This window comes from Trematomus bernacchii, unplaced genomic scaffold (genome assembly GCF_902827165.1).
Source record: "Trematomus bernacchii unplaced genomic scaffold, fTreBer1.1, whole genome shotgun sequence".
In the NCBI taxonomy this organism is placed as follows: Eukaryota; Metazoa; Chordata; class Actinopteri; order Perciformes; family Nototheniidae; genus Trematomus; species Trematomus bernacchii.
In genome coordinates this window covers 8,248,965-8,321,053 of record NW_022987582.1, presented here as the reverse complement: position 1 = coordinate 8,321,053, position 72,089 = coordinate 8,248,965, and the positions used below count along the sequence as shown (strand labels likewise).

Genomic DNA, 72,089 nt, shown 5'->3' with positions numbered 1-72,089 from the left:
GAGAGTGCACGAGAGTGTACACTTGTGGTGAGCATATGTCGGTTGTGTGCACGCTCTCTTATGTGATTTATGTGCGCATGAGTCTTGGTGCGCGTTGGTGTGAAGCTGTACATGCATGCGTGTGCTGTGCGTGTGTGTTTGGGTCCTTACATGTGTGCATGTGAATAGTAATCTGACAGCAGCTGTAAAATTCCTCTGTGAGCATCACAGAGGGGAGGCTGATGGGAGCTGACAGGGAGCAAGAGTGAAGGGAGGTGGGAGAGGAAGATGAAGGTGAGTGTGGAGCAAGGGGGAACGGAGGTTGCCAGCCAGTTTGATGATTGAAGGTTTAGTCATGCTTTGCACAAATTCTGTACTGCTGTCGAAGAATACTGAGGCATTTACTGCTATTGTCTCAACCTTATCCACTGTAACCCATACACCTTGGATGTATCAGCTCAGAATGAAACAACTGTTTCCCCTAAATATTTGCAGATGGTGCTGAAGTCAGGCTTTTGGCCACTGTTGGACCTATTCCCAGTTACCCATTTATAAATCTTACTTTATATTTGGAAGACTAATATTTATTTTATTGTAGTTTAAAAAGCAAATAATGTAAACTAACATTTAAGAACAGTGTATTCAGAACATTTCACAAATATAATATTTAGGGGTGTAATATTGAAATTATTTTTTGTTTTATTTTATTTGAGTTGGATAAAAGATAATTCAATAAAACTTTTACAAAGATACCAGCAGATAAGATACAGAGTCATGTGCAACATGTATGCAAAAGGGCACATATGAACTCTTCTAAGAGGAGTCAAGAAAAAGGGAAGCAAAACAAGAGCAGTGTTAAAAATGCCAGTTTGGCTGGTTAGTGCCAACGTTGCTCGTGGGGAGTGGGGAGTGGCAGACTTAATTTCAACCCTTTATTTCTGATTTGGCAAACTGAGCACTGTTCTAAACAGGGATCACCTCTGTTGGGAACACAAGGACTCACATTGACTGAATAATTGTGGCACCAAATGATTACGAAAATAACTACTTGCCAAAGCCAGAAATCCACCAAATAAAAAATGACATCTGGATTAAAAACAAGAATTAAGTGCTATTAAATATAATTTTTGTAAAATAATCTTGACATAATGAAGATTCTATCTCCACATCTGTAGCAAGCACACGCAGGGATACACAGCATGTACTGTCATCGGTATCGGTGGCACTACATATGGTTTGAATTTAGCAGTGTGACCGCAGCCAAACTGGACTACTTGAAAATATTCTACCAGAAAGAAAGATATACATAACGTGGGATAGGACAGTTCCCCCCTCATTTGTTATTTGTGAATCTGTAAAACATAACAGTTTTCCTTCAGATGAATGACCAATATAGGTCATGCAAATTACTCCCGACTACCAATTATACGGTACATGACTGACGGAAAACAGACTGCCACACGTTCTGCTTCTTTTAAGCACTAAGTAGCGTACCAATTTCAGTAATTTAGCACAAAACAGCAGATTGTTGGTTCAGTAGGTCCACCAGCAATCCAGCAATCCAGTGGAAAGTTGCACTTGGAACACGTTACTGCTCTGCCTCAGCCCTCCCTTTTCAAATAGCTCTCACTGAACTAGATAATATATTGGACATGGCTGAGCGAACTCAAGCATTATTCTTCCTAATATCCACTGATTAGTGAAGTTATTGTCATGGCATGGCTCTACATCAGCTGGCCTCAAGAAGTGTTGCATTGTGGGAGGTCCTGTCCTGACCCTATAGGAGCAGTGATAGTTCACATTGGGACACAATACTGGATGAGGCTATTCCTGATTAATCAGATTTATAGTGGTAATCATATATTTGACCTGTTGCTGTCCAAGTCTTATTTAGGGCTATTAATCACATCCGTTGCACATTATTTTTTAGCAGCAAGTGTCCTATCAAAACACCGGTTAAGCAAATAGTGCGTGAAGTTCTTTGATTACAACAAAAGCAGAATTGATGGTTTAGGTCAAACATTTCTCCAAATTAGTCATTATGATTTTATGCTGTATTTTCCTCTAATTTCATAAAAGAATACAATACAATTTACTGCAATATACACACACTTTCTTTTTAAAAAGGTATCCCCTTACATTATAGGTACAGAGGCGATAATAGCAACTTGCAAACACAGCAGCCCTCTCTCTGGGTTTCAGAGTCCAAGATGAAAATGAAGGGCTGAAGAATTGCGCTAATTATTGGTAGTCAGCTGTATGTGATCACTGGGGCAGAAAGAGCGTCTCTGGAGGGGTGTAACCTAAAAACAAAGTGGCTAGTCTTATGACACTCTGCAGGGGTGAGAGCCTGCTAAAGTTCACCACCTCTGTATTGTGTAAGCAGGCTGGTTATAATAACTGCCTTCATGTTGGCAGGGAAAAAGACTGTAAATCCAGGGTGCTTTGAAACAGAAGAAATACATGTGTGAGTGCAGTCCCAATCATTCTCATTAAAAGCCTGCATCTCCAGAAACTTTGCTTGAATTTTGCTAGAATTTAGGATATAATGTGATGCCAGTTTCGGTCGCACTGTCATTCTCACTTTCTGTTCTGCACAGAAGCTCATTTTTACACTGCCAAACCCATAGGAAAGTGTGTCTCTCTCTGCACTCCAACATTTGCATGTCTGTACTGTATACTGGTGGCAGAGTTCCACTGACGTCTGGCCAAGAGACACTGACCCACACAACCCACCAGTGTCCATACTGTGGTGCAGGACTGGACCAGCTGGCAAGTACTGTAGATGAGGAAAATAACTACAGTTCATTCACTACATTTAGCTGCAGGCTCCAGTGAGTGTTCATACTCTAACATTCTTGCTGGGTCACGTTGAATTCATAAAACCTGTCAATGTTGCTATACTGTAGATAAGTCAATGAAATGGGCTGCCATGGGTATTCAATGGAACTCAAAATCTGAATTCCATATTCAGAATGGGAATTCAACAAAAGCTGACATTTCACCTCTCCCTTTTTTACAATAATTTAATAAAAATGTTCAAAAAATATTAAATCATCATCCGATTAAAATCGTTCTTGATGGACATTTGGTACACTCTTTAAGTACTGATTCATATGATGGACCTCCCAGAAAAACGATGCAGAAATGTTTGCCTGTCTGTAACACAGACCATGCACATTCACAGTGTGTGGGCTTTGACTGGCTACCACAGTAATTTCAACTGAGACCCTGAAGTTTCCCCATTCCAATGTGGGTCAGGCAAAGTATTAAAAAGGCCAAGTTTTCCAAAGTCAATTGAAAAGTCATGGTGAAAGATGCCTTTTAAAATGTGAGATATAGAGCATTACAGACTAAGTGAATAAGCAAGCAATTGAAAAGCAACATTCAACTTAGGAATAATTTAGCAGAACAATTTGCAAATGTGATATCATTATGTTGAAATTGATGAATTCACTATATTACATATGCTATTCACCGGATCTGCACCACAAATTATAACAAATGAGCACAGTTCTTTCCAAAGCTGCACCGAGCAAACTTGGTGCTACGGATTACAAGTACCTACCTTGGTATATAATGCTGACACACTTTATTCACCGCCAGTCATCAAACCAACAACCAGCCTCACCCCTAAGCATAATCAAAGTGTAAAAATCTCACAGACCACCCACGGATACACACTCATACACACGGCATGGTGCAGCTTGCCCTACTGAATGTTGTATTGTTCCACAAAGTCCTGCAAAATTACCAGAGCAATGGTGGAAAGTTTGGCAGTTTTCATCAGATGTTTACACATGCATACAAGCACAAACATTTTGATGTTTCACAATGACCAAAGCTGACATTTGTTTCACTCTTTAGCCATGGCTCCCATCTACAGCAAATTGTGAGCCAAAGTAATGCTTTGTGGAGTTTAAGGAACCGTTCACCTTCCCCAATCAAGGTCTGCTTTGTTCTTTTATTTATTCCTAACTGCTTCAAAGTGCAGACAAGCTGAACAGTAACAGGTATTTAAGGTAAAGCATTTAATTAATGTCCATGAATGAACCTGTAAGTGATGTTGGCAGGGGATGTACAATCAAGAGAAGTCAAAACAAATAAAACATCAGGTCCCACGCTTTCATATTTTAAAGTGTTAGCATTACGAATAAGTGATGAACATCTACCAAAGCGATTGAATATTATTCTAGATGTGGATATTGATAGGGAATTTTGTACATAGAATAATAAGTTAGCCGTGCTTTTTATCTATTACAAACACGAACCGACACTGTCCTCACATAGAGTTCAAATGCTTATAGTTGGAAGGTCACAGGATTAATCCTCAAATTGGCAGGATAAATCTGGGCAGGAAAAGGGACTGGGCAGCGCTGAGGTGCCCTTGACCGTACGAAATCCCTGTCTGCTGGACTGAGCAGCTTCCAGTGGGGTTGTGTTTTTAAAGTGAGTAAACCATGGCTTTGAAAAGGTTAATTCATCACACTTTCAGAATAGAGAACAACAAAAACAAAGACAACAACTCTCTACAAGCAACAGGACAATCACCACAGGTCACCACCCCCGTCAGCACGTGTCCCCGTCAGTGACAGAATAGGTGACCATCCGTAGCAGGAGCAAAGCTTTATTTTGGTTGTGAGGTTCAAAGGTCCTGAGATGCAAGTTGACAGATGCCGTCATGGCTGCCTGAGTGGCTGTGTCAGTGAACCTGAGAATATTTGTTTGAAAATCAAAGACTGGAAGAAAACCTGTGGGTGAAAACTATCAGAATCAGAATCAGAATCAAGTTTATTGCCAGGTAATTTTTCACGTTACAAGTCATTTTCTTTAGTGTCTGGTGGTGCAAACATAAACAATCTATGAACATAAATTGAAATTGTAGATAAAAAATATCAAGATAACAAAGAAGATAATGGCTTTAGAATGAAAGCAACTAAAACATGTCGACTTGAGAACTTTTTCTATTCACTTTATTATTATTCTTTGTTAGAGAAATTGGCATTTTTCATTTAATTTGTTTGAAATCAACCATATTTGTCCAAGATGAATTTACCAAACCACCAAACCTCATAAATAATTTGGTTCCACAAACTATAAAATCAGTATTTTCCAATGTTTCATAAGTAGTCAATTTATTCGGCATAAAAATAAGAAATAAAACCATCACTCGTAAATTCTCTTTGAATGTATTTCTTGTGTCACTATTATGACTTTAAAAAAGGGCTTCCTTTGGAATGTGTAATGACCTCTGACCCCATAGTGCAGGGAGTTTACATATCCATGTCTCCACTAGTAAAAACCACATTCCTACTGGGAATCTGGGTCAAAGATAAAAGATGATAGAGATCTGATGCTGACAAGCGAGACAGATCTGACATTCAGAGACAACATTTATTTTGGACGGCAGGAAAAAGGGAAACTATAAAATAAAATATAACCAAACATTATGATGTACAGATGTAAGGTAATTTATTGCACAAACTTCTGATCTGTGTTCCCTTGGCTTAGTACGTTTTAAAAGATTGAGCCTTTTGTTTATTTCGAATCATTGTTTATGTTCACCTTGACTGTCTATTCTGCTGATAACATTTAAAAACATTGCTGTGAATACATTGTAGGCATGAAAACAGAGGTGCGCTTCACTGTCTTTATTCAGGAAAGTCTCCATAAGTAGTGCTGGAGGTGTCTTTCTGACACTAAAGAGTAACTTAGCTAATGACATTGTGTAACAGAGTTCTAAAGTGCTGTCCCCCTATTAGACAAGCCCTTGTTTTTTTAAGCCTCTGTAACTCAATTTGCTGGATGGAGTCTTATATTCTTTCTAAAAAGCTAACACTGAGACTATATTGAGAAACAAAGGGAATCTGACGCTGCTGTTAGTAGGCATTTTAAGACGATAACCGTCATTTAGCTTTAGATATTTAGATATAGAAGCAGTATCAAATCCTCATGAAAAGTGAAGCGGTTCAAATAATTGGTAGTTGTCCAATGGAGAAGAGGAAAACAACTCTCACCAATCATTTTTAGTTACACCATCTACTGGAATTTCAGAAATCCAAGTGGACAAAACGCTGAAATCAGTGAAAACAATGTGGAGAAAACTGGCTCCCACTGCAGAGAACGCATATTTCTGCTTAATTGTTTAAACCTGACATAATGTATTGGATAATATTCTACCAGATACTGTACATTCAGAACAGTATTTATTTATGGAAACGGCCTGTGAAAGTCAAACATAATCCCACATTGACCTTCTTCAGTTGGTGAACATTTCTAGCAGTGAGAAAACACTTGACATAAAACAGGAGTCATTTTCTACCACCAGCTATGGGAAAATATGCAGGCCTTGGAAATATGAAATAAATGGTGTGGATGTAAAAATGGCTTACACTTGTAGCAACATATTTAAGAACTGAATTTGAGCCACATGATCGAATTGTCTGTGCTGTAATTCAACTAAGTATTTGAATTAGATGTTCTGAATAAATATGTCTACAGCATTGCTATCAATTATTGTTTCTGCTTAATAAGAGTCATGTATTGTGCCAAGTTTAAGGACATTTTTCAATTTACATTGATATCTGCCTATATCTGTACTTCTGGAAAATAACACATCCTGGGAATTCAAAGTCTGACACTTTTAGAAGCTCTCACGCTACTGCCTTATAATAACAAATTATATAAAACTTAGGAAAATAGGATGCATGTTGCAAAAATAATAATTTTGTTTTAAGATGATTAATGGATTTATATAATACATAGGTTTAATTGCTAAGTTTGCCTGCAAACACTAACATCAGAACCTGGCTCTTTTACCTCAGCTAGGCTGAAATAACACATTTCAGATATAGATCAAATACACATTTTAAAAACTCTAGATCTACTGTGATCTATTATTGTTTGGCTTTTCTTATCATTTGTTTGGTAGGGAAGCACTCACCTGTTTCTGCAAGTGCTCTTCAAGGGCCTCATGAAACTATATTCTAACTTGCTTAGTGATGTTTGTGTGATAACATGATTTAAAGGTGAAAGTAAAAAAATCCACATGACAAACAATTTGGTCAAACTACCAATGTATTTCAATGTCTCCATTTTAAAAGCCCATTAAGATGCAGTTTGATTCTGAGTTACCTAGCTGAACCAATGCCAAAGGGAATAAAAACGTTTGGTAAAACTGAACTTTGAGGTTGAGAACATTTTCAAACTGATAGAAATTCAAGCATGGACAACCAAGTCTCTGACAAATCTGGAGGCAAAGAGAGGACTTACAAGATAGCAGACGTCTTCATTAAGATTGGTACATGGACTTTTTTTCAAGTAAACAGCAGCATCATGAATCTTTGAATATAAACTTATGCTGCCTGTACTCGCTGTGATGTTATAACTAAATTATCAGAGGCCCATTGTAGCTCAGGTCTTCACTCAGGTCTTAGCATAGGCCTTGGGCCTTAACTGTTGTAGCTTCAAAGTTTTTTAGGGAGCATACCTCAGGGCTACCCACTTTTCAATTTAGCTTTGAGTGAGATTCTGTCACTGCAGAGTAGGCCTTCTGTGACTTTAACTTTTGAGTGAGAAAATGAATGTGCGGCATGTTACTGTCATTTTGTCAGTCTTATGGTTATTACAAGAGAGTTGGCTGCTGCTATTTGCGTTTTCATGTTTAATACTTATCATAGGGGAGATGTGCCTCTATATGTATGACATACATACATTACAAGTACTTTCATCCTGAACCATATGCTTTGCTTGGATTTAAAAATAACTTAATTTTAAGCTTTAAAAATGAGCACTGCTCAGACACAGAATGGAACATACCAGTGCAATCTGGGAGAGCAGATTCTAGATCTTTTTTTTGTATTCCTATACATCCCTAGATTTTTTTATACATTTATCTCTTATTGTTCATTTTTTCACGCAGATTTACCCAAAGGAAGTCCATACAGACTGAGCTACAGATGTCTCAAGAAGATCTACAAATAGTAAGTGTCATTATATTTTTTAACATGGCCGCTGCGCCATCTCCTACTTCTATCTATACTTCATCACTATCCATCCATCAACTTACCAACACTCTATTTACTGTCTTTTTTATTTTCTGCATTTTGTTTTTGTTTGGCTGCCGTGCCTTACTTTCAATCTGCCAGGGCCGCTGTGCCATGACTGTCTATTTATTTTCCATATCTCTCAATATTTTCATCGCTTTATTCATCAACAATGGCCACTGTGTCATCGTTATTATTCATCTGTTATGGCCGCCATGTCATAACTATCATTCATCTGTTATGGCCGCCGTGCCATGACTATAAAATACTTTATACACACACGCGCACGCGCACGCGCACACACACACACACACACACACACACACACACACACACACACACACACACACACACACACACACACACACACACACACACACACACACACACACACACACACACACACACACACACACACACACACACACACACACACACACACTTTGCACTCTTCCCACTCCCAAGAAAATGGACACTGAGACAGAAAATGCCGTTGGTAATTTTAATTACCTAGTTTCTTTACAAGGAGGCGAGACAACCCACATGAACAAATACATCTTGGCATACATAAATCTTGCCTAACAAATAAGAAAATTAACATACAGGCTTCTTACCTACCCTGACGAAAAAACGAGAGTTAAACAAAAAAAAAGGGTTTCGCACTCCTGGGCAAATTAAAGCGTGTCTTTCAAGACAGGTTAAATTAGTTTATCTTTCCAAGATACCAAAATGTACAAAAGGACCGGTATTCGGTATAGTTAAACACACAGCACAACAGATCAGCCTGTCGAGGGCAGCCAATCAGCTACCGGTCACCACCTGCTCACTCACACACTCAGCCACACAGACTCAACAGGAGGAGGGAAAAAACATCCGTATGGCACACACACCAATGACATAATGACCCAGGGTCATAACACCCCCCCAACTAAAAATCAAACATTTCCCCCTAAAGAAATGTTGGATTCAAAGGGACCTGAGGCCTGTACGACGAAGCCGGTTCAACATAACCTGGATATGTTTGAGTTAGTTGGCCTAATCCAAAACAAACGCGCTCTCGCTAAGCGGTCCTACGACGCGGGTTATCAAGTGGATCGCTCAAGCCAGCCGTACCCTATCTAGTTAGGTGCGCGTTCACATGAAAGGGGTGGTATTTGGAGCAAATCGACCAATCACAAACGTGGACAAGCCGTACTGACTGGCGCGTCATACTTCCTCAATGAAAAGTCAACTAATGTTAGACAAATATGAAGACGTTAAACTTTAAACCCATCCATGACATAAACACTTTATCCAGGATAAAAGCCACATAGTTGCAGCTGCAAGGTGAATACAGCTGGTAAAAGAAAAAGTGTTTGAATGCGTTCATTAACAGTTGTATTATATCACTGCTGCCCGTCTAAGACACTAGTAGTGGATCTGGAATACATTATTTATCTGTTTTTTAGCAGCTTTTAAACTAACCGTAAAAATAAATGATTTTCTGTTGGCAAACTTAGCTGCATTTTCTGTAATTTTACTAAAAAATACTTTTGTTATGGCTATATATATCACTGTCAAATACATAACAAATACTGTTAATGCTCGTTTAAAAAATGTATAATTGCAAGAAAATATATGAGTAAAGAAAGAATGTAACCACTGCTTTACATTGATAAACTGAAAAAACACAGGTATTGACTATCCTATTATAGTAAAAAAAAAAATTTTTTTAACACATTTTGACTTGTATTACTTTGAGGATTGAATTGTTAAATATGTGAATTTCAGGTTATAAAAACTGTGTAAAACCATAGAGTTTTTTTAATTTTATTTAACCTTTATTTAACCAGATAAAAGCATTGATATAAAATCTCATTTTCAATGCTGACCTGGCCAAGAAGGCAGCAACGTTACACATAACACATAACACAAACATATAAAATACAGAGAACATAACTAAGAAAACAAAAGACGAAAAAGCAGTCACTACATTGTGCACATTAGGACAGTAAGAAAGGTACACTACTTATTACTGCAAGAGCAGCTGGTGGTAAGGACTTCAGACAACTTCAATTTAAAACATACTATTGAGACAAGTGCCCTCAGTTTTAGGCTTGATTGAAGGTCATTCCAAGACCAAGGACCATAATAAAAAAAGACTCCTTTTCCAGCCTCAGTCCGCACAGCAGGTACCTGGAACCGTATCCAGGCACTGGATCTGAGGTTGTAAGAGTCACAAACTGGGGCAAATCTGGCACATATGTAGAGTGGAAGCTTACCTAAAATGGCTTTATACATTAATAAAAACCAATGCTGCATCCTACGCATAGTAAGTGAGGACCATCCAGTTAGGCTAAACAGCCTATAGGGTGCATTTGATATATAACGCAGTGCAGCATGGTAGAGTGGGTCAAGTTTGGCCATCACAGTGGGACAGGCAAATCTATAAATGGTATCACCGTAGTCCAGCTGGGACAGGAAAAAGCCAGAGACCAACCTTTTACGGGATGAAATTGAAAAACAACATTTAAGTCTGAAAAGGAAGCCAAGAGTGAATTTCAATTTCTTTGTTAGAACTAAAATATGGTGTTTAAAGTTCAGATTACTGTCCAACCAAAAGCCCAGATATGTGTAGGTATCGACAAACTCAACAGAGACACCATCAAGGGTGTCAATGGAGAGGCAAGAGGACGCTGACTTGGGAGCAAAAAGCATTGCTTTGGTTTTCTTACTGTTCAATAGCAGTTTGGAATCGAGAAGTGCATGCTGCAGCGTGATAAAATCAGATTTTAAATTGGAAACGGCCATATCCAGAGAAGGAGCACATGAGTATACAATAGTGTCATCAGCATACATATGATAGGTAGAAAATTGCATCTGATTACAAATATTGTTTACATATAATAAAAAGAGCAAGGGCCCCAAAATAGAGCCCTGTGGAACTCCCTTCTCCAAGGTGACAGAGACAGTACTACCCAACCTGACGCATTGAGTACGGTCGGTTAGATAACTCTGAAACCAGCAAATGGCATTATGACCGAAACGAGACACCAACATAACATTAGACATAATGTGGTGATCTACAGTGTCAAATGCTTTGGCTAGGTCAATAAACAATGCAACACAAACAGATTTGTTATCCAAAGCAGCCTTAATATCGTCTAAGACTTTCAGACTGGCAGTCACAGTTCTGTGCTTTGATCTGAATCCAGATTGCATAGGGTTAAGGATGTTATGTGAATTTAAAAAAGGTTTTAGCTGAGTAGAAACTAGGGACTCAAGAATCTTTGATAACACAGAAAGATTTGAGATAGGACGATATTATTCAACTCTGTGGGATCACCAGCTTTCAAGAGGGGCGATACCAGAGCTTGCTTCCACACAGCTGGCAGTGTGTGAGTGGACAGGGAGAGATTACAAATATCAGTTACTGGTTGTGCTATAATCTGAGCTGCAATTTTTAAAAAGAACGGGTCGAGGCTGTCGGGCCCGGCAGACTTTTTAGGATCAATTGAGTGCAAACCCTGTAAGACTTCAGAGACCGAGAAATAAGCAAAATCAAAAACAGGGGAGTTCATCTCTTGACTAGGGCTGTGAGTACGACCATGCAGAGAGTCATGACTTTGCTCATCAAAAATGTGACCAGCCTTTTTGAAGTGAGCATTGAAAGCATTAGATAGACCCTCCAGAAAAACGCGGGCTAAAATCCTTGATTATGCAGGCTAAAATCCTTGATTATGCGGGCTAAAATCCTTGATTATGCAATTAAACATGCGGGGTTTTTATGTGATTTTATGCGGTGAAGTTGCGAAATATGCGGAAATATGCTAAATATGCGAAAAGTTGCGAAATATGCGGGAGGCGGAAAAAAGGTGATTCTTCTCCCACACCCTGTTACTAGGCTACTACTGAATGAAAGTGAGCCCTTTTAAAGAGTTCCTATGATAAACAAGCATACTAGAAGCAAGCTACATCACAAAGTGTTATTTATGTATTTATATATGGGCTATTTTAATCACTCTCTCTCACACACACACACACACACACTCTTCTCCGCCTCATTCTGTTTTCATTTACTCGTTCGTTATCTGACCAGCTTCAATCTTGTAGGCTACTCACCTCGTTTCTTGTAGCCCCCGAAAGGGTTTTGGAGGTTGATGCCTCGGTGAACGCGAGTTGTTTGGCTTTCTTGTCCGCAGTAGCAGAAAGCATTTTCGAATGTTTGAATGAATCAAAGTGGGTCGTCACCGTCGATTTTCTCTTATGCTCCAACACACAGTTGCACGGGGTGCAGAATAGTTTCCCCCCACTTTCGTGCAAGACATCGGCGTACTGCTTTGCCCGGTCTTTAGCAGAAATGTTCGTAGGCAAATAAGATGGATTCGATTTGTTCATCTTGGTCAGAGCCGTATAATAGTATAATAGTATATAATAATAATAGTATAATAGTATATAATAATCTATATGGCGCTGATCTTGTTGTTTTCTCTCTCGTGTGAGTTCCACACATTCACTCTACGGTGTTGTTTACCTGCGCGAGCTGATGACATCACTACTTCACGTTAACTTTTTTTCCCCTCAATTTTGTGTGGAAAAATGCGGGGATTATGCGACCTTTTAATAAATATGCGCCCTTTTAAAAATCTGCGCCATTTTGCTGATTATGCGGTAAATTATGCGATCGCATAATCGCGTTTTTCTGGAGGGTCTAATTAGACATACCATCTGAATCTGAAATAAAAGAATCACTGACCTTCAGTTTTTGTGGGAAACTAGAAACCTTCTTGTTCTGAAGTGATTTAATTGTTTTCCAGAATTTAGAATGGTCATTAAAACAATCAGTGGTTAAGCTCAGATAGTAATGAGCTTTAGCTTTTTTAATAAGGGCTGAACATTTATTTCTGAGGACACGAAAAAGAAGCCAGTCATCACTAGTGTTAGACTTTCTAGCTAAGGACCATTGCTTATTTCGATCATGAATTAGATCAGATAGTTCTCTAGTAAAAATGGAGTGTTCCTATTCTTAACTCTGAATTTTCTAAGGGGGGCATGTCTATTAATAATCGATAAAAATTGATCAATAACAAATTGGACGGCAACATCGACAGATGGAATTAACGCTATGAAGTGCCATTTAACCTCCGCCAGATCGTGTAGGAAAGCCTGCTCAGAGAAGTGTTTGAAGTAGCGCCTGAGCACAATAAGGCCCTTGGCTTTGGGCAACTTAGTGCTCCTAACGCAAGCAATAGTGCAATGGTCACTGATATCATTAGGAAAAACACCAACAGACTCATACTTATGAGCTGCATTTGTTAGAATGACATCTATAAGGGTATCGTTATTGGGTTTGGCAGGGTTTATTCTAGTGGGACTATCAATAAGCTAAGTTAAGTTCAAAGAATCACAAACCTGCTTAAACTCTGAAGATTTATCACTCAACCAGTCCCAATTTAAATCACCCAAAAATATGATTTCAGAAGAAAACGTAGACAACAATTCAGTAAGGCTAGTAGTTGCATCCATGAAGGCCGATGGAGGCCTATAACAGCCAATAACAGTGAGAGGAGCATTTGCTATAGTTATTTGGACTGCTAGCAACTCAAATTGCCTTGGAATTGAAATTGAGTGAAGGACTGAGCACTGTAGTTTCTCAGCAGTGTATATTGCAATACCACCAGCTCTGCCCTTACGATCCGCTCTGAATACATTATATCCATCAATGTGAATAACAGTGTCAGTGACAGACGGTTTTAACCAGGTTTCAGAAACTACAACAATATCAGGCTTGGCAACTAAAAACCAGGTCTTGAAAACATCTAATTTGGGCACTAGGCTTCTAGCATTAACATGCAGAAAACCCAATCCTTGCCTACAGCTAAACTCATTCGGAGTTGGCAAATGATGCAAGGAAGCAGAGAAACACTCAGGACCAGGGTTATAACGTTACCAGAGAGTAATAGCAGTAACAATATTAACAGTCTGGAAGATGATCTTTTCACATGAGCTCTGGACGCGTCACTCCTCAGGGGGGCGGGGCTGCTCCGATCCTTCGATATTAGCGAGTCCAGAGTCAAAAGGGCATACGGGAGAGCGCATTTCGTGCCATGAAACGTCAGCTTTTGGTAAAAACTATCCGATGGAGTCAGCGCTCCAGAGGTTCCACCATCAGAATGTCCGAAGTGAACAGAGACATCGCTGGGAGGCAATCCGTCAGTTTTGCCGACATGCGGGCTGACAATTAATCCCAGGAAAAAAGTGAACACAAGGGTAGCTTTAGGCAAAATTGCCACACACCCAATTCAGGATCCGCAGCTCAGGTCGATCAGCAGCTCAGGTCAATCAGCAGCTCAGGTCGATCAGCCCCCGACAGCACGGCAGGACAGACAGCAATCCAGAGTCCGAAAGAGCGACAGCTCAGGCAGAGAGCAAACAATCCAGTCACAGTGAGGCACAGGCACAAAACGACGCAAAACAGCCCAAAAACTTTTAAAAGCTTTTAAAACGTTTTAAAAGCGCAGCAGACCAATTTAAAAACGGGTCTAAAAAGCTAAATAAAAATTATAAAATGTCAGTATGCACAAGAGGTAGTCAATGCCAAAAAAAAACGAGAATGAGACAAACACTAACAGAGACAGAGACAGAAACAAATTAACGTGCTGCCATCTTGGAACACACAGCTGGGAGTTAAATACAACAAAAAACAAGTTGACTGTTATTAACATGTTGGGTGCGAATTCCTACCAGAGCACAATACAGATGTAAAATGATGCTATAACCCACAAGTAACAGCCATAGACTGCAGTAGCGTGGCGTGGGGAAACATTTAGGGGAAGCCCATTTTTTTGGGTTGGTTGTGGGGGGGGGGGGGGGGGGGGGGGGGGGGGTGGTCAATAACGTAACCAGATGAGTGATTACAGCGCCCGGTATCATTTTACACACATTTGTATCACACAGATGCAGGACTTGCACACGCCTGTTATCTAACCGACAGGTCCGCACGCACTCTCCAGCCGAAACTCTCGTTTTATTAATTTAAGCATTTTCTTATTAATTTATGCAGACACACCCCCCCCCAAATGCAATACCAGCCGCTCAATGCACAGTGCATTCATTCACAAAGTAAATCAGGAGACCTTTAAAGTTTTATGTACACATCAAAGTATCAGTAGGCGTGTATGAAACACATGAATTCAAAAACAATTATGTACAGAAACATTTGCATGCGATAGTCCACCTTCCCTTTCTAACACACGGCAAGTGCAGCAACAGTCCTCGTCTCTGTAATTAGCTCAGTCCGTAGTCCAAAAGTAACTAAAAAATATAAACAATCTCATCTATTCAGGTGAAATCGCCAGCTGCCTCTGAAGGGAAGCCAGAGAAAGCTGGCTTCCCTTGGCATGGCCCTGACCAATCACAGGTTGGCAGGGGCATCACGTGGGCCTCATCTGATTGGTCAATCCCTCAATTCTTTTCACCAAGGGAAACCCAATCTGACTAGCCTCCTCTCGCAACAGTGAATGCAATCTACTGTTTCACCATAACATCTAGAGGGGCGCTGATTGTTTCACTCTTTGTAAAATACTCAATGAGAGTGGGGGAGAGACGGGCCGGCAGCAACACACAGCAAAGGAGAATTATCGAAACAAAACAAAGTGTTTTTATTTATTTATTTAAATTATAACTACAATCCGAAAAAACAGGGGAAGCCTGGCTTCCCTTGGCCTCCGGGAGAAAACGCCACTGATAGACTGTGGGTTATATAGGAGACATTTGTCTATGCCAGCGGTTTTCAAAGTGTGAGGCGCGCCTCCCCTGGGGGGCGCCAGAGAGCGTCAGGGGAGGCGCAGCGTGAGACAAAAAATAACGAGAAAAATATGAGTTACGTGAGACTTGCCCACTTTTGGCTGTCTTTGGAGACCGAGTTCCCCCACCTCGCCAAAAAGGCTGTAAAAGTGCTCATTCCCTTCACCTCCACCTACCTGTGTGAGTGCGGGTTTTCCGCATTGACTTTGATCAAAAGCAAGTGCCGGTCGAGGCTGCAGCCAGAGGATGATCTGCGTTTATTCCTGTGTGCATCAAAGACGCAGACTCATTGTTCCCACTAAAGTAGGGGTGAGTATAATAAGTAGTGATGTTACGTATTGCGCCGAGGCTTCAGAGCGTGTGTCGAGTAATCCCCGAAGCTTTTTGTGAAGCATGTATCGAGGCTTGTATCGAGGCTTGTATCGTTTTGGGCCAGTGACGTCATCGATAACAAACGAAGCCTCGCTGCCTGTCGATACCACGTGACTGCTTCAGGAAGCGATTCAGATCGGTTGAACCGTTGACCCACAACGCTCATAATACCCATGGATGTATAATAAGAACCATATTACCCCTCCTGTACCAGTAGCGTGGCGTGGGGAAAAATGTAGGGGAAGCCCATTTTTTTGGGTTGGGGGTGGTCAATAACGTAACCAGATGAGTGATTACAGCGCCCGGTATCATTTTACACACATTTGTATCACACAGATGCAGGACTTGCACACAAATCTGACAGTTCAAGCGCTAGCCAATCAAACCGCGTGTATGCTGGGAGAGACATACCGCAGGTCATTTCCTCATATTCCAAAAAATGGAGGAGAAATTAGCGGTAGGGAATCACCCGGTGCTTTATGACCAGTCCCTATTTACCTACCGGGATATAAACCGGAGGAGCCAGGCATGGAGGGAGGTGGCAGAGACAGTGGTAGGTTTTCGCCTGTTTGGGGAGTTTATATCCAGTTTACTTCGGGCTTTTTTGCTTTTTTTAATGCTTCATTTGCTTGATAATTTCAAACGGCGGTGATGACAGTTACAGTAGGCTACTACAGTACGTAGTAAAACTGATGTTGATGTGATTTGATTGGATGGCAGTGTCCAATCAAATCGCCAGCCGCCTCTGAACAGAAGCCAGAGGCGGCTGGCTTCCCTTGGCATGGCCCTGACCAATCACAGGTTGGCAGGGGCATCACATGGGCCTCATCTGATTGGTCAATCCCTCAATTTTTTTTCACCAAAGCCTCATCCCAATACCCCTCCTTGACTCCTCTCTTCCCCTCCTCCGGAACTTGACCCGGAAATCGATCAAGACACGCCATTTTGAAGGACGTCCCAATAGCTGAAATGCACACGGAGGAGTCGAGGAGGGGTGAGGGAGGAGGGGTGCGGGAGGAGACGAAAGGGAGGATACACGAGAGCAGACTACGCGGAAGTGTTTTCACTACTCGCTGTGCACATGTCATCATTAACAGACGTCGTTTAAGAGTGACGTTTGAGTGAACGAGGACATCCCAATTAATACCTGAGGACTCCTCTGTCCTCGCGTCACCTCCTCGTGTCTCTCGTTCGCATCTTACGGAGGCGGAGCTAAGACGCAAGGAAGGGACGCGAATGAGGGAAAGGAGGAGTCGAGGAGGGGTATAGAGTGGCGAAGTCACGCCCACTTACTTCCGGGTAATGAGACCTTATTTCGGAAAAATTATGCATTGAAGTCAATGGGGAGAGAAAACGTATCTTTCGATCCCGTTTGAATTGTGCCATGAATTACACATATGATGTTTGTCAATCTTAAAAAATAATTTCCATGTCAAAAAAGTCACAGTTTGTCGTAAAACTGTTGAAATATAAGACTATGAAAAATACGCAACTAGAAAGACTACAAATCCCAGAGTCGCGTAAGTGATGTCACAATTGAGACACTACGATATACGTATATAATACCGTATATATACGATCAGCGCCATATAGATAGAATCTATCTATATGGCGCTGGCTAAGATAAGATAACTTTAACAAGATGCCTGTGTGCTTAGTACCAGGTTGTTATTATACCAGCAATGGGTCTTGCTCGTTCTTTCGCTTCCCGTCTGACTTATGACTATGCTACTTGGTCACTGATATATTTTTTGAATGCATTGCCACTGTGCATTGCTACATGGTCATCGTTCGTCCGTCATGTACTGTCTTTGTATCCTGCTTGAATGCTCTTTTTATGATGCCTTCCTCAGGAATAGCCCCTCTTTTTTTTAATTGAATTAATTTGATTTCTACTTTTCTGTCTCTCAGAGTGACGATGAAGTAGAGATGGCTGCAGACGACGAAGGAACAGATCAACAACATGAAATGGTACAATATAAACATGCAGGGATTGTTTTACTTATTAAAAAAAGAATTTATTCTGTTAAAATCCATGACCTTTGCTACATTACAGGTAGCAGTAAGAGACAACACAGTTTTCTATGATGATAAGAATACAGATTTATCCGACACAAAATAAATTGGGTTACAAATATTTAACAAAATGTATCTTATTATTTTATAACTTATAGTTAACATTAATATTATTTTCACTGTACTGTATGCACATACGACTTTCACCCGCACTGCTACCTTCCCATTTAAATATATTTTGTTGCTGCATGCTATAACACCTGCATTCCCTATGGGCATCAATAAAGATCCATCTTATCTTATAGCCTTTTGCTGTCTCTCAGGCTGACCACCTGTCTGGAGGGTCATCAGAGGACGGAGGGGAAGATCCAAACCATGAAATGGTATAATTTGTGCAGGTCCACTTTGTTCCAGAAAGACAAATTGGTGTTTGGCTTAACTACGACTTCTGCTGCTCTTATATTACAGAACTCTGACCGAGGCACAAACACTTCAGATGAAAGTGCAGGCGAAGATGTAATGGTGTGTAAGATTGTTTTCATTATTATAATGGAAAAAATGTATCTCCTCTGCTTAGCAAACAGTTTAGTATTTCTGGTGGTAACAATATAGTGCTTCTTTAGGACACAATGGATTATAGCTGTATAAGTTTATTTAGGACAGACCAGGTAATGTTAACAGCATGACACTAAATCAGAGCCCACTGTTTATGATTACATCATCAAGATCACACTGGAACTATAAACGTTGTTGATTAACATAAAGAAGGTGATTGGCTGAATTAGGAGTTAAACTGGGAAAATGCTCTTCTGCACCTGGCCTAAATACAGGACTGGATATGATCACAACTAACTTTCTGTATCTCTGCAACTTCTGTATTATAGAATGAAGATAGAGCTAACTCAGTTCCATCTGGTGACGACACTCCCGAAGATCCAATGGTGAGATCATTTAGCTAAATGTGTTTATTTTGCTTAAATATTGAAAATATAGACATTTTATTTTGGTATTGACATATAATGTGTTATCCTTTTTATTAGGAGCATGTATTTGACCCTACCTTCAATGGTGAGAAGAAGATCTATGCTGGTTCTTCAGTTACCATGGCAGCTCTCCTTCTTCTTCTCATGGCTTTTATCCTGAAGCATGGCCTGTCAAAAGCAGCGACCAAACACCTCCTCGAGCTCCTAAACTTTGTGGTGCCCGGATGTGTGCCAAAGTCAGTGTGGTATTTAGAGAAATACTTTCTTGATTATAATGACAAAACAGAAATTCATTTTTACTGTCCCAGATGTGCAAACTACCTCGGTGTTGAACCAGGTAATGAGTGTGGGGTGTGCCAGCAGAGTTTGAACAGAAAGGGTCTACTTGAGAAGGCATACTATTTCCTTGTAATGCCACTTAAAGTGCAACTGAGAAATATCCTTGCCAATGTCCAATCAAAGCTAGGCAAGCATTTCACAAGAGATGCCTCCATTTCTGATATCAACACTGGAAGTGAATACAGACGCGAGGCTCAGGAAGTCAACACTGACAGTATTACACTAACCTTCAATTGTGATGGCGCCCCTGTGTTCAATTCATCAAAAACTTCAATTTGGCCCATCTTGTGTACTATCAATGAATTACCATTTGTGGATAGATGTAAAAATGTTCTATTGCATACATTATGGTTTGGCAAAGGGAAACCCAAGGTTCAAAGTTACTTCACCCCATTCATCCATGAACTTCAAAAACTGAGGGACACAGGATTCTATTGGAAAGATGATAATGGATTAGAACATCACACCAGAGTAACAGCTAAAATATGTATTTGTGATGCAGTAGCAAGGGCAATGGTGCAGAACTTTAAACAGTTCAATGGAGAATTTGGATGTGGTTTTTGCTACCACAAAGGGGAGGTGGTACCAAAAGGCAGAGGTTTTACTAGAGTCTATCCTGTACAGATAGTTGGATGTGAACTGAGACAAATGGCTGAAACTGTACAACTTGCCGAGTTAGTGATGGAAAACGGTGATGACAAAGCTCAAAGGGGTGTTAAAGGACCAAGTCCACTGATCCTGTTGCCATCATTTGACCTTATCAAAGGCTTTATACCAGACTACATGCATTGTTTTTGTCTTGGTGTAGTGCGTCAATTTGTTAATCTTTGGTTTGACCCTCATTATGCCAACAAGAACTTTCACTTGACTCCTCTTCAGTTAGATGACCTGGACAAAGCTTTGTGTAAGATTCAGCCACCAAATGAAATTAGAAGAAATCCTAGGCGCTTAAGTGAGAGGATATATTGGAAAGCTTCTGAGTGGAGGGCATTTGCTCTTCTCTATTCCCCTGTAATATTAAGGACTGTTTTGCCAGGACTTTACTACAAACATTGGATGCTTCTTGCATGTGCGGTTCACATCCTCCTATCCCAGTTTGCCACTCATGATGAGCTCAATTGTGCAGAGTTATGTTTAGTTCAATTTGTAGCAAAAGTACCAGATCTTTATGGACCTGAACATTGTTCATATAACTGCCATATGTTGACACATCTTACCCAGAGTGCCAGGGACTGGGGTCTTTTATGGGCCAATTCAGCATTTGTGTTTGAAGATATGAATGGAAAACTCTTGCAGTTGTACTCTGGCACGCAATCAGTTTCTTCACAGATTTTTAAGAATTTCTTTTCATATCAGAAAGTTGTAAGAAAAGGAAATGCTTTATTCCAGGATTCAAGCAGAGAAATGCAAGATTTTTTCTTTTCCCTGACCAGTAGTAACATTCTTACGAAGTCAGCAAACTGCATAAGAGAACATTTAGTCACTTTAGGATGTGGCTCTCACAGACTGTTAAATGTGAGGGAGATTGCTGCACTGCAAAACAGTACACCCACAAGGTACCAACATCTTAATAGTGTAACTGAATACAAGCGTTGTGTGTATAAAAACATTTTAGTCACCACCAGAGACTACAGTATGCATTTCAAAAGAAATAATTCAGTGATAGAAACCTCAAATTGCTTTGGTATGGTAGAGTCCTTGGTTGTTGTACCAAAACCCTGCAACTGTGAAAGAGATGCAAACTGTTGTTGCAGAGAACTTCTTGTTTTCTACAAGCCATTGCAGCAGGAGCACATACAGCCAGCTATCTATGATGCAGAGATCCATACAAACATTGCAACATTTCTTGTAAAAGTAAAGATCTCCAATGAATTGTGTGTATTGACATGTGAGGACATAGTAGCTAAATGTATTGCAATTGAACATGGGGGTAAGCTATATGTGATGAAAATGCCTGTGTTTGAGACAAGTTAAATGTTGAGGGCTAGCACAAACTGTTGAGACTCAATTTGTCTGCACATAATATGATGATTTAAATGTGTTTTTCTTTATGCTATTATTGTTTTTTTATAACTCACTGTTTGATCATTAACTGTATTTTGTAATGCATGTGTGTTTGTGTCTGTGACTGGGTAAATCTGCATGGATATTTCTAAATATGTGAGTAAAACGCCACATTGAAGCTCTGTATGAACTCAGTTGTCTCATTCAATAACAACATTGAGAACATCTTTATCTAAAGTGTAATTCTTTGGCTATTTTGTGTCAAGATGTGTTGAAAAAGAAGATGAAAATATATGTTACCTAAAGGGAAACCAACTAAAACCAGCAATGAAAAATACTAAACAAAGTATAAGACCTGCATTAACATTAATAAAAAAATGCATACAATGGGACTTGAGTGATTATCATGATACATACCATGGTATACACCATGGTATACCTATAGTACCATTTGAATACTCTATGGAGTACCAGTTATCTGAGGTACCGCGGCATGTACTATAGTATCGGAGGTACCATGGTATGTACCATGGTAACAGCTGTGGTACAACGGTATGTACCAGGGTTATACCATGGTATGCATCATGGTAACATCTGAGGTACCATGGTAGTACTATGGTACACTATGGTAACATCTGAGGTACCATGGTAGTACCATGGTACGTACTATGGTACACTATGGCAACATCTGATGTACCATGGTAGTACTATGGTACACTATGGTAACATCTGAGGTACCATGGTAGTACCATGGTACGTACTATGGTACACTATGGTAACATCTGATGTACCATGGTAGTACCATGGTAGTACCATGGTATACCATGGTACGTACTATGGTACACCATGGTAAAATCTGAGGTACCATAGTAGTACCATGGTATACCATGGTACATACTATGGTACACCATGGTAAAATCTGAGGTACCATAGTAGTACCATGGTAGTACCATGGTGTACCATGGTAGTACCATAGTATGTACCATGGTATACCATGGTACATACTATGGTACACCATGGTAAAATCTGAGGTACCATAGTAGTACCATGGTAGTACCATGGTGTACCATGGTAGTACCATGGTAGTACCATGGTATACCATGGTACGTACTATGGTACACTATGGTAAAATTTCTTATGGGCACTCTAGTCAATGGGTGTTATTCCACCACACGCGGCGCGTTACGGCTCAGAAGCGGCTCGGCGCAGGGCTCCTCTAAAATTAGGATCGAATCCTATTTTTGTCGCGGCGCAGCCGTAACGTAGGTCGGGCAGGCAGGAAGTGGAACGTTCAGAGCTATATACACACACACACACACACACAAACTAATTGTGCAGACCCTATCCCTCCGTAGTCTTTCAAGTAGGAGGAGAAATGCCAGCGTTCTCCTCCGGTTTACAGGCACTGTGTACATTATAGAATAATTATGATGATGAATGCATTTTTTTACCACTAAAATACAGCAACACATCTTTGATTCATGTCGTTTATAACTGGAATATTACAGTTATTATTAACTTTGTCTGTACAAAGTAGCCTGTCCAGGAAATATGCCCAAATCAACAAAAACTGCGAGCCGGCAGGCAAGACGCTCCGCTTCTGAAATGCTTCTGAAACGTGCCTGGTAGGGTATGACGCCGGAGGAGGCCGGACCAAAACCGCAACGCGGCGCAGACGGACCCGGTGGAATCTAGGGGTAAGGCTTTACTCATTGGGAACTCGGTATGAGATAGAGCACACTGTTGAGATGTCTGTTTTACACACTTTGACCAACAGGGGGTTTGTGTTCAAATGAAGCCCATGATGAAGCCTCATGAGATGAACCCTTTTGCGAACCAATTGGCTGGAAAGCTTCAAAGCTTCATAAGGCTTCATCTCGCCATCACTATAGTAATAAGGAGACAAAGTTGACGTTCAGTGTGTTGCCGGGAGCATATAAGGATGTATCCACGATGTTAACATTTAAAAAAAAAAATGTGTTGAGAACACGGCGTGCGAAAATATACGGGTCGTGCTGCAGCTAGATTTGCCTGTCCAAGGTGTCCGCGACTGACATGCAAGGAAGAACGGCTGTCCACAGGCTGTTCCAACTTTAACAACTTTATTAACTTCCAGGGTAGTGAATTGAACATGCAATTGTAATTGGGTGTGTGGTATATTTTCATGCACGCACACGCATGTTCCACAACACACAATCTGAACAACACTCAATTGTCCGATTGCTACCAGTGTCCTTGCGATCTTGTTATAACAACAAGTGCACGTTACTGATGCAATGGTTGAGACCATTCGGGCTTATTCTAGAGGGGTGCAAGGAATAGTCCAATTAGTGGGGGAGTTTTATACAATATGTTTAAAACATAAATATAAAAAGGTTAAAAAAGGTTATTGTGTAATGTTTTAAGGAGGTGACGCTACTGGTTTAAAACACTTTTGTGGTCATACTGTGGAATGAGTTCACACTGAAACGAGTTCTTCATTCAAAAATCGCGGGCAATTAGGCCTACAGTACATGTAAGAAGAAGGAGAAGAAGAAGTAAAATAAGTAGTAGAAGAAGAATGAAGCTGGTGTGTTTCCCGCAGCGAGACACTACAATACTAATTGTGGGCTTATCATGTTGATTCGACCACAACAGAAACCCCCCCCCCTCTCGCTCTCTCCAGAGGGGCAGGTCAGCCAAAAAGGGAAAACGGGCCGTTGCCCATGCAACATTAGCCCGTACCTGTGCACACGTCCGTGGGCGGCAGCCATATCATTAGATAGATCTGATGGATTTGGACATAAACGCGAGTGAAGTATAACCAAACGCAAGAGAGAGACCTGCAGCTCTGCCCGCTGTGAGGGACCGGTGAGCGGAGCAAAACACACCTTTAGACCTAACACACTTGGCTATGGCACTGTCGTATACCTACATTGAATTATTCCATTTGATAATATGTAATCAATTTAGGCACCCCTCCCAAGAAAAAAAGAAATTACAATAAAAATATTCATAACTCATATTCTCATATTCTATACCTGAATAATTCCGAATATTCGATTAATCATTCACATCCCTAGCACCTATGCAATGAATATCAGGTGAGCTGGCACCTTTGCAGCAACCAGCTCACTCTCACTCTGTGCTGGACTACTGCATTTATTCACTAAAAGACCCCACAGAAAGAGCATGCTTCTGTCTCAAGAAGATCTACAAATAGTAAGTTTCCTGATATTTTTTAACATGGCCGCTGCGCCATCTCCTTATCTATCTATCTTTCATCACTATCCATCCATCAACTTTCCAACACTCTATTTACTGTCTTTTCTATTTCCTGCTACTTTGTTTGGCCGCCATGGCTTACTTTCGATCCGCCAGGGCTGCTGTGCCATGACTGTCTATGTATTTATTTTCCATATCTCTGAATAATTTCATCGCTTTATTTATCTACAATGGCCGCCGTGTCATAACTATCATTTATCTGTTATGGCCGCCGTGTCATATCATTCATCTGCTATGGCCGCCGTGTCATAACTATCATTCATCTTATCTGACCTCCGTGCTTACGCTTCTATTTAATTATATATCATGGCTGCCGAGCCATGAATATCTCCATATCTCTATATCCCTATATATATTACAAAGTGTAATAGAAAACTGTCATTTCTATTTTCCTTTGTGTCCCCTTATTGGGCATATTACATTTTGCACTATTTTAGTAATATTTGTTATGCTCTCACACCGGCCTGAAATACAAACACAGGACCTATAGACATACATTAGTTCTACAGAGATGATTGGGCTGCAACATAGTTGGTAAGCAGTGCCAAGCAGTGTGATATATTGTCTGTCTCTGTCATTCTTTTTCTCATGTACCTGCTTTTATTAAATAATTTAGATCAATGTTGGTGAAACAGTTTTTATATATTATTGTGGAAATTACATTATTTTCTACCTCTTTCTATTCATTACAAACACACATAGTCCAGAAATACACACATGCATAAGACCTATAGACATTTCATTGCTGTGAAGAGATGTCAGAGTGATGGGGCTGCGACATAGTTGGCGCTCAAAGCACTGCTTTGCTCATGGGCACCTCAACGGGTGGTGAACTAGCAACTATCCAGTAACCAGACTCCATTCCGGACGGTGGTCTGCACTGGACTTCTGGATTTGAAGTGGTCCCCCTTCGGTTTCCACAAGAAGTCCCTACAGACTGAGCTCCCGCTAATCTGAGAAGACCTACAAAGAGTAAGTGACATTTGTATTTTCTTTTAGTTTTTGTTTGGCCGCCATGCCTACATATGTATTTTTAAACCTATTATGGCTGCCCCATCATGACTATATCTCTATCCTTGCATATATCACTCTTCTCTCTCGCCTTATCTGTTTCTCATCCCTCTTTCTATTTCTCTATCCATCTCTTTATCATTCAGTAATGGCTGCTGTGTGATCACACTATCATCTGTCTAATCAGCCTGGAACAATATTTGAGCAATATATTTTTTAATTCCAAATCTCTCGTGAAAAAAAAAAAGACACAAAAGTGACACTATTCTTTTCTTTGAGTGTGTTCCTAGTTGGCTGCCGTGCCTACCTTCCTATTTGATTATCCATCAAGGCTGCCGCGCCATAACTATCTCTTTACTGCTCTATCTATCCCTCATCTCTAAATCTGTCACTCAAATTTCTATCCATCTGTATTTTTTTTATTGTGGGAGATATTGGTCCTCTTTATTTGGTTTAATTCCGTTTTTAGTTTTGGCCGCTGTGCAATCTCTTTCTCACTATCTATCCTTCATCCCTCAATGCACAGGAAAGTACTTGGTGTGAACGCGGCTAATTATCTCTCTTTTGTTTTTAGTACATTCCCCATAAGAGCAGCTTGACAGTATGGAGTTGAAAAGGCACAATCTCATGTTATCCTGCCACCAGTTTACAATCGATCCGGTGGTTTGGGCTGGCCTTGAACCAGTCTTCTTCAGTCTCCAAAGTGCCTACAGACTGCACTCCCTCTGCTCTAAGAAGATCTACAAGGAGTAAGTGACATTTTACATTTCTTTTTAGTCTGTTTTTGGCTGGCCGCCGTGCCTACCTTTTTTTTATTTTATCTTTCATGGCCGCTGTGCCCTGACTATTTCTATTCCTATCTTACATGTTTAAAGTCTTGTGGTATTATACCACTTGTGGTATATCATGGCTGCGGAGCCATGACTATAATATTGACCTCTCTATCTATTCCTCATCCTTATCTCTTTCCAATTTTTCCATCTATATATTGATATATCCATCTCTTTAAAATTATTTCTTTTAAAACTGACTTGTGTTTCTGTTTTTCCGCCGTGCATTCAGTGTCTTATCTCTTTGACTTTTTAAACAGCGCATCATGTTTGATGGCGCATTTTTTTATGTTGCCCATTCAAACGTGGTAAACTTCATTCGAACGGGGATACTACCAGAGTTGTTGGGTAAATGGTTTACTTTGCCACGCTTCTCCCCCACTGCAACCTCTGCCAAAACATCTGAGGGACATTAAGAAGCTGACAATAAATAAGCTCTTTCTTGTCAGACACTGGTCTTTTTCTTTTGTCTTTATGGTCAGGCTTTTGTTTAATTAAGCTTAAATATTCATACACTGTAGATTGTGCAATCAATAACTGTATCTAATACTTGCAGATGCATTGTAGTATAAAAAAAACTCAAGGAACAAATACTTGGAAAAAGTGATGTTTATTAGTTCAAGACTGGACATTTTAATGTATTCATTGTAAAGATAATAGAGAGAAGATCCAACATACATAGAAGAGAAAATACACAATAAGCATTTCGTTTCATTTAGCTGACTCTTTTATCAAAAGTGACTTACAACTAGTGTGCTGCCCCTTTAAGAGGGCCTGCAAAGGGTTTTGGGTTTTGCACTGTGTGTCCATAAATGCTTGCCGTAGTTTCCTGTTTCTGGCTGTCTATGGAGCACATGGGTTGTTCCTGTCAATTCAATCCTTGCTCAAATCCTAGGGTCTTTATGTCTTTTTACAAAAAATGGAAATGAAACATGGAAATGGAAATGGAAATGGAAATGAATCAAGTAAACATCCTAAACTGACCTGCTGTCTCCTGGGTGTTTATTCCTGATCGTGTTATGCTATCTGCCAAGCCTGCAATCCCAAAATATTCTTGCAAGGGCAGAATAACTAGTATCAGTCTATTCTGTGGGTACCACAGATGGGCAGACATTACAAAGAGCACAGCAAACTGTTACCATCTTGTCCTTGAGTGGCTGCTTGGCAAAGAGACAGCAGGATGGTGCTCTGATGGATGGTGTATTTGTTCCTGACCAGGCCAATGACTCTTTCAACATGGATCCTGACGGTAGCGAGTCCCTTGTGGATTCAAGTTCCAGTGGATGCAGTTGCTGCTTTCCTTTGGTGAATGCTGGTATTTTCAACTGTGCACTATACAGCCCCACAGTGTCTTTCACATTTAAGCCTCTATCAGCAAGAACAACATCTCCTCGTGATAATTTCTCAAGATATGAGCAGTTTTCTGTAATGTACTTGTCGCTTGTGCGTCCCCCCCAGCCCTTTGACACAAAGGATGTAACACCCTGTGGTGTTATAGAAATTAGATATTTGACAGTGTTGTGGTGCTTGTAATAAGAATGTTTGTCATGAGTGTCTATCTTGCTTTCCATCCAACATGGCCGTCATGTTGTGACAGCAGCAGACTTGTGTTGGGTGTAGTCTAGTACACTACTAGTCAAAAGTTTGGACACACCTTCTCATTCAAAGTTTTTTATTTATTTTAAATGTTTCTACATTGTATATTTATAATGAAGACATCAAAACTATAAAAGAACACATATGGAATTATCTAGTAAACAAAGAAGTGTTAAAAAAATCCAGAATATGAATTATATTTGGTGACTACTGCAGAACGCTGTGGTAGCCATGCTGGTTAAGTGTGCCTTGAATTCTGAATAAATCACCAACAGTGTCATCAGCAAAGCACCATCACACTTCCTCCTCCATGCTTCACGGTGGGAACCACACATGCAGAAACCATCCACTCGCCTTCTCTGCGTCTCACAAAGACACAGCGGTTGGAACCAAAAATCTCAAATTTGGACTCATCAGACCAAAGTACAGATTTCCACTGTCTAATGTCCAATCCTTGTGTTTCTTGGGCCAAACAATTCTCCTCTTCTTGTTGTTCATCCTCAGTAGTGGCTTCTTTGCAGCAATTGGACCATGAAGGCCTGATTCAAGCAGTCTCCTCTGAACAGTGGGTGTTGAGATTGTCTGCTACTTGAGCTCTTTGATCATTTATGTGGGCTCTAATCTGAGGTTCATTAATTTGCGGTTTCTGAGGCTGGTAACTCTGATGTATTTATCCTCTGCAGCAGAGGTAACTCTTGCTCTTCCTTTCCTGGGGGGGGTCCTCATGAGAGCCAGTTTCATCAAAGCGTTTGATGGTTTTTGCGACTGCACTTGAGGATACATTCAAAGTTCTTGACATTTTCCGGATCGACTGGCCTTCATTTCTTAAAGTGATGATGGACGGTCGTTTCTCTTCACTGAGTTGAGTCGTTCTTGCCATAATATGGATTACAACAGTAGTCAAATAGGGCTATCCACTGTGCACTAACCCAACTCTGCACAGCACAACTGATGGTCTCAAACACATAAAGAAGGCAAGTAATCCCACAAATTGACTCTTGACAAGGCACACGTGTTAATTAAAAACCATTCCAGGTGACTACATCTTGAAGCTGACTGAGAGAAACCAAGAGTGTGCAAAGCTGTCATCAAGGCAAAAGGGGGCTACTTTGAAGAGTCTAAAATAAAAATCATATTCTGGATTTGTTAACTAGATAATTCCATATGTGTTCTGTCATAGTTTTGATATCTTCAGTATTAATCTATAAAGTAGAACAACATTAAAATAAACAAAAACCATTGAATGAGAAGGTGTGTCCGAACTTTTGACTGGTACTGTATATGTTTCTAGTGCAAATCTATATCAGTAAGAAATGCATAGATCTATGGAAGGTCCAGAGAGAAAAACCGCTGTCAGCTATAGGGTACTGAGAGAGTTTTCTAAAAAAATAATATCAAAGTTATAATGGTTCCTCTCAACAAATGGCAAATACTTTTGGAATATATAAAAAAACACAGCAAGCAGGAGATGGCAATAATCTTTCAGCAACTTTGTAAACACTATATGTAAACATTTGTTTATTACATTTTGCTTAAACTGTGTATCAATGGGTCAGGGCAAAGTTGTTGGGCTTAAAGTAATGTTTACATTGAAATATATATTTGTTTTACTTGAAGTCACACAATACACATCAGCAGAGATCCCCAAACAAATTGCTCTCACACAAGGCCTGTCCTCGTGTGAATGGCAGCACATTTTTGTGTGGGCAGTCCCCAAGTAGTTGTCACTCTGTCCATAAAGCTGAGACCACTAAAAGCCTATTCTCTGCAAATGGCACACCATTAGTCTCTTGGCATGAAGAGTCTTTCGTGGGAGAACCCACATAAAGAAAGCCTGCATATTCAGCATTGTGAGAAGTGGAGAAAAATTAGACCTTTTAACATGGGTGGAAACAAATGAGAAGGGGGGGGGGGGGAGCGCCACTGGGAATAAATCCTTTCTGTGTGTAGGTCTGTGACAAATGATGCTAAAATGCTCCACTACACTGTGGAATCCACAGGTATAAGTAAAGTAATTAATTAAACGTCTTGACCAAAGCTCAGGAATAGTGATGTTTGTCATCATGATCTACTGTAAGATCCATTTTATTTTTTATTTTTCGTGACTCTATGCCATCTCAATGGTTACAGTCACAGACACTGCCCTCACATTTTCCAATAGATCAGTTCTCACCATTGTGAGCAATGATAATGGGCCAACTGTTTTGTTCCATCCAACAGTCTGTATAGCAAAAGCCCTTGTCAGGTTTCTGTTTCTGATCTGTTGTCACACAACTGCATGTGTAAATCCAGGGTCACAAAATGCTAACTCGCTAACAGAAAGTGATTGGATGCCGGCCATTTTAATAGTTATCTTACATCAAAAACAGAACAATGAAACATACTCGCAGGTCTTGATGTCCTTTCACCTGTAAATAACATGTATTATTTGTCCCAGCATTCAACCTCAAAGTAATAACAAATGTAAAGTTCATAACAAATAATGTTTATCCGTATCGGGTGTTAAAGCACTGACCCACAAAAACAAAACAGCATCTGGATGGATCTGCTTGTATATGGTACGAAAACGTGCCTTTTGTTTCATGGTGCCAGAAGAGCTAAAGTAATTTGTGTGTACGTGTGTTTTATTTTATTTCATGGAGACCATTTCGCTCCCATGGCTCTCATTTACCCACTGACAACTGGTTTTCACTAATCCCTCTCATTGGAAACAGCATCCCTTGGTAGCAGCTGCCCTGACTACGTTTCAGCAGAGGCACGTTAGCACTTGTCCAGTCCAATTTGGATTCGGATATTAGTTTGTCATGAGCATAACTATGCAGAATGTAGACCAAGCTCAGGCCAAATAAATAAAAGTCAACCAAGAGATGATGTAGTTGTGTCTGGAGCTCTCTCTGTCTTATTGAAGTTGCTACAAGCTTTTGTGATCATACTAATTGGAAAATAATACAGTTTCTATCTTATTACATTCCATTACATTACATGTCACTTGTTAGACGCTTTTATCCAAAGCGACTTACATACTCAATACTGTGGACAATCCCCACAGGAGCAATTTGGGGTGAAGTGTCTTGCCCAGGGACACAACGACATGCTGACTGCAGTGGGGTTTGAACCTGTGACCCCCTGATCCGAACACCAACGCACAACCCACTGCACCACATGCACAACCCACTGCACCACACGCCGCCCTTATCTTATGACTCTAACACATTTGTTTCCACAATGACTGATGCTGAGGCTTGTCGATAATTAGCCGATTCATGCCCAGACAAACTTGTCACTATACAAGTATTTACAGGGATTTTACAAGTTGTAATCCTTTGTCTCCAAATAAATACTGTTTACAAAATGTCAGAATTAGTTCATATTGACTTCCAATGCATTGTCTCATTGCAGGAAGCAGTGTGACATACTTTGGCAGATTGTTGTGATGTGTTATCAAACATATCCTGTCTGGATAAGCATAGATCATGTTGTGCCTGGGACAACAAAAGCCAAGTGATTTTGACCTATAATGAGCCACAACAAACTGTATGAAATTATTGTTTTCAAAAGCGCAGATGCCACTATGTGGCTTTTTTTTTTTTAAACGTTATCCCGGATTGAGGGTTGTAGATTTGATACGGACATCAGTAGGGCTGATGTACTGAGGAAAGAATGGGTTTTCCTTTGATTTATTATACACACTTGATTCACACTTCATTATTTAAATGACGTTCATCCATTCACCAGTTGTTTTTTTCAAGTGTCTAAATCCCTCCATTACATTTCTTTGCTATTTGGGAGAAGAACAAAGATGTGTAAAGGTTTGGAAAAAAGACGACTGTTGGAAAGACTAAAGCCACTTGACACTTATCAAAAGGAATCCCTTGTCATAACAGGTGCTTGATGCTCAGGGTGTTGATTTATCAGTCATGGAGATTTCTCTTCGATGTCGAGTTTGCTCTGAATCAAGGATGATAATTTCAGATGTTTTAAGAGATGATTGGTAGCTATGGAACAGTGGGTGATTTTTGTACCCCTGCCATACCCTTGTACTTACACCCATATAACTTTACCTAAGATCTCAGGGGGATAAAGCTCCTGTCCCCTATTATTCACTCATCAGATATCATGGACAGACTTTTCAAGTCTTTTACACGGTGCATATTAGTTAGTTTTGCATATGTTTCTTTTGTCAAAACGTGGAATGTTCTTTGAAAGTGAGACATGGTTTCAGTAATAAAAAAATAAAAAAGTATAGATTGTGGTGTCATATTATTCCAATAGTTTTTTTTAATGGCCCACAGAGGGAAAGAAAGAAGCGTGTGAAAGTGAGAAATAAAGAGATGGTGAGAACCAATTGGCTGAAATTGTATTACAAACATCTTGTCAATCACTTGTACATTGTTTGTACCCACTCTTCGTCACTCACTTTAAAAAGCTGCCCACACAGACACATCAATCAGTGACATGCAAGGGTATTGCAGTTCATTAGTCATTATTGAATAAAAACAATTAACTATAAGCTGACTACAAATCAAGCTGTTTTCACATGGAATTCTGATTCTGCATGTTTGGATTGCCAGCAAAAATGCTTCCACCTGTACAATTCAAAACCCTGTATACTGTAATAAGTTGTAACTTTCTATTATCTTATTGATGAGCAGGTTTGAACATTTGCAATTTGTTTCTCATTTAACGAAATAATTATGTTTTTTCCAAACACTTGTTAGACTTTTTGAGAGGAAATTTAAATGCATAATCATATTTTCTTGTTGCATTAACGATAATACAACTATGAAGCTCAACATTTCAACAACTTTTAACTGATATCAATGTAGTTTTGAATATAATTTTTGTCAATTGGTCAAAGTCAAAACTAGATTGCAGGCAGATATGTATTTATTGTTTTGGTGCAATTATTTATTACATTGAAACATGTAACACAAATGATACATGATATTGTATCTTATGTATTCATGTTTTCACAGAAGTAGGATTGCCTCTTTTTTTATGAAAACCTGCAACAAGCAAGTTAACTTTATAAACAAAAGTAAAAGAAGAACTCTCTTCGTCTTCCTCCTGTAAAGTAGAAATATCGAATGGAAAATAAGATGGAAGAACCATATTTCATGCTTTTCATTCCGCAAAAAACGTCTGTCTAATGAATGGAAACCTTTACGTGATAATCCAAGGGTGCATTTCAATCAACCTAATTAGGATGGCTACATATCTACAGTAGGGCCTGCGCCAAATGTTTGAAGACTGTCAGCCTCTTTCTGTAATTGTGCAGTATGAGGCATTGACACACACACGCACAATCAAGGCTGCATTCCGTTATGACAAAAAAAACAAGGGGGGTATAATTTTGTTTTCAAAAGAGAACGTTTTAGTCTGTGATTGTAAGATCATTAGTGCTGCTGTTCTTATAAAAGACTGACAAGATGAATGACCGGCACCTGCTTGGATGCGATGCATGTGTGCACAGTTTATGTATAATATTTACATTTGCAGTTTTAACATTAGTGATAATGCACGATTACATTTATGCAAACTCTGAATCTATATGCGATACAAAACATTTACATTTTGGCATCTCAGTCTAGTGATGGTCATGTGGTACTGATAAGGGCTTTGATATTTGGACCAAACTTTTCTTTTTACGTAGGCCTACTGTATTTTTGCTTGTGCGTTAAACTCTGATAACCCATTCAAGGTCCATGTATTGTTGTAGCACTTCACCATCTTGCCACCAGAGGGCGTAAACACTTGCAGTAAATGCTGGAAATGAGTTATTCCTGAATGATGATGTTTACAGAAGTAGCTGGAATTCAAAAAGCATTACGTTTTCCAAATAGGACTTCCTTTTTATTCAAAAGTGTTTAATTACAGCAACTTGATCTAAAATATTAAGTGTGTAAGTGATTTGAAATTCACTTTGGATTAGCTTATACTTGGGCTCCATTTGGTATTTTTTCAGTACATTTGATTGGTAATGGCCAGGGCAGGATGTATTCCCCTGTTGCCGGATCAGCAAAGCTATATTCAGCATAATGTGTTGGTAATATCAAACCCCCCCAAGGAAGCAGGAGACATTCAGAAAACAATTTGAGCTGTATGGCGGAAATCCCTGCACAGTTCTCCCAGTGTGTAACACATGCTTGGTCCATGAGGTGAAAATTGCAGTGGGGTGGGGGTGCCTTCCATTTCTGCTATAGATCCTATGAACAGCTGGTCAGGGGTTGTTCTTACATTGAGATCCCCCGGAGCCACATAAGGCTCCCTGTGGGTGCACATAAAGCTGCATCCACAGAAATATAAGCCTTAGAACGGATATCAGTGCGATTTTTCTCAAGTCATTAAAGTTTGAAATATGAAGACAATTGCACTGCCACGATTGTACACCATCACATGCCAGCGAAGCTCCTTTTGAGTGCACAATTTGAAAGTGTGACAGTTACCACCAGTGATGGAAATTGTCGAGCAATTTAGGCAAGTAAGTTAAGATTCATATCATTTCACTAAATCCCAAGACCCTTTTTTTTCCTTTTATTTTTCACTTGCAAATATTTATTTCTTTACAATGATTTAACACCCTGGAACTTTTTAAACATTTAGAACCACACCAAATTACATGATCATACACTATACATTAGCAAATGTTTCTACATAGTCAATATATCTCTAGCATGAGATAAGGTTGTTATGAACTCATGATCTAAAAGTAGGAGTTGGACCTATGGCTATGTTTGCATTGCCTCGTGGAGTTACAGCTATATGCCTGTAAGGCCTTAGAGGGGGTAAGGACTACAAAAAAGAACAGACCTTGGATGACTTCAGGGGTCACCTGGCAATGTGTGTAATCGGTCACTGAACTCTGTTTGACCCCAGCCAATGAAAATATGGGACTCGAGTCGCTCCGTTTCCTTTGCTCTCTTTTTCACCCTTTCTTCTCATTGCTCTAAAAATCTCTCCTTTCTATAATGACAAAACACCTACAGCTGAACAGATCAGTGTCTTCAAATAAACATTGTCCCTCACAAGAAGTAAGGTGGCTTGCCACCTTATTAAAAGTGATTGTTCAGAGAATGGCTGTAATTCAGTTTTTCCTGGAAGTGTTTATGAATAGTGCCATTCCATGCTTGCTAAGTAATGACCCAGCAGGAGACCATATAATAAAGCTCATTCTTTCAATTAACATCGATAACAACAAAGGGGATTAACAATGTGAGGAGGCCTTTTTTTTTCTTCAGTGTATGTGCGTGCGTGCATGTTCATGCATGTGTATTTCAATGTGTGGCCTATACAGTATGTGTGTGTCGGAACCTATTTATACTTGTGCATATGAGCATGTGAGTGTGTTTGGTAGAGCTTGTGCTAATGTGAGTGCCTGCTGTCTTTATGTGCATACTATATGTACTGCTTTTGTTTTTTTGCATGCATACACTGTATGTACTTGTATATACTTGTATACATGCACTGAACATGGTGCGTGCGTGCGTGCGTGCGTGCGTGCGTGCGTGCGTGCGTGCGTGCGTGCGTGCGTGCGTGCGTGCGTGCGTGCACCATCTGGGCCAGGCGGGTGCCAGCTTTGATCAAGACAAGTGTTGCCTGAATGTGACACTTTGACAGAGGTTCAGTTTCCCCCTCAGAGGGAACAACGCCAAAGCTAACACAATACATGAATCTGACCTGCCACACTACAGTAAGCTTACAGTACCTGCCATCACTGGTGGGCAGTTTTCTTTTTTACTTCTTGATTCCTTCAGGCTGTCAGACAGCGAAGAATTGATTCACCTTTTTTAAAATGGAAAAAGGTTACCCCCCAAAAGAAATGAAACTGAACAACAATAGTCTCAGTGTAAGTGTTAAGGAACTGTAAATAATACAACTTTAAGAGAAAAAATATTAAGAATTAGTAGCAATAATGATTCCAATACCATGATAGTAACATATGGTCAGAGTATTGTATGTATAGATAGCTATAGGGAACTGACCTGTCCGTTTTTGCCTCTGATCTAACATAATCAGCCATATCTTTTTTTGTAAGTAGTCAAAGGTCATTGATGAGCCTAATAGACTTTAAAAAAAAATAACTGGTGGATGCTTTTAAAGGTAAAACATATACAGTACCCTATATATTGAAATCTAAGACAAAAACAAGTGTTTCTAAATAATTCTCATATGGCACTTTATAATTGTATTCAAAGTTTCTATGATCAAAGAATAATACAAGAAATAGAACAAAGACCAAAACGAGCCATTACACAATTAAAGTCAAAGTAATGCATTATAATTACTTTTTGGATTACAACACGATTGCTGTTGTAGAATACCAAATGCAAAGTCAAACTGCTGCAATAGCTTGAGAATATGGAGTTTTGCAAGATACACTGAAGCAATCTGAAGGTGAAATCACCTTCCTACTTGATAAAGTTAGGCTAAACAAGTTTAGTTGCATGTCTTGCATCAGGTTTCTTCACAAATTGAAACAGTTATACATACTGTATATTAACTGCAAAAAGAATGTGGAAGTACATTGTTGGATTTATTTCTTAATAAGCAGTGCAATCTCACCCTCTAGTGGATATTTGCTGTCAAAGGCTTTCTGACAGCATGTTGAACACATACCTGGAGACTTTTCTATCCATGCTAAAAGTAAATATGTTTACATTGTAAATGGAAATAAATGCATTTAACACACAGTCAGATTTTATATTTCTAATTGCAGCATATACTGTCCTGTCCAGTCCTTTCTGAGTGACATGACCTCTTCACAGGAAATAACTAAATACATATTTTTCAAATTAAGTTCCTTGTTACATTTGCTATGATAGAGGGCATGCAGGCTTATTTTACCTTGAACTTTCCAAGATGATATCCAAACACTTCCTGTCCAAAACAAACTTCTATTTCATGCCAGCTCAGTTTACCACATTGTCCTCACAATGGGGCGAAAAAGAGCATCCGTCTGTCTACAATATAATGTTTGACAGTGTTGGTGAGATAGTAAGTGGCCCCTGATGGGGAGAGAGATCTATATGAAGCATACAACACCAGTCAGAGGGTCTAGTGGGAATCCTCCTCCTCTTTGACCATGCTAGAGTTTCTCAATCAATTCCCCCTCCCCTTTGACCCAGATCGATGGCCATCATTGGAGAAGAAGAGATAAAAGAGAAGAGTGAGATCATCTGCCATGAACTCACAGGGGATCATTGAGAAATGGTGTCTTGTTGGCAGTCTGCCCTCTTTGCATATGATAGTCAATTAAAATAAAAAACATACAGTACTAACAAACAGTATTTGCACTTGCAGACAGACGAGGACACACTTCCATCCTCTTTCCTTGCTTGGTCATTTCCCATTACAAACAAGAGAGCAATGTGCCTGTTACAATAACAAACAGATGATCATTTCTTCACCTCCAAATGAATATTCAATGACACACACGGCCTTAAAAATAAGGGATACGGAAACTGCCAGACCTGAGCACAGAGACAGAGTGGGGTAAAAAGGAGGATACAAAGCGCTTAAGCCCCCTCGTCATTACGATGGCCCCTGGTACTCGGGGCCACCAAGGAATCCCTTAATTCCTCCAACATTATGCGCTCCAGACTCTTTCATGTCCTCCGTATGGGAGACGACTGAAGGGGAGGAGGGGGGCGGGTTGCTGGAGAAATTCTAATATGTCTCTTGCTATGAAAAAATATGCACATACATTTAGCATTTAGATTCTCCAAGGGCAGAACAGAAAAGATGGGCACATGTCAGCTAACATACTGTGTGTGTGTGTTTTTGTGTATGTGCATGCATATCCTCTTGCATATGTGAATGCACATATGTTTGTGTGAGTAGGCCATCCTTAAATGGTTCTTTATTTATCCCCAGTTTGTGCCCTGCAGTTACCATAGTAATATTAATGATTTGTCTGCTTCACACTGGAATTGAGAAAGGTCATGTGTGCTATCCAGCCCTGCTTAATATATACTGTGCTAAACTGACAGGGAGGGTATTGGTTAAACTGACGGACTGGTTGCCTCGTTGTCAGAGGTTAACTGGTTTCCTGTCTGGCTGACTGAGTGACTGACTGCTTGTTTGAAGTTAAGACTTGCTGCTGGTCTGGAGCAAATGAAGGAACCGGTGGACGCGTTGGCATGTTTACTGGCTAACCCGTAGAGTGGCAGGCTGGCTGGATTGCTCACCGGCTTGTTGACTGACTAAAGGATTATCCGAGTGTCTGATTGACTTGTTGGTGGAATGACTGTCACTCTCACCGACTGCTCTGATGCCCGTCTGGGTGGTTTGTTGGCCGACTGTCTCACTGCCAGGATAGGTGGGTGTTTGTCTCAAGGACTTTAAAACTCACTTGGCGTGTGGCTTGCTTGTTATTCATTGTTTTGCCAGATTGCCAAGCCTTATTCCAAAGCGAAAACACAAATTAAACTAAATATATCACTTAAAAACATTTAAAAATGGTAATTATATTTAAAGGCAGTAGCATTGTTTATTTGTTTGCTAATAGCACATGTGCTAATTCAATTAGCTGTAAAAAGGACTAAATGGATAGCCTCTCAATTGTTTTTCTTTTTAACCAACAATCCTCAGAGGATTTCATTGGCCTTATACTGTATGTGCTGTAGCAATACTCTTTGTAGTAGCATTAATTGTGTAGTAGGAAACAACAAACAGATTCTTCACAACAAAACAACCATCAAAATTGGTCCATCGTCCTTTATTTATCTGTAGTTTAAAGACAATGTATTCATAGCATTTTAAGCAGTAGCATAAAATAAAAACAAAACAAAATGCATTTTTCTTTTATTAAATATTTTGATAAAGATCTGTCACCCTATGTTCTGATTTGTTGGAGGAGTCTATTTGCAATCACCTGATTTCCGCTGATTTAAAATGTTATGTCAATATTTGTATTTACCTCATTGATGTAACTCAATGATGCATTCTTATTACAAGATAATCTGATTCACAGTGACTCCAATTAGGGGCGACAGAAGTGGGACGGGCAATATTTCACTGCTGTGGCCACAGGAGGGCACAGCAGGCTCATCTCTAACCCTGCTGCTTTATTAAGATGGAAACGAGGAATGATCTTTATATCTCTCTTTCTCATTCTCTCCCTCTCATTTGGCATGTATCTTGAGCCTTTATTGAAATCTCTCCTCTATTCAGATGTGTTCATAATTAATTACACAATTTGGGATCATTATTCACACACAGTTGTGTTCCTCACCACAGCTGAAGACTTCATTATCTGTGCAACCTGCCTCTCAGATTCTCCACAGCCTCACTGGGCTTGCCTCATCGCACGTCTTTCAGCAGTCACCACCTATTCAATAAAACAGACTGCTCTTCTCTCACCAAGTGATCACAGACTATCAGAGCATTTGAATGGACTGCATCAGCCGAACCAACTTTGAACGGTAAATGAAGAAATGTATTGATGCTGTGAGATAAAAGGATTTTGTCTGCACATTTTTTAATTGGACAGAATCAAAGAGAATTGATGCACTTATAGGAACAAATGACCATGTTTGACTCGAGCCATCTTCAACATTAGGCTCATAAAGTCAATAGCATATTATACGATAGCATGGTATTATGGCTTTGGCCTTTTTGAAAGCATCTCTTTATTTAATGTAACAATATGATTGAGCTCCAAATTGTCTAAGCTGACTAATTTGTTTCTTTATTTTGTGTGGTTAATAAAGATGTATTGTGTGGGTTTTAAAGTGTTACCTTAATCCAGAAGAAGAAGGGCGCCGTGCAGTTCTGTTTCAGAGCATTGGTTGGATGAATATCAGTAGAAATACTCCAGTAACTTTATATTTAGTTGAAATAATATTGGTACAGGGGCTTATTTAAGCTCCACACACCTGATACTGTGGCTCAGCAGCCTAATAACCTCAATTATGCAATCTCAACAAATGTGTTAAAATAAAAAAAACACATTTGTAAAAACGTATTATTATTTTCAAAGGAAAAGTATTACGATGAACACATAATCTAACATGGTGGTTGATGTTTTTTTTTATACGTTTAGGGCCAAGCCTGTTTTATGTTAGATATTTGGAAAATAGTAACACAATCCCCATCAGTGACAAGTTTATATAAACTTGTAAAATATCCTACAGTGTTTTTACTATACAAAAATACAAAGATTCACTTTGTGTGAAACTTAATTCAAACATCAAACTGCAGATGAAACTGAAAGAGGAAAAAACTTGAAGAAAAGTGTTCTATGTTTAACCTACTTCTACAACTCTTGTCTTCCGCCACAACATAATTATAATGTGATTAATTTTGTCAACAATAATTACATTTTTCATGACAGAATTTTAAGTAAGGCGAGATGCAAAACATTATCATAACACTCCGCATTAAGTTGTTTGTGTCTGTTTGTTTATTCAATTAAATATTAACAGCCTGCAGACTAAAACTGATTAGCAGTTCATTCTCTCTCACAAGTGGTCTTACAGATCAGTGGGATAAAACAAACCAGACGTGTCAACTGAGGAAAAACAACCCCTATGGTTAAGCAAACAAGGTATGACTGGGTGAGATTATAAGACAGTCTTCTTTGTCTGATTAAATTGATAAGTTTGAATATTTGTGTTGATTGTAACACTCCTTTAAACACACTTAAAAAAAATCTAGAGCTGTCTTTATAATCAACAATTGCACCTTAATTCTTAAGATGCCATTTTGTGTCAGCACTTTTTCTTTATCCAAACTCGTCAAATATGGCAGCTTAGTCAACCACGTATCCTATCAGTTTTGTATCTGCAGGGCTCCTTCTTGTGTCCTTTATTTAACATGAATATATACACACACAACACCTATTGCAGATCTGTTCATGCTGGGAGAAGGATCCCTTCCTCTTTTTCTCTCCCCGGTTTCTTCCATTATTTCCCCGTTGACTGTGGGGTTTCTTTGGTAGTTTTTCCTTGTCCGATGTGAGGGTCTAAGGACAGAGGGTTTCGTATTCTGTATAAACTGTAAAGCCTCCTGTAACATTTGTGATATTGGGATATATAAATCAAATTTGATTAATTAATATGAATGTCTCAAATAGGAATTCAGGAGATGTAGTAGATGGAGCAACAGCAAGGAGATCTCGGTGGATGGAAGGGTCACACAAACACAGGCCTTTTACCCAGGAGATTACTTATTTTAACTTTCGTACAGAAGTTAACCCACGTAACATACTCTACTTACTGTACTGTACGTCAAGTTCCTGAGATACTATTTAACTAAATATTTAAGCATATTTATTGTTATCTAAACTGTGATCTATTCCAAAACCTCACAACGTTTTTCTGTTAGACTTCAACACTAGAATAAGTTCAATCAGACCAACCTGCCCATTGAAATATTGCACCAAAAGGTTCTGACAAAGCATCCACATGTGATGAGTTTGGAATGGGAACGTTTGGTTTGTGTATATACACTGAAAAACACTTGCAATTCTTACAATATCAGCAATGACATTTCAAAATGTTAAAAAAAAGTACTCCGTATGAAACTGCTGCAAGAGCAACATGAAAGCCAGAGAGGCTGAGGTCACATGGTTTCCTCATGAAACTGCTGATGGATTGGTTTGACAGTCTGACAAACTGGCCTTCACCATACATGTACAGTGCATACAGAAGTACGCAAGGTGTAAAGGTCTAAAAAGTTGTGTTCTGTAAATATGAAATGAGCCTATATCTGATGGTCGTACTTATAGTTTTGACATCCTTCTCTCTTAGACCGTATAGGCTGAATGTGCAGGTACAGCTGAACATCAAAAACCTTTGCATACATACATTATTAGCCTGTCCTTATAAACCATCATAGTAGGGGTTTTTAGTCCTAATCTAGGTAAGCAGGTTTTATTTATGGGTATGAATAATTAAGTATCTATTAGAATATCCCTTGCCCATGCATTGATGGAGGTACACATTAATATTTTAAAATATTAGTGAGACCTGGCTTTACAAGTCTTCTGTCCATATAATTTAAAAGTCCATTTTTCCTGACAGGTCAGCCTCATGTCACTTTAAAACATGCATTTGAATGACCATGGTGACGAGAACATTAGTGAAATCTGTCTTTACATGACATCCATTTTATGTCTGAAGGGCTAGCATTATATCAGATCAAATAGACACTTCCTGTTATTCCTAAAACATAGCCATATTTTCTTAAAATGCAGCTCTTTGAATTTAGCTGAATAATCTTGTTTTGTGCAAGAGGAAATATTGAGGTTTGCACATTTTGTCAACGGGTGACATATTTATTGAACCATCAACTGTCCAAAAGTAGAAGATATGTTATTCTGATTTTTTCTTTTTTCTTGAAGATTATTTTAGAAAAGGAGACAATTAATGAGAACAGGTGGTGATATTTTATATTTTTATATTACAGAGAGCAGGAACGCTTTCCTTGATATTTGTTTTTCATTTGTCATTTTCATTCTATTGTTGTTCATACTGTAAAAAGTCAATGCAAAAAGGGTCAATTTCAACATGTCAGTAGAAAATGTAATTAAACCAAAACAATTGTTGTATTCTTTTTCGAATGTGAAACTAAAACTAAAGCCAGCAGAACCTATTCGTGTAGCATCAATACTGTACTTCGCAAAACGATACATTACGCTGATTCTTCATACCGCATACATTGAAAAATATACAGACAATTAACAAATGTAATTCCAAACACACTAAAACAATCTCTTGAATGTCTGAGTTTCACTAAGCATTTCAGTGCTGTTTTGATATATGCATCCTGTGTGTGTGTATACTGAATCTGTGTTTGTCTCCCTTTATTTGCACACGGCTGCATGTGCATGATTAAAAGTTGGAAATGTGTGATTGCAAGCCTTTGTGTGTGTGTGAATGCTTATGTTAGTGTGCCTGTGTGCCTGTGTGCATATGTGTGGATGTGTATATGCCTGCCTTCATGTGTGTGAGAGATGGCAGCTGCTGTCACACAGTGGGGCTGACAGTAGTTAAAGACAGTAAAGATGTGTGTGTAACAGGCCTGCTGTCACTTCCTTCCCTGTGTTATTTTACTTCTCTCTAATGGGCTTTATTTCATTGTCAGCTGGCAGTCTACCTCCTCCTCCTTTTCCTCTTTCTTCTCCTCCCTCTATTCCCTCCTTCCTCATTTTCTCTCTCTTGACACATTACAGGCTGCCTTTGGAGAACAGCAGAGGGCCAGAGACCCCCTGCCAGCCATAATAATGTGGTAAAACAAGCCGACAGGTAGAGTTTGTGTGTGCGCACATCCACATTTGTATAACTTTGTGAGTTCACAGGCATGCACGTGCGCATCAATGTGTGTGTCCGTTCTTGTCTTCATGTGCATGCCTTGCATATGTCTTCCTCTGTGTGGCTTTTCCCGTGTCCTGGAAAACCTATCAAAGTCCTCCCCATTAAAAAGCCTTCTGTGGCACATTATTAGCCCCCGTTACAAGGGCAATCTATCTGAGCTCAAACTAAAGGGGAAAGAGAAGGGAGGAGGGCTGGGCGTTGGAGTAGGGGGGAGATTCCTGTCAGCTCAGAGAACATTAGCTGTCCCAGAGTGCTTGTAGCCGCAGCAGGTGTGCTGACCCACCAAGACCCATCAACCCCCTGCCTCTTTCTCACACTCTCACACACACGGACACACTCATGTCTCAGCTGGGCGAGCACAAACACACAGAATCTCTGACGGCAAGTGCATATGTAAACCTACATATTATGCACAAATGCCACAATAACACTTATGCACACACAAACCAATACCACCCATCGAGACAAAAGCTCTTAAATCATCAGAAGGGGGATGAAGTTGTTGCATTAATAAGAGTGCAGTCTCGTATCGCAAACTTAATGAGATGAAAAAGGCAGCAAGGAGTAGGAAAAGCAGGAATGCCTTATTAGTGGATGTGGACCACACCTGATGTTTGTGAACTAAGGGGGTTTTGAATATGAATGTGTGGATGCTGAAGGCACACAAGTTTGATCATGTGAGGAGTGAAATCAGCTCATAAAACATAACCTGAATGGTTTTTGAATAGTCATTTAATGGATAAAGTTTGCAACGATAAAGGAAATCCAGAAGGAAATGTAAAGAGGAGTATATATATATTACACCCTAATGTTTCCTAAGTCTGAGGCTAATGTATATGTCTTTATATGATATGCTGTTTCTAATCTAACCTAACGATGGATTCTACCCCTCCTGCTATCCTCATTATTTAACCTTTTCTAAAAGTTTGATAATAAATCTTGCAAATCCTCTGAGTGGTTTCCGAGATCACAAGGTCCATCTGAAATGTACAATTACAGAACAGCCGTTTGTCACAACCTGAGATATAAAGAAAAAATGAACAATATACAAAGACATAAATTGAAATTTCCTGTGTCAATGAATTATTTGGTAGCCCTCATATTCACCTTGACTGCACTTTGCACTGCTCATATTTACCACATCCCATTGCATTTGCTTTGACAAAGGCCTAATCTGGAGAGGTGCTTAATAGGAAAAGGTTGGGCTCTTTATTCAACATTTCTTTTGTAGCGCTATTGAAGTGATTCCCTTTTTTCACGGCACTTTATTAGGCTTGCTTTTACTGTCTGCAACCACCAGCAGATTCTGAAGGAAAGAGACAGAGGTGGGGTGGGCTGGGGTGGATGGAGACAGAAGAGGAGGCGGGAGGGGTGAGAGATGGATGTAAATGTGGAATAATGTAGCAGGAGTGAATTTGCATGGTCAAATGTCAAAAAAATGAAGCCTTCCCCTGAGTCTTGTCAGGAAAAATAACATAAGTGGCACGCTCCAGCACTGGCATGCCATTAGCGGTTAGTTCTGCCTGTCATCAGTCACTGAGAAGAAGAAATGGCCGTCATTATCTCCAAAAAATGGACTGGGAAAGATATATACAACCCCCTTCTCTCTGTGACAAAGAGGCATGCACTCACACAGTGTTTGAATGTGCACATATAAGCACACAAAGACAGAGAAACCTGCATGTGTGTGTGGTACTGTGTGGTACTGTGTGACAATGCAAAGAAAAAGACTATATTGCAACCTAGATGCAACACAATGATACGCATGTTTAAAGCAAGTGTATACAAGTATGTCTCACCAGAAAACAAAAAGGTGTATCCTTTAGAGAAAATGCTGAAGAATATTTGAGTGATTGTATTGAACAGTATGTATAAGTTAATATGTGAAACTTGGAGTCAGAGACAACTCTAATCATTGTCTGCCACCCCCCTTACATTACTTGTCCCGAGGCTATTTGCTGCTGAAGATATTAATGCTCATTTCGGAATAATGGCTTAATTTCCAGTCATGTTAGGTCTATTAACATGGTGTATCCTGATTCTAGACAGATGGCAAACAACAGACAGGCCACATAATTAAATATGCTGCTAGTGGAGAATTAGGAAGTGGATGAGGATTGAGTACAAATATGAATAAGAAGAATCTTATATTTCCTTTGATATGCACACACACGTACACACATGCCTGCTCATTATGGTTCAGCTCACTGCAGGAAGGAGGCTCTGGCAAGCAATTATATAATAGGCTTAAATACCATAACATTTGCAATAGCAAGGACAATTAGCCATTACATTCCATGGTACTGATAACCACACATTGGCTTTTGAAGATAAACAAATCCCCACACTTTTACATTGTCTGGACACCATGTTGAATTGTCTTAATAAGCGGCGACAATTCAATTATTCTTGTTTATTTTATATTTATTTATTGTTTGTAAGAAAAACAGTATATTTGCATTTTGTAACGATCATTGGCATACATTCAAATAAATCTAAGACAAGCTACTTTGTTATGCAGTAGTTTTGTGCCATCGCTTTAATTTGTCCTTGAAAATATTGCTCCCGACATTCAAGAATGCAATTTCCATGTGGCGACGAGACAGGTTGGGTAACAATAGCAGAAAAACAAATATAGGTACGTATTGAGAAGACCATGAATTTTAAGATAGGGAATATATTGAGAAGCCTGTAACCAGACAATGAAAGAGAGAAAGAGGGAGATGGAGGGAGAGAGGGAGAACAACCGAGCAAGAGATCAGCATGGCAGCTAATGTAATGAATAATATCTCAAGTGTAAATCCAGCCAATTGAACCCAGGGCTGCCTTCTCCCTCTAGCTAGGCTAAATTAGTTTCCATGGGAATGTGGATGAAAGGAGCGCATACGTCTAGGTCAGGCATATTGGAGAGGAAGAGGCAGAGAGGGGCTGGGAGTATGAAATAGAGTCCTCAGGGTCTGGTTTGGAGAGATTTGCACTTGTGCTAAGCCACTTCAGATGTGAGTGGAGGGTCTAACAGCCTTAGACTTGAGCATCAAGCTATGTGTGTAGGTCTGTTGTTGAGCTGTGTAAGCACTGAGGGCAGAATATGCCCCAGAAAGGGAGAGAATTTCATACGAGTTATGCCTTCTATGTGTGCAATTCAACATATTGTTGGTGGAGAGTGGTAGTGCTGAGCATAGAATAGGCTGCTGTCCAATCAAAGAAGACAGAGCAGCATGTGTGTATAAACAATCCATTCAGCGCAATACAACGCAAGGTATTTTAGCTATTCCTCCTGCATTTCCTATCTCTCAATTTTGTCCCCCATGCCTGAGTTAATTGAAAGTCCACACCGTCTCCCCCGCCAGGAACCTGTCTGCGCTACTTTAGAAGCTGTGGCGACCAAGTTCAAAGTGACACATCTAGGACATGTGAGCTGCACATTACCTTGACACAGTCTAGCTGTAGAAATTAGCCGCTGTCTGAATTATTAAAATAACAAGGGACATTTCATGTGATTGGGCAGGGGAGATATACCCCACCCGCCACAACTCTAATTGTCCACTTTAACTAGTTTCTTTGAGCCTTCAGCATCAGTCAATGTAAAGTACGGGTTTGCAGATTTCTTCGCTCCCATTAGGGAAGAGGAACGAGGCATGGCTGTCCACTAAGCCCACCTCATTTATTATAATGACCTGCCAGGCCCAGACATGAACATGTTAAAGTTATAGGAGAGTGGGACATGACAGGTGCACACAACCTTGTCAGATCTGTGTTGGTCTAGTTAGAGCATACAGATCCTCCACTCTGAGAAGACCGACAGCAGATAGGTTGCCAGCATGTGTCAGTGCAAAGGAAGAAATGACTGACTAATTGTCAAATTCCTAATAATTTAAATATGAATGTGTATGAATAGATATGCAAAAATACATGCAGATTTATTTATTTCCATAGATTCCATAGTTTGTAAAAATATTAATAGAAATAAAATAACTCTAGACATGCTAAAACAATTTGTATACATTGTTAGTTTCCATGTAGATGAAATTGTATTCGATGTTGACACCATTTCATGTGGCAAACTATGAATTTAAACTCTTAGCGCTCTTAGGGATTCCAATGTCGATTCATTTATTGTGAAATGTGTATTGTAATGTGAATCCATTTTATAACTTCCTTATTGTGAATTTTGTAAAGGACAAGGCACATTCTTTGGGCTTGCTTCTGTCAAAGCACAGTTTTTAATATGTTCAGTTTGAATGTGTAAGACAATCTCAATCAATATTGTCATTTTGGTTGATTAGAATTTATTTGTATCAACAGGCAACTGTCTCCCTATTAGTAAATATGAAATCACATATATTTTTGTGCATCACACTAACAAATGTCTGTGTCGAACAAATGCTTCCAGCCTATGATTTAAACTATTAAATGTCCACAGCATACCAATGTCATAATCCACTTATCATAGGTCCAGGGCAATCGGTTATTATGTAGAGATTGCAGTTCAGTAAAGACAACTCATCATCAAGCCTTGTGCTAGAACAAAAGGCCAGTGTGTTTGATAGAGTCACAGCAAACAGCTCTGTAATCCCTGTAAGATCTAAGTAAACAACTGTAGGTCTTCTAAGTCTGCATAATGGAGCGCTGCTTTAACATTCACCTTTGGTCTCCGACTACTCTTATCTGTAAGGGCTTTAATGCCATGTAAAAGACACACAAATACAGGAGCACTGTGAGTTTATTTTCCCCCTCCCAGAACTAACATCCAAACTGGACTCTATAATCCTCTGCCATTCTTTTAATCATCTGACACCCAGAGAGGGCAATATCTATTTTCATCTGGTCCTGATAGGATCTCTTCAGGATTTAAAGAGGGCCTCAGCATGCTGCGCCCAGCAGCTCAGCTGTGATCTCGGGCTTTGGGGAGTTCTCATTAGGCGTTAGCGGCCCCCAGATCGAAGACACCCAGTTCTGGCTAGTGGATTTTTAATCCTCCTATGGCCTGTGTTGGGAGATGGAGTTATTTAGGGCTCTTTGATTAGCCTCGCAGCTGCACTTTGATTAGAAGAACTTCTAAAGATCGAGCTGCCTGGCTGCAATTTGGAGTTGGTGGAGGACTATGTGAAGGTGGCGTTGTGGTGTGTTTACGTTTGTGCTGTACATCTGTATTCACTAGATGTGTACATGTACTGTACACTATAGCCAAAGAACATGTTTCATGTTGAGAAGACGTTGTAACACGGGAGATGTGTTGGGGAATTAAAAGAGAACTGTCCACTTTTGATTGCACTTTGAAGCTGGAAGCCATGACAGACAGAACCTAAACAGAAAGAACGAATGATAAAGAGACAGAGGATGAGTAGGATCTGGGGAAGGTTTGATGGACAAGGCTAAGAAGTTTTATTGCCAACGGGAATTTAATATTTGGGATCTTTGTTCAGGTTCAAACCACCAGTTTATTAAACCAGGCGGCCTGTCGGTGTTAGGTTGAGCGTGTTCACATCCAGGACCAAGTTGTACTTCAGATGTAAGGGGAAGGTTTGAACTCTTCTTTGTACTCCTATGGTTCTCTTGGTATTTTGAACTGACTGTACTAAGACCAAAAGGACTAATGAAAAGCTTCTAAAGGAAAATTCATGTTTGATATACTGACACATATTTGTCTTAAGCCACCAATAAAAAAAATACAAAAATGGTAGGTAATGGAAATTGGTATTTTATTGGTATTTCTTCAAATGAAAGGATAGTGCCTGCTTTACTGACTTGCAAAACAAAAACAATATTGTGTTAATGTTTAATGGGAGACCTCCAACATCTTTGAATGTCTGTTTTGGTATAATACCGCAAGCAGATTTAAGATGTTTAGGAAATCTGCATGGACTTCTACAGTACATGAGTGATAGGCAGAGAATCTCATGAAAACCTTATGAGGCCTAATGACTCATTAAGGAGTTATATTATAGGCTCATGGGAGAAGTTGCATATACAGTATACTACCATGTAAAAGATCCCAAAAGTGCCATATCTGAACACCCTTTGTTTCGATACAATTACATTTAATGCTGAGAGGGTGACACCTTCTCACTTTAAACTCCACCAATCGATTATCCACAAGCAAGGGTGCCAACGTTTTGAAAAGCGTATTATTTGACTAAAAAGTAAGAAAGCAACATTCAGTAAAACACATCAGTATGAAAAATTGTTTGAAAAATAGAGAAGAAATGGGCACTGGGATTAAGGGAGAAGCGTGTTGGATGGGATTTCTTCCTGCTCACAATCCTTTCTGTCTTTGTTAAATGTTCCATTTATTCTGTAAATGGATATAAAGTTCAAGGTTTTTCGTGATCTCTTCCCATGTGAGGCACTTCAATGAGAAAACTATGCATAATTAGAAACTAATTATGCAAAGTATTTATGTTCCTTTCAAGCTCGCTGTAGAAATAAAACATCCTGTTTTGTGTGTCACTGGATTTTGGCCACAACAAAAGCCAACTGAAATAACAAGGTCAAATATAAAAGAAAGAACAAAAGTCCAATAAGCCTGGCTGTGAATCTACATTTAAAATGAGCCACACAATGATGCAATTGTATGGACATTAAGACTCTTATCTTGGACACATTTTTAAATGAACACAAATGTATTGTAATCTTGGGAACACCTTACTTGTATAGATGGTAGCCACTGCCTTCCTAAGGTTGAAAGTCAAGAGACACTTTGGTTTGTAGCACGGATAAGTCACTGTTGTGGAGATATGAGGCTAAGCAGTGAGCAGGCCCTGCCACCTTAGCTTTGATTCCTGGGCTAAGTATGTACAGATATCTAAGGTGTTGACACTTCGCCCTCTAAGCCCTATTTCTTTTCCCAGGGATCAGTGAGGCTCACTGATAGCAGATTATCTCTGCGGCATTTTGTGGCCCAGTTGGCACCCTCATTTGTTATCTGCTCACAGATATACTGAGGAACACTCTGTGGAGAGAGAGAGTGAAATGTCAGAATAAAACATCTCAGACATATTCACTTCTTCTCTTTGTTATTCCATGTATTGTGCAGATGTCTGTGAAGTAATACAGTCCAACCAAACTGCCATCAGTACTTGTGTGGATATTGCACAGAAATGCAGTTCAGTCTGTCCACTGTCAGAATTGGTGTTGAAATATCTTTTGAAATATGGGATACAGGTATTGGATAATAAGTGAAGATGCTTAAAGTGGACCTATCATGCTATATTTAAATGATATATTGTAGGGCCATACCTATATAAGGTATATTTATACGTTTCTGTTTTCAAAATACCAAACAGAAAATGCATTTTAGCCATGCCTCATTTCGCTCTATTTGCTGTTTGCTGTCTACGGGGCTGATTCTGTGAGCTGCAGCTGACCACGCCCCCCTGCAGGAGAGGGGAGCCGTGCTCTGAAGAAGTCAGAAGAGGGGGAGAAAAATAGATCTCCGTCCTCCGTGTTTTATTATATTATTATAGGCCTATAGAGTCGTTATTCATTTGTTTTAAAGCTCAATAAATAACAAAGAAGACCTTTGACCGGCACTTTTCTAATTTTGTCCGGAAGATTTAAACTTTAACGGACATCTTGACCGGCGAAAGAAAACCTAACTGAAACTCTGCCGCACGGTCCCCTCGTTCCTTGGAAGAGGCGGAGAGGTGGGTGTTTGTCATCTGCTGGTGGACTAACCGGAGAGAATTACAGTGCTTGCCTCGACGGGGAGGGATTGCATTGAATTAAAGCAGCGGGAGCAAACGCTTGCCTCGGGGAGGGAGAAAAAAAGCCACAGCGGAGAATAAACAGAAGGGTAACCATGGTAACTATGCGCGGGAAGTCTTCTTCACTGCTTTTGTGGCAGACTACAGCGCCACTTACAGGCCTGGCATATGTACAACAGCGTCTCCAGCGCTTTCGAGCGGCAATGGCCGGCCGTGGCCCAACCCCACATTCCCCTGATAGGTGGAGAGTTGGCCCAATAGCCGTAGCGCCACTTTACTGACGTCAGTAAAGTGTTCAAATCTGGATCAGTTTTTATCAGATCCGTTGCAGCCCCTAGAGATCTGGGTATGGAGGAAAATAGAGAGGGTTGTGTTTTCTGACACTTGGTGAGTTCCCTGGAACACCGGGGACACATATTCATGTATAAAAGACGTACACAAGTGCATTTTGCATGATAGGTCCCCTTTAAAGATTATGTTACATATACATATATACAGTGAGGTTTTAAAACAATGTAACATGTATGCACCATGTTGTGGTGCCTGTTTAACTGAGTGTTTGATGAACCTTCAGATTATGTGATAATGTTGTGCACAATGTATTTTTTGGCCACCATCCACTATTTATGCTAAGATCTGTTAAGAAATCTCTTTACCTATTTTAAAAAAAATTAAATTATATGTTGTTTTCATTATTATTTTGTATCTTGTACAAATTATCAGTTTTTATTGATTATTAGTAGTACTGTATGGACAGCACTGGAAGTTTCAATAAACAAAACTATATATTTATTTAGATAAAGCAACTGGTCATATATCTTTCTTTATGAACAAGTGGTAAATGGGCTGACAAGATGAAAACAAATGTGTTGGGAATGATGATTTAAAAAAAAAAAATCAATTAACTGTTGGTTTATACTAGGGCTGTCCCGAATACCATTTTTCGGGCTCCGGATAATCGGTAGTAATCAGCAGCAAATATTGGGATATTCGGCGCGCGCGGGGGGTAGTAATCAGCAGCGAATATTCGGCACGCGTGCACGTTTTTATCATGTGTAACGTTACTATTTAAACGGCGGATAAAGCAGCTTCATCATGGCAACTGGACAACAGCTGCTAAGCTACTACTTACAGCATTCAGGTGACTTTTCATAGTTGTTGTGCCCAGAGTTTAGAATTTTTTTTGCCGGTCAACATGTCCGTTAAAGTTGAAATCTTCCGGACAAAATGAGAAAAGCGCCGGTCAAAGGTCTTCTTTGTTATTTATTTAGCTTTAAAACAAATTGATATGATTCGATATTAAACAAACTAATTATAGTAGATTAACTATTCAAAAGTGTACAGTAACTTATAATAACACAGGGATAATAAACGGAGCGCTCTCTCCCTCTCCTGACAGCCCGTCAGTATCCGTCTCATGCAGCTCACTGATCCAGTAATGAGTGACCCGACAGTAAAAACAAACATATCTATAACTAGTTTAGGTAGTTTGAGAGGTAATTAAAATAGCTAAGTGTGATTTTCTAACCTGAAGTGTGTGTTTTGCTCCGCTCACTATGAAGGGCTGTGTAGGCCAAAATTCAAACTCACCTCGCACACACACACTACTGAAAACATCTGGCCTTGCACACACACAACTGAAATACTCTCACATTCACTACTGAACACCTCGCACACACACTACTGAAAATTAACCTCACACACACTATTGAAATCCTCTCATATTCACTACTGAACACCTCACACACACACAACTGAAAATTAACCTCACACACACACTATTGAAATACTCTCACATTCACTAGTGAACACCTCGCATACACAACTGAAAATTAAACCTCACACGGGACCCACTTTTTACTTGGTCAATACATCGCGACCCAACATTTTGAAGCACTCAAATCTATTCAACAAAAAATCGTGCTGTAATATATACGCTTTTCAGAATACAATATTAATAAAAGTGAAGTACAGTGCATTTATCCCTTCACAGAACTAAAGTATGCTTTTAAAAAAGGTTTAATGAGATGATGGAATCAAAGCTGAACTATATAAAAAGGCACACATGCTGAAAACCCAACCCCAGCAGGGGGGTCTGGGGGGATTCTCCCCCAGGAGATTTTTAGAAATACTAACATAAGCTACGCATTCTGGTACACTCTGAGAAGAAAATAAATAAATCTATTACTACCCGACATATTAATAATATTTTATGCCATTGTTTGTTTTTCACTTAGTTCTGACAGCTTGCTGAGAGAAGAGTAAAGAGGAGATAGTCTGTGTGACTTACTTTAAATTGTGGGTAAGGGTAGATAGCTCCCATTGTTCTGTGACCTGTCAATCATCAAACCGGGGGTCATATTTCATTATGTGTTCATTTTTATCTGAAGTTGTACCCATGGATGTATAAAGAATAGTTCTACCGCAGTTATTCTCCGTGGGGACTTCCGGTAACAATCTTGATTCTGATTGGCCAGAAGACTCGAAAAAACATCAGCAGAGATGTTTTATTGAGAAGATGATCACTACGTGACAGAAGTTTTCAAAACCGTTTATGGTCTCCGGTACTTCCAGTCCAACGCCTACTGCATGCACAGCGTTAGAAAATCGGTCCTTCAAAATAAAAGTTTGCCTTTTTTCCCCCAAAACATTTTTTTTTCAACTTTTTTTTCTTCACTCACACATCCGCGACCCACTTGAAACGGGTCCGCGACCCAGTTGAGAACCACTGCCTTACGTTATGATTGAAAGTTTTTGCTGAATAGTTTCATGTTCACTTACTGTACCTTAAAGAGCAACTTGCAGGTTAGAGACACCAGTGAATTTAAATGTGTAGGAAAATAATGTATACACTAGATTTTCCAAAAAATACACATAAATATACACTACAGTGACATCTGGCGTCGATTTTGTAAGACATTTTTACTTCCGCATAACAAAAGCCTCCCCATGTGACCTCTCGCATGTGCCGTCACATGGGGGAGAGCGGCCGGTCTAACGTATTAATAAACATGGATCACAATGCTAGTTTTGACACAGAAGAGGTTGAAAATATATATTCGAATGCATATGACGGACCACAACCATATAATTATGAGCCTGCTAGGTGTCCAAGAGACCAGGAGCAGCCAAGGATTAGAAAAAATAACGGCCATCGGAGAGAAATGGAGCTGTGGTGTGAGGAGAACCAGTGGAGTACAGGGCAGCTGTCTTGGTGAGTGACCGGCGTTAGCTACAGTTAATGTTAGCTAACGTCGGTCACATCACAACATTGTAAAGTTAGCTATCATATATCAGGCTATAACTAAAGTAGTATTGATAATATTGTAACGTTACTGGCAGGACTGTTGATACTGATTCATAACAGAAACGAATGCGCAAGTATCAGCCGCATCTCGCGTTACCTAATGCAACTCCACACTACGTCTTATGGTGTGTACCGGAGGGGAGAGAGAGAGGAGCGAAGGGGGGGGAGGGAGAGAGGAACGAATGGGGGAGAGAGAGCAGCGAAGGGGGGGGAGAGAGATATAATACGGTTTCCTGATAAACGTTTCGTTTGATAGGCCTCAGCTGTGGAGAGTAGGCCTATGTGCTGCAGGGAGGTGGATGCACCTCGCACAACGCACCCAGGAACGAAAGCTAGCTCCGGTCCTTTTCCTTTTAGGGAAACTGTGGACTCGATGTCCTGACAGGCTGGAGTTTGTGCACAAACTCCAGCTCACCATGATTACAAATGGTGAAATGCAATGTAAAATTACCGAAAAAATACCAGCTCACTAAATCAAAACCGCTCAAACCAACTACCAACTACCAACTACTACCGCGGATTGGGCAGAGAAGGAGTCCGAGAAAGTTGCTCCCCCATGTGACGTAATATGACGCGTTTGACATATGACGTTAAAAAAAAGCAGTTTTTAGTAGCAGAGCTCAAAACGGCTCCTTTCCCTCTGAATTCTTGCCCTTATGTCTTGTAAAACATATAAAATCCTGCATTAACTTTTTTAATTGTAATTTTCAGACAAGGTTAAGCATAAATATAGTACAAAAAAAAACCCCTGCAAGTTGCTCTTTAAGCAACGTAAAACGTGCAGACCGGGAGCAACAGACGTAGGTGAGCCTTATTTGGATCAGGCTGGAGTACATCGGTTACTCCTATATTTAGCCTACTTACTGTTAACTAACTAATGCTAACATAACTGTTCGCTAGAAGTACACAGCTTAATCAACCATATTTAACTGGCCATTGTCCTCTCAGCCTGAAATATCAATCACTTCAATTATTACATTACATGTCATTTTTATCCAAAGCGACATACATTCAGTACTGTGGACAATCCCCACAGGAGCAATTTGGGGTGAAGTGTCTTGCCCAGGGACACAACGACATGCTGACTGCAGTGGGACTCGAACTTGCTACCCCTGATTCGTAGTCCAGCACTCTATCCACTGAGCCACAATAAATGGTAAAACAAAAAAGGAAAGGTTCTGGCGCAATTTCGGTTTAGTTAGCTTGTTAGCTTATTGCAGCTGTGCATGTTGCTAGCGGCAGGGGCGGACTGGCCATCGGGACGTTCGGGACGAATCCCGATGGGCCGGTACAGAAGTGGGCCGGTCGGACGATGTGGGCCGGTCGGATAACTCACTAGCACACCCCCCCCCCCCCCCCCCCCCCCCCCCGTTGATAATTTACTTGCGGTACCGAAGTGGGCCGGTCGAGAGTCCCGGGCTGATTTGCCCACCTCACGAGCTGCGCCAGGTGATGTAAACAAGAACACCTCCATAGACCAGACTGTCTCAGTTTGTAGACTGCTCGGTCCAGGCTCCAGCCTACGGCTGCGGTGCTGTTTTTCTATAAATCCATGCTGAATTGGACCTTCTGTTTCATTCTTCTTCTTTAATGGCGACTTCCAAACAGAGTAGACGAGAATTATCGCCACCTACTGTATCACTGCAGCATTGTTCTTTGTTACTTCCGTTTCATTACAATGACTTCTGTTTCATTACAATGACTTCCGTTACAGCAAGAATCCCCCTCACACACATAGGTGAAACACATGCACACTCCCTACTGAGAACCTTTCAGTAAAATGTTTTCAGTTGCGTGTGTGTGAGGTTAATTTTCAGTAGTGTGTGTGCGAGGTGTTCAGTAGTGAATGTGAGAGTATTTCAGTTGTGTGTGTGCAAGGCCAGATGTTTTCAGTAGTGTGTGTGTGCGAGGTGTTCAGTAGTGAATGTGAGAGTATTTCAGTAGTGTGTGTGTGCAAGGCCAGATGTTTTCAGTAGTGTGTGTGTGAGGTGTTCAGTAGTGAATGTGAGAAGATTTCAATAGTGTGTGTGCAAGGCCAGATGTTTTCAGTAGTGTGTGTGTGAGGTGTTCAGTAGTGAAGGTGAGAGGATTTCAATAGTGTGTGTGTGAGGTTAATTTTCAGTAGTATGTGTGAGGCTTAATTTTCAGTTGTGTGTGTGTGAGGTGTTCAGTAGTGAATGTGAGAGTATTTCAGTAGTGTGTGTGTGTGCAAGGCCAGATGTTTTCAGTAGTGTGTGTGCGAGGTTAGTTTGAATTTTGGCCTACACGGCCCCTCATAGCTCACCGCTGCATGTCGACTCGTCAGCAGCAGCTGATCTCCCTCTCCCGTCAGATTAGACTTCACTCGCGTTTATGTCCATATCGATCAGATCTAGCTAGTTCTAGCAAATTATATGACTACCTGCTTATCAAAAGACATCTAAACAATAAGCGTTGCTATGCAACCGGGTGAGGCCGCAAAGTATAGCGCAGCATTATGCATTTGTTTACATGCCCACCGGAACCCCGAGGCATTACCAACAGATCAACGCACAATCAACCCATACAGGACACCTCTTTCTCCACATTAAATGATAGACATTAGAATTGACTATTCTTTTCCGTCACATACTCTTCTTGTTTGTCACATAAGTGGCGCAACTGATGCGGTATTGTGCTAAGGGGAAATAATTTTGACTGGACATTTTGACCGGAGAGATTTAGATTTGCCGGTCTTAAACATATTTTACCGGTCAAAGTCCGGTAATTACCGGCCAACGGAAACTCTGGTTGTGCCACCGTGGTAGGGCAGTTTCATATTGCATATTTGCAGTGGCGTTTTTATATGTACAAAAGTGGTGGGGCACAAAAAACTTAGATGTCTATATATAAGCTTCTGCAGTGACGTGCAGTGAGGTTCATGGCTGGTGAGGCACTGGCACTGACTCTTCAGGTTTACAAATATTATATTTTGACCTAAACCAAAATATAATATTATTTTCAAAAGCTTTTTTTGTCTGATGCTTCGATTAATTTTAAACAGACAGTTCAACAAAAGGATACCCAAAACATGTAATTTTATCATTTAAATATTGAATTGTTCTCTCTTAGTAAGATCCCATTTCCAATAAAATTGCGGTCTTACCTTGACTTGAAGATGAAGTCCATTTGCCTATCCTTCTGGACAAACATTTCTATTACTTTTTTGTAAAAGTCCTCCTTATCTTCTTGTAGTTTCAAAAGTCTATCATAAATCTAATCGATAGATTTATGATAAAAAAATTATAAAAGTAGGGTAGACATGTGGATGTTATCCGGCTGAACAAAACGTGCATTTATCTAACAGGTACGTTTCCCACAGATCTTATTTCGAGCTATTTTCTAAAATCCTATGGAGAAACCTCATTGCTTTTTTGTGCTTACTTCCTGGTTTTAGGACGCGTCACTGCAGCTCTCTCGTCTCCTCTTCACACACCACACTTTTCGCGGCACACATACTTACAGCCAATCAGCTCTGAATGATGTGAGATGACGTATGGTGGGGATGGCAGCTCAGTGCCCCTATGGTCATTATTTTTTTGCCACACACATTAAATAGGAAAATACTCTGAGCATGCGCAGTGTAGTTTTTACAGTCACCGTTCACTTCACAGCGAGAGGAAGGGGCATGATCAGGTTTTGTCCCACATGGCTCTAAACAGCTCAATAGGCACACACTGTGACTGTAGACACACTGATTAGAAGAACACAGACTAAAACAGCAATGTACAGACGAATCAGATGATTAAACATGATCTTAAAATATATTTTATATATATATATATTTTTTTTTTTGCATTTTTTGTAATCATTATTTGTAATACTTCTGCTGACACTAGGTGGGGCTGTGCCCCACCTGCCCCTAATGACCAGTCGCCACTGCATATTTGGCACACTGCCTTTGTCTTATCGTCGTCCAATTTAAAATGGTCCCACACAGCTGAAGTCTTCGGCATTTTGTTTTCAGGTGTGTGAAGCGTGACGTTCGCGTTCGTGACGCTGTGTGTGAAAGCGATGTCAGGCGCCCAAGCTGAGATTGTATATATTTCCGCATTTTAACAGTGCAATTAAAAAGTATAAATATAGTATAAGAATGTGGCAATTCGCCTTTATTGAAAGCATACATTTAGGAAAAAAACAAAAAAACCCTAATATCCGAATAACGAAATTGAAAACCGAATAGTAGGCCAACGACCGAATATTCTGATATTCGGGTACAGCCCTAGTTTATACATGAACATATTTTGTTGTTGAATTTTGTTTTACTATCCATCCATTGCAGATGAGCCGGATGAGCTTCAGTACATGTTCCTTACTACCTCCCATCAGAGGAATTATGAATGGACGGGAACGATGGGTCTAATACACCATGTTAGTTTGGAATTGCTAAACTCTTCACTCTATCCTGTGGACTCTGCCCCCGTGTCATGTCTTCCTTTATCCTACTGTACCAACACTCCAACGAACAAATACACTCAGTTTACAGTCATAGAAGTATAAAGAAGCCTTAAAGAAACTTGAACCTGACCTTTATATATTCCACCTTGTGTTAATGCCCTCAATGTGAACCCAGCTTTTACCTGTACTCTGGAGGTAGCTCCCAGTGCAACGAAATCAACCGCACTCAAATGCGTCGTACCACTTCACTATGTCTGAACATTTTGTAACCTTTGATTCAGTCACTCTCTGGAGTTTGTACTATATCTTTCACAACTTCCTCTGTGAAGGGCGAACAGCATGTTTGTACATCGGTAAAGTTAGTCTAAGATGAGAAACATGTCAGACCCAATTAAAACGCAGCCCGGGTGTCGCCTGACACAAAGTGACAGAATTCAGATTCAGTAAACAAAAATAAGAGCATCCAAACATCCCAAAGTAGTTCATGCTAAATGTGTTATCTATTTATTTTTTTCACACACTCTTCGATGTGTCCTTTTGCTCCTGTGTTACTTTGATATATGTGGTTGACTCTCTGAAGTGCTGACGAGCCTTTGATACCAGAAGGGCACAAAATAATATCTTCCCTTTGAAAAACAATTTCAGGGAGAGGGGATCAGTATAAATAGGCCTTTTTATGTGCACCAGGGGCCAATGTGAATCTGATGGGGAACTTGTGATAGGCTTTTTTAAATGGCAATGCAAAATTGATGAGTGGAGGGGCCTGGGCTGTTGTCGCGTGGATGGAGATGTGACTGCATAAGGACATCAAGGCCTTACACACACACACACACCACTGGGCAGATGCATGCAAATGTGGGCAGTACACAAAACACACGCAAAAACCCACATGTACGTGCACAGCCATAAACACACATTCAAAAGCAGGCACGCACACTTTATTGGCTTTACACTTACACTCCAGTCAGGGCTGAAGGCTTAATCAAGATATAGAGAGAGCGCAGGAGGAGAGGAGAAGATGGTCTGACCAGTCGTCTCCCTTTCTCTCTCCACTTCATCCCTCCATCCCTCCTTCTACAAGAGCCCGCTATCCCTGCTATCTGTTATCTCCACACAGCTGCAGACTGCGCCGCTCTGCACCTTGTCACCCTCCCCACCCACCACCACCAGCACCACCTCTTCCAATCTTGATGGGTATTGGGGAATGTAAGAGAAGAGTTTCCTGATAAAGCTGTCTAATGAACATACAGGAACTTTAGTAAGTTGAGCATCAAAACATCGAAGGCTGTTTGAACTTTGACTCCCCCTGCATTAGCGCAGAGTCCTTATCAGGCCTCTCGAGTGGAGAGATTAGCCACTTCCTAATGAAGTGGTGAAATCGTAAAGGTCTTACTCCAAGGCAGAGTGGATTGCTTCCAACATTTTTCACTCCGTTATCTCCAATACCCAGATTGCCATTGGAAAAAAAAAAGGTGAGGGTCCTCCCAGCCTCCTCCTTTCCCTTCTTGGGTTTCAGGTCACACTGACAAAAATATGACATCAGATCAAGCATATAAACTGTCAAAGTAAACAATTACATCAAACACTGAAGCAGAGAAAGTAACTTATGCGCTGCACTTTTTTTTGGGATACTTTCCCTCTTGGTAGCTTACTTTTTTACCCTAAGCAGTTGAGTGGAGCTGCATTATCTAAGTGATCCCCTGTGTTTTAGTCAATCAGGGGGCTGCAGACGACTTATAAATCTTACATGCCTCTGCTTCCCAGTGAGGTCAGACACACATTGCATATTCAAAACCTGCATCAAGACACCCACCCCTTTTCTCCCACTCACAGTTCCCGTTGCAGCCCCAATCAAAATAAACACACTTTTCATCAATCATCAGATTATCATACAAATAGACGAGTTTGTGATGTATGCAAATGAACAGAATATGGGGCGATGATCCGTCTGCATAATGAATGTGCTCTTTGTTTAACGGTCATCAGGTCTACCACTGCTTACATCTGTACCATTGTTGATGGACACGAGGATGTGCTGATGATATTCTTGACTGACTTGCATGCTTTATTAATATTCTTGGCAGGGCTTCCAGTTTTAACCCTAATCAGGGGATGTGGTCGAATACATTATGTTTGAGTGTTGAATTAATGTAATTGAAGAATTTAGAGCTATAACGTGCGGATTACTGCACCTCTAACCTTGTGCATTTTATGTTGTTTACTTTTCATAATAGTGTTTGCATTACATTTGCTGTTTAATCATTATGACAGACAGAGAACTTTAAACTTTTTATCACTGAAAAAGCTGAATAATTGCTGTCCATATCTATCAAATCTAATTATATTCCAGCAAATGATAGCGAAAAGCAAGCATGTAGAGTGAGAAACCTTTCTAATGTACCATCCCACTTACTCATACTTTTTAGTATAATGCATATTCCGGCCGATGCATTATTCACAAATTAAGAGCCAGAAATTTCAGTTTCCACCTAAAATCAAGCTTTTCAAACAGACAGGAGAGCGAGAGTACAAGAAGTGTTGTCAGTTCTGGCCAGCGTACAACATGCATCTCAATCCCTGTAATAGCACTCCTTATTCTGACACATGTTAATAATTGATTGTTAAGTGATAAGCCTCGCTCAAGCATGAGAAATAGCCGGGGCCCCGAAATAAATATGAAAACCCATCGCAGTATAATTCATAAGGTTGTGTTCGATCAGTGTTAGGCGTCGCTCAGGGTTCTCCATTATTCATAATATAGCCTAATATGCTTCGTACTTCCTCTTTCTGACTTGAGTCATTAATGGTCTTCTCCCTTATGGTTTGATTCAAAGACGGTGATTGACCATATGATTTAAATGCAACATTGTGAAGTTAGAATATCAAAGTTAATAATTAGCATTATTTTGGTAAACCAGACGCATTCGTTTATTCTGGTGGAAGGCAGCAATTGAACAGTCTAGTCAACAGTTTAATTTACAAATCTTCCTGCTCAAAATGTCATCTCCTTATCTATCTTTCTCACTTGTTGTATTTATTTTATCTAGCAAGGGGACTTGTTGTCTTTTTGCTTCTTACATGCCGTGGCCCAAACATCTTTCTAGCACATGTTTTGAAATAGCAGTGTATTTTCCCAAAGTCCTGCTACTTATCACTACTCATTACACCAATCCTCAGGAGGGCCTCTAAGTTTGATTTGTATCCAATATCAGGAGGTGAACACCTAATGAGATTTGCATGGACTTTTCCTTCCAACTTCATTAGCTTTTTATGAATGATCGGCGGGTGGGAGGCCTCCTCTTGAAATCCCCATAGGCATCAAAGCGCAAATGAAGAAGGGCTAGGGTGGATGTAGGGAGGGATGGATGGTGTAAGAGAGAAAACAGGAATTTCTCGTGGCAAGAGAGAAGCTCTCTCTAGAGACTCTCACAGATAGCCCTGCGAGAGGCTCCCATCAGGCAGAAGCCGAGGAGCCTTAAGTGTTTTATACGAATTCAATACGGCGGTTAAAAATACCAGAGGGAATATCACATTCATATCTCTGTCGCTCGCCTCACTTAATACTGGGATGGTTGGCTGGGTGGATGGAAAAGAGAGGAAGAGAGAGGAAAAGGGTTTAATTTGGCCCTCTCTCAGCCTCTGCTGAGGGGGTGACAGTTAATTCTTGATGTAGCAGTCAGCAGCTGCTGGGTAACTCCTTTCTACACAGGCTCTTTATATAATGAAAGCATCCCACCAAGTGCAATTACATTAAGGCCAGTTTAAGTCGGTAAGTGAGATGATACAGCTATTTTTCGCAGTAGCTTAATTATCAGATCCATCATGATTCACACAAGTGGGGATTTTTTGTTTTTTGTTACCAGATTGCTTGTTTAAGGGCCACAAACTATATTCTTGAGGGAATACGACTACAGTGCATGCAGCCGAGAGAGAAAATAATATTCACTAGAGGCTGAATGTGCTATTTAACTTTTAGGTGGGCTACGATTGACAACAGCAATAACTACAATATCTGTGTGAGTTTATAAGATTTTTGATTATTCTTACTCAGCATATACTTTTTTTTCAAATCTTCTGTTTTGCCTTGTGCTGGAACCGATATTACTGCAATATTTCATTGAAGATCTAAGAACCAGTGATCAACTTTTAAACGCAGGATGTTTACAAGGAAACTGTGCTAAATAATATTGTAGAGAGTATTGTCTTTTAAACGTCTTACATTAATTTATATTGTGACTAGATTTGGATTTAGATTGGCTTGGTTGCTTACCTTTGTAATGAAGATGACAACAACCATTCTTATTACTTGCTAATATGAGCACTCTTTTCTACATCAGCTAAGGAATTCCAAATGTGCATCATATTTAATGGAGCTGTTGTAGTGTGTCAGCCATACAGAACATTTTCAGAAATGGAAATGTCCTGTTGATGTTGATATTACTAACTTTACGCAGCGAATCCACAGGCACATTACCGTTTTATAAAAATAAATTGCAGGCTAAATAGTCCCTCCATTACCTGTAGAATCAAGGATGCACTAAGAAGTAATGTGAATAATTTGTGCATGTTTACTGTTCATTTTGTACTTGTACTTTTAATAATTTCTCTTTTCGAAGTATACTTTATTATTGCTAGAGTATACAACATTTTTGGATGTTTAACTGCAAATTAGTCAAAATCATTGCTTAAAGTAGTGTAACACCTCACATGCTCTACTGTAGGTGTGAACAATAGGACTGTGTTTGTCTCCTGCATTTCTACATTTTTGAGTGGCCATGTTGTTCCAAGTACAGATCTGTGTTTGTGTGTGTATATTTATTCATGAGAGAGTGATACAATGCATTCAGACTCATTGCAGATTGCCTGGAAGACTCACTTTGCTTTGTTTAACTCCCTCTGTGGTGATTACACAAAAAGAAGTGTAATCGGTCTGTGAGCATTGTGCCATTGTTTGGCTTTATCAATTAAATTAACCACCATTGCAAATCCTCCCATTGTGGACGCAGAGCGACTCTTATCAGCAACTGTATCATGGCAGTCAGGAGAAAATGAGCATTCCCTTCTGTGCTCCAACAATCTCATCATGAAACAATAAAAAAAGACACTGAATTTCTGTCCTTCTTCCGTTCCCTCACTTCTCTATCTTCCATTCACAGCTATGTCTTATTTCTCGTTCCCTTCTTCTTCTTCTCCCTCTTCTCCTCTTTAGCCGCTCTTGGCTGCTCTCCAGTCTCACTTAAACCCATTAGCTCTATTACTGAAATTATTTTGCTCCCCGGCCATGTCTTTGTGCAGAGGGAGTGAATTTCACAGTTATCAGAAGCTGTGGAGAATAGGGAGGAGTGTGTGTGTGTGTGTGTGTGTGTGTGTGTGTGTGTGTGTGTGTGTGTGTGTGTGTGTGTGTGTGTGTGTGTGTGTGTGTGTGTGTGTGTGTGTGTGTGTGTGTGTGTGTGTGTGTGTGTGTGTGTGTGTGTGTGTGTGTGTGTGTGTGTGTGTGTGTGTGTGTGTGTGTGTGTGTGTGTTCCCTGGCTGCTCATGGTTGCTTCTTAATTAATGCTTCTTTGTCCTGGAGGAGCTATAAGCAGAGAGGCGGAGACGGGATGGGGGAGTCGTATGCATTGACCTCATTGTGCCATTTGAGGGCAGTGCAGACTCAGGGTTTTGGGTAAACACACGGGCCATGTGCACACTCTGTATTAACAAAAGCGGACCATGTAAAAGTTTTGCTTCCTTTTTCCCCTTTCAGAATCTACTGTTTAAAGGGGGGAACTTTTAGATGTTTAATTTAAAGAAGACTTTACATTCTTATAAACTCTGAGGTGCATGTTCCTTTTCTGTATCAAAGGGTGTGGAGATCTGTGACATTGTCTGTATAAAATGTAATTATCAATTAATCATTAGAGTGTGAAAAATAGCCTGATTCAAATGATTTGATGAGGGAAGATAAGTGGGCGAAAATATTTTCTGGCATTTACATTTTACATTCAATAGCAAATATGATAAAGTATTCCAAATAAAATAATGCTGATTTTTTTTTTTTTAAAACAATCAAAGGAATATGATCAGATTTTCTGTTTTAATCTACTATCCAAAACTGTAAACTCAACACGGGCTATATTTTTTAGGCAGGAACAACACAAAAATAAAAATGTTTTTGATTGAAATATAATTAGTCTCGCCATGTAATCATTTTCTGAAATGTACAGTTTTTTTCAAAATGGTGTGACCCCATTCAAGCTGTGCTTTATCAGTTTACTTTAGTTTTAACTCCAACTAGAGGCTATCTTGCAAGACGGCTATGGCTGCATGCTATATTTAACATTGTTTTGCTGGTTTTCTCATAGAGATTTTATAGATTGTAATTTATTGAGATTTTGTGGGAACATTTGGATGGCGAAACATATTTCTTCCGTCTTTTACATTTGTAACGCTCAGAAATATTGGCAAACTTTTTAGGTTTTTATAAACCATACAACCACAGGTTAAAGTCTCTTTTCCACCCACACATGCAAACCTTTTTATATACCACACATATCCATATTGCTCTGACCTTAGCACTGGATCACTCCCAGTTTACTGCGTGTAAAACAAAGGCAAATAAGCTTGTCGGGGGGGAAAGAGGAGAGGAGCATGGCGATGCACCAACATCGAACATAATGACAGGCCGGCCTTCAAAATCACTAGGTGCACAGTATTTTAAAGAACTTTTATAACTGCACGCACATATGCGTGTGTCAGCTTAAAGTCTCACAAAGGAGCATTTTTTTTGCTGTGGCAGCCTGCACATGCGGAAGCCTCTTGATAATAGTTATTTTCATTTCATGGAACCGCGCTTATGCTCTTTTTCGAATAAAGAGATGACAGTGTCGCCACTCTAAATAGTGTTTTGGTACCCACTAAGAGAATCAGTGGTTCTGTGGATATAGCCATTTCACCAAGTTTAATGTATTTAACATAGTAACTGCCCTGCTGTTGCACCACAGGGCACATGTGTTTGAAAAACTGTTCCTACTTTTATAAAATGTGTGATAAGGACAACCATATTTTACACAGCATCCATATTTCCATAATTATAACTATAGTAAACATTACAATATTATCCCATAAAGTATGCCTTGTAATTGAAAAACTCATGTAGTGTTTACTCGAATATTGTAAGAAAAAGAAGGACCAAGCTACAACAAATGCGTAAGCTAACACACACAGTACACACACACACACACTGAATGTGCGATCGTACAGCGCAGTATGATTGATAATGTGATCTAGTGATCCCTCCTGAGTAGCGGCGTGGGGCTCAACAGCAGCAGTGGCTCCATGCTTACTCAACCATAACACACCCTGCTCGCACTGGGGCCTATATATTTCTATATGTGTGCGAAGGAGTGTACACTTGTGTGTGTATCCAAGGGAGTTGGTTGCATATGATTTCATTTTGTGGAAATGTGACTACTCCTTATACTAGTGGAATATCGGTGCTAATTATTTTAAGAGACAACATTTTTTTATATCTGCTTGCCGAACAACTTTATAACCACCATCCTTTCACCATTATTATCCACCCTAAACCTCTGCCCTACAGAGTGTGTGTGCTGTATGTGTGTGTGAGTGTAAGAGATAGAAAGAGAGAGCTAATTCCAGGCAACTCCTTGTCATTGTTGTGTTTTGAATATCACCTCCCCTCCTTCCTCTCAACCTCTCCCGCCCTCCTCTCCACTCTTTTCTCCTTTCGCCTTCCTGCTGCTTGTTTCCTGTGACAGGGGAAGTGGCAGCTCCTGGTGACCCTTGACCCTTGGCTGGTCACTTAGGCAGATACGTGGGACGTTGAGAACTTTGTCGGAGGGTGACAAGGACTCTGAGGATCTAGGCCGGTCCTAATCAGATGGAGGAAATAGTTACTGTTTATTGGTGTGACTTTAGACGGTGGAGGAAAACGGCATAGTTATTTGTATACATTTAAATATAACCATGGTAAAAATGTAAACCAATAGCAAGTCAAATACTAGCTGCAGACACTGACAAACAAACCCCTTTGTTAGTGGAACACAAGGGTTTTGATAATGCAATGATATTTCATATTTAAAAATATCATACACTGTTTACAGTAATCTAAGGCATGGCATAGAAGGCCACAAATACACTTTTTGTTAAAGACACAATGTTTTATGATTGACATTGAGTTGTACAGTATCATTTGGGGGTTTATAGACATTGTGATTTATAATAAAAAACACAACAGAGCTATTAATAAACAAATATCTTCATAAAATGTGAGAAAAAAGCTCTTGAAAATATTTTATCTATTTGTTCATATATTCGCTGTAATGGAACACATTTAAAGTGATCCATCAAACTTCACCTTAACATTGCAATATTAATTTATAACTTAACTTCTACTGCAGAGACATTTAGCTGTCACCAACTCTATTCAAATGAGCAGTACCGTCTCGGCGTGCCCTCATAATTTCCTGAATCCACTCTAACACCAACAGCAGGAAGCAAAAACAACAGTCCACAATATATCCAGCACACCCACGACATAATCAAAAACCCTCTTTTTCCTTTTTCTCTCATATTGTTGTGTTTTCCATGGGACCATGTTGTCTCAAAGGCTCGGTTAATGAATTCCGGACAATTAGTGGGATTGAAATGTATTGACAGAACAGCAACGAGCCAGCCTGCCTTCCTGCCCGGCTGCGTAGCTCTCATTGTCCAGAGTGTTCGGAGCATATGCTATTGAGCTGCGCTGCTTGCTTGACAGCAAAGGGCTGGTTCAATTACATCAATTGCTTGATGACTGAGGAGAGAGCAGCGGGGCCATGCATGCTAGTTTGTGATAAGAGGGAAACTCTGCAGCGTCGTGGCCCTCATTATGCAAGTCTGACAGTAACCTAGAAAACCTAGGAAATTGTACACAATACAAAGCATATGTTTCTTGTTTCTTTCGGGAGGAAAATTGATTCCAAGAAAGTAATGATGTACACAATGTGGGACTGACCAAAGCACAGACACAAACTACTGTACTGTTTTGGGGTGGGTGGTTTATTCATGGAAATGGATATTCCTTTTTAAGTCGGTTGCACATTCACATTCTGTCCTGGCGGGATAAAAAAATGCAGCAAGTCACCCGCATAATGACTACTTTGAGGTTTATTGTTTTCAGTCATGCATGATTTTAGATACATTTGTTGACATAGTGTCACAAACTCTGACCAGGTTTTCAACAGACTTTACTTTCCTCCCTTTCCTGATACGGCTGTTACCCAGCTAATCTTTAAAATAGAATATCTATAAATGTAGCTTCCTCAAATATTGAACTGAGAAATGACATTATGCAGCATGAGCCAAATCAGAGAGCCACACTTTCTGTGGTGGTATACCTTCTCGGGAGTCTATATGTTTTATATGCTTGTGTACAGTGTATATATTATGGATTATTTTTGTCCCAGAACAACCTGTCTTTGTCTTCTATCTTTTGTTCCGAGACAAAGACACAACACTGTGACATTCAGTATTATTTATGGCAGGCTTTGAATTGACTCCTCAGCCCAACAAACTGCAGTTAGCTAGTTAGCTAGGAGCATTCTGTTTGTGTCAACAGACCCCTTTGTGTGTCTGGAGTGATTTATTATGTAAAAGAGGGTTGGTTGGGGGGAGCAGGGAGGGTGACACTGACCTTCCTTTAATTAACACTGATGGAGACCAAGGTGAGAGGCAAGATGATGAAGATGGATCTTCCCACATAAATCATCCTTCCTCCAGGCTGGCGTGTTTGTCTAAGTGTATGTGTGTGTGTGTGCGTGTGTGTGTAAGTGTGTGTTAACGTCATTTCTAACAGAAATAACCTTGTGGTTCACAGGTTAAATGAACGTTTGGGTAGGTGCAGAACCTCCATTATTTACCCCCGATGGGCTCCTCTTTGTGGTTATTTGCTCAAAGGTTTAATTGATTAAATCCACCACTCTATTCAATCTAATTTTTGTAATATTTCTAATGTACTTTTTCTGTGCTCCTTTGGGATCGTAAAAAAAACAGTCAAGCATTTTAAATGATGATCACACTGCTTTAAGCAACATCGGCTTGTTAAGCACTAAGATAGTAATGTGTTGTGTACAACAGGAATAAGGGCTGCTTCTACACAGCCTCAGGTCTATATACTGTAGGAAACAATCAATTCAGTTTAATTTGTTAGAAGGTGCATACATAACAAAAAAGAAATCATACAAAGGGCCAATCATTTTGAATATGGTTCCATTTACTCCTCCCTATGCAGCTGAAAGACATAAGAGTTGGTCAATGTAAACACTTTTTTGTATTTTGTAGTGCTAATACATTGTTAGGGTTAGAAATCCAGAACACCAGCTCAATCATTTCTGGAAATCTACTGTAATAACCCATCTTTTTTGCAAAGCTCTCCTGACAGACTGATTTACATAGTATGTGTGATTATTTAAAGTATCTAGTCCTCTTTACTATTGTAAATTCTGCAGCACTTCAAATAAAAACGCAGGCCTTGTATATCCGTGCCATGTGTCTTCCCGGTTAAATGCGTCTTCTTTTCTCAGGCGCAGGTTGGTAATTCGGCCTGACTGGCTGCCCCCCCCACCAGCCCCACCTCAACCCGTCGCTATGTTAACGCTCACCCCTGACACTTTCTAAAGGTCCGTATTGTTACATAGTTGATGCATTTACTGCTTCTTTGCAAAAGGAATTGTTAAGAAAAAAACGCCACAGAGTTAACAACATAAGTACTTTCTTTCAGGGCCTGATATGCAACCAGCATAATATTTTTACACATTTACAAATTCCATTTCATGTAAAAAGATATTAAATTATGTGTGAATATTATTATGACAATGTGTCAACACACAGAAATGTGAGAACCGGTGCTTCAGTTGGTCAACATGTTGGTTTGTTTTTATTTATTTCCCATTTCCATAAATTTCCTGAGGGCAATTAGTCACTTCGCTGCATGCTGGTTGTGAATGTTGTCACATTGTCAGTGTAATTGTCAGAAATGAAATAATTGAAATGTTTCCATCTTCATCATCCCCATCAACATATTTCTAGACTTTTATGACACATGTCGAGTGTGGTGTATTATTTTGATTGAGTCTTTGTGTAAGCAAATGAGCACAACATATGCTCCAATGTGCATATGCTAATCAGTTTGTTTATCAGTCAGGCGGTTGGTCGGCACGCGCCACTCTGTGTGTCATTTCCCGTCTCTTGACATTTCCGTGCCGTAAAATGTTTTATGCATTTTTATCGTTCATTTTTTTCCTGTTCTTCTTCGTCTTCTCCTTGGTCTTCTTCTACCATCAGACCCCACTATTCATAAATAATGTATTTATTTATCATGAAAATCTGTTTTGGAATTAGACACTACCCCCACTTCAAAGACAGGAAACCTTTGATATGTTTGATTCTCGCAAAATATCCGTTGGATTTATTCAATTTATGCAAAGCACCTCCAGGGTAATAAAGGTGGCATTTGAATACATTTGACTGGACTAAATCATATAATGAGGACAGTTTCTGCCCTATATCATAACATAAAAAATACCCTAATCCCTAAATATTAATAGATCATTTGGTTATAGAAAAATGTCGCCTGCTGAACTGACAACAGTGGACAGCAGTGATTAGCAGATGTATACATGGGTAATGATTTAATTCTTTAAAGAGTGACCCTTTTGTTCTGGTAGCCGAGTTCAGAAATGGCCATCTTGGGGGAATAAAATAATTATTTTCAACTTCTCTCTTCAAAACATTTCACAATAAATTAGACATGACCACATACCACATGTGGTGCCTGCGCGGGCACTGAGGGTGGTGTCTGTGTGTTTCTCCGTGTGGACCTGTGTGTCTGTGAGAGTATGGTGGTATTTGTTTTTTGCATGCAAATGTATTAATTAGCAACCTAGGAGAGTGGAAATGAGACTGAAAGTCATTACAAGAGTCTTATTTACTGCTTAGATTTCTGTCATGTTCCACATCTAAAAAAATGTGTGCACACACACTCGCATGCAACTCTCACCTGAATTAGAAAGGCTTCTTTTTGATGCAGTTTATTTCATATTGCACCTTTTCATATAACAAATTATCAGAGCGGATCCCAATAATAGAAAGCTGTAAAAATATTTAGCTGCTTTTAAAGCCATAAGCAAATACCTCATAACTACTTAATAACTAGCTTTTGTCACTACGCATTTTATATTAACTGTACCCAAACATAACACTTAATCAAGAAAATGAATCAAACAATGTTAGCTCACATGTTATTGAAGAATTACAACTAATATATATTTTTGATCCATTGCCACATCCAAATAAATGTACAAGCAAGAAAAACCCAACCTACTGTAGATGTGCCCACATTCAAACCAAAATATACAATTTTGTACACGTTTTCCAGTGCTTCCTGTCTGGCCTCTCCGTTAGGGTGATGCTTCCACTGGACAGCTCATTATCTGGTCAACTTTACACCCCGGATGGTTTACATAAATGCATCAAGTTTACATGACACACTGTCCTCTTTCTGTATGATTAGGAGAATAAATTGAAGGTCCATCCTCAAATGTCCTGTCGGTGTCAACCATACAGCATCACCTCACCGTAATATTTAGCCTGCTTGGGACAACAAAATCTAATGTCGATTACCTGACACATTCTGGACAACTAATTATCCTGGTGTGACCCTCAGCTGTCTGAATGCAGGATCCTATTAGGCAGCAAGCAGGTTGAAATCACCACAGCCGACCCCCTCCAATCCCCTTCCATCGTATATATTTATTTCCCTTAACTTCCTGCATCTGAATATTAAGAATAGATTTTTACATGTATATGTGTGCACTGGGGATGGGATTGATGGTGGTGGCGGGGGGGGTGTAGTCCGCTGATGGGTGAATGGCGGGCCTGGAAATGACGAGCGGGTTGACTGAATGCTTGTCCATCACTCCCCATTCTCTTGGTTACAGGTGGTCTCTCATTTTCCCAACCGGCGCATATCTGCCTGCCTTTATATGACAGCCTGGGCTCACCAATTTGCATGTACGACAGACAACAAACGGGCCTGTGCATGTCAAAATAGGTGGCGGTGCGTGACAGTTTCTACAC

At 39.9% G+C, this 72,089-nt stretch overlaps 1 protein-coding gene across 1 annotated transcript; it reads left to right on the top strand.

Annotated features, from left to right (window-relative positions):
* The first annotated feature begins 14,110 nt into the window (after positions 1 to 14,110).
* On the top strand, positions 14,111 to 60,161 carry LOC117480527. Its single transcript, XM_034127867.1, has 7 exons — positions 14,111 to 14,215; positions 18,093 to 18,152; positions 18,521 to 18,580; positions 18,666 to 18,719; positions 19,082 to 19,138; positions 19,238 to 19,544; positions 60,088 to 60,161. The coding sequence occupies exons 1-7, from the start codon at positions 14,111 to 14,113 to the stop codon at positions 60,159 to 60,161; spliced, it is 717 nt and encodes a 238-aa protein (XP_033983758.1).
* Positions 60,162 to 72,089: the final 11,928 nt, after the last annotated feature.

Bases quoted from the DNA above. Each gene is read 5' to 3' on its own strand.
- LOC117480527 (XM_034127867.1), top strand. From the start codon at position 14,111: ATGAAACGTCAGCTTTTGGTAAAAACTATCCGATGGAGTCAGCGCTCC. The intron at 14,216-18,092 runs GTCAGTTTTGCC...TCTGTCTCTCAG, and splicing joins ACATCGCTGGGAGGCAATCC to AGTGACGATGAAGTAGAGAT. The intron at 18,720-19,081 runs GTGTGTAAGATT...TCTGTATTATAG, and splicing joins GTGCAGGCGAAGATGTAATG to AATGAAGATAGAGCTAACTC.